Below are 50,853 nucleotides of genomic sequence, written 5' to 3' on the forward strand. Positions count from 1 at the left end.
GTGCTGGGCTCCCCTTAGCCTGTTTTCTTTCAGGGAAAAAGGGGCCTGACCGTGCAGTAGCACCTCCTGATGTCTAGTCTGAACCTACCCTCTGCCAGCTTGTGACCGTCATTTCTCGTCACTCCTGGTCGTGCTCGGGGGAGCTCGGGGGAGCAGTGACTCCCCCAATGCCTGCTGGTCCCCTCTGACTAGTTTGCAACAGGCCACAAGATCCCCCTCAGCCTTCTCTTGTGGAGGCTGACAAGGTTCAGGTCCCATAGCCTCTCCTCGTAGGGCCTGCCCTGCTGCCGCCTGACCATGCGAGTGGCCTCCTCCGGACCCTCTCCATGTTGTCCACATCCCTCCTGAAGTGCGGCACCCAGAACTGGACGCAGTACTCCAGCTGCGGCCTGACCAGTGCCGCGTAGAGGGGGAGGATCACCTCCTTGGACCTGCTCGAGATGCATCTGTGGATGCACGATAAGGTGGGGTTGGCCATCCTGACCATGTCCCCACACTGCCGGCCCATGTTCATCTTGGCATCAGTGATGACTCCAAGATCCTTTTCTGCCTCTGTGCTGACGAGAAGGGAGTTCCCCAGCCTGTAGGTATGGTGCCGGTTGTTCCTCCCCAGGTGCATCACTTTGCACTTGTTGGTGTTGAATCCCATCCTGTTCTCATCTGCCCACCCCTGTAACCTGTCTAGGTCTGATTGCAGCCTGTTCCTCCCGTCTAGTGTGCCCACATCCCCCCACATCTTAGTGTCATCTGCGAATTTGAACAAGGTGCTTTTTACCCCCTCATCCAAGCTGCTGATGAAGATGTTGAACAGTGCGGGCCCAAGGACCTAGCCCTGGGGGAACCCACTGCCCACTTCTGCAGGGCTCAGTCCTTGGGCCTGCACAGGCTGAGGGAAGCTGAGAGGCCCACCCAGGATCCCAGACTATGGGGGTCCCCTGTAGCCAATCTGCACCATCATCAGCTCCCCGGGCATGTGCTGCCGGTCGGTCCCGGAGCATGTGTCAGGCCAAATGCTGTGGCAGACATAGACAGCATTGACCCCCCAACAGCCCCGCCAGCCACAGCTGCTGTATATGAGCTTCCTGTCCATGCTGGTTCAGGGCACGCCGGCCCCTTCCCATATTTTAATGACCGTGGGCTGGGACAGGCACTGGACGTCATCCAGTGACATAGACCCCACCACTAATAGGTCCCCGCTGGCTTCCAGCTGCTTGAAGGAGCCTAGAGAGGACAAAGGAAGGGAAGGGAAGGGGGCAGAAGGTGGCTGGCCAGGGGGTCAGGTTTCCCCTGCAGGGGAGCACTGGCTGGGGTAAGGATGTGTCCCTTCCATGGGTCCCTAGTACAGGCCTCATTTGGGGGCAGTAGCTGGGGCCTGTTCCCCTCCAGCAGTCCCTGCTCTGGGGGCATTGGCCAGCTGTTCTGTGCCCCAAGCGGAGACCCCCATTGATCCCCACTGGGGTTCCTCCAGGGCATCTCCAAGCCTGGGATAAGCCCCTTGAGAGACAGGGGAACTCAGAGACTTCCCCCTGGTTCCTCAAGGGGCATCTCTGTGGCAGGGGAGGATGGAGCTAGGGGAGCTGTCCTGTGGGAAGCCAGGACAACGAGGTGATAAAACCCCCTCCCAAGTGCCTGGTGGGGTGTGTGTGTACTGGGCAGGGGGACTGCCTGTGTCAGGGGACGCAGATCAGGGGAGAGACGTGTACTGCAGAGATGCGCAGAGGGAGCTACAGCCAGCAGCGTGTGACGCCTGAAGCAAGCACAGAGGGACCCAAGCTAAGCAGGACCTGCCCACGCTGCAGTCAGGGGGCCAAAGAAGTGGCTGTTCCTCTCAAGGCATCGCCCCAGGCTGTTAAGCGTGCAGAGAGCCACTGTATTCATCCTGGTGTATAGAAGTTATTGACTGGATGTGCACATGAGTATGAGTAAGTCTGTAAGTCTGTAGCTCAATTGGTTCAGTGTTGGTGCCCTAACATCTACCTGTGATTAGTACTCTCCTTGTAGGTCATGGGGATTCAAAGGAAAGGTTATATGTTGTGACTGTCATTACAGGCGTTATGGGGCTGAATTTGTATGTTCTCCTTAATAGCCTTTATCAGTTCAACCTGTTTGCATATTTGAAATGGATATTGTATATAATTACATCCTGTATAGAGTTAAGCCTGTTTGCAAGGCTCATCCTCTGTACAGGGAGACCCTCTTCTTGAGGCACCTGCCACAGCCACTAGAAGGGTTGGGCAAGGTCACTAGCTACTGGGCACCCCAGGAGCCCACTATTCAGTGGTGGCCGCGGGCAGCACCATGTACCTGGGTTACATATCTATCTATCTATCTATCTCCACAACCTGCATCCCTCTTTCCATCTGTCTGCCTATCTATATTGAAAACAAAATGTTAGGCAAAAAATGCACCTACACTAACACCTACACCTCGAAAAGTAAGTGCGCATTCATCTAACGATATATGTGTTTTCGTTTTGATATGAAATCAAAGGATACAGCCTAGGCCCTGAGCTTAGTAGTAAAGCTTCTCGCTTCTTTTTAGCTAGAGGGGAAAAGTGTGTTGTGTTCAAAGCAGTGATGCCCCATACCATCTGCACCTCCTCTTTTCAAAGCCCCCCTCCACTAGGGAAGGATGTGGGTGTAGGGGGCATGGATTTCACAAGAAAAGAAAAAGCGAATACTAGAAGCACAGGGGGTCTTGAGCAGCTGTAGATTTAGCTTAATCCCTGGATGGCGGCCAGGGCGGCGAGCCAACAGCATGAGCTGTGGCTGGAGAATGGATGAGTCTCTGGGCTTGGCTTGTTGTGGGATTAGGAGGGGTTTTCCCCAGAAGTCGGCTTCAACAACATGTTGGCATCAGATTGTCAGCTGCCTGCCAGTGAAGAAGTTCTCTGGAAGGATTAGGCTGCAAATAATTAAGCCGGGGAGAGGAGAACAAGGAAGGATAGCAAAACCCCCTTGAAGGAGGCTTTTAGGAACAGATTAGACTTCCCTTCATCCTGTTTCATTCCTTGATGTCTCTCCCATAGCTTCCTGGGTGCAAGTCAAGGGGCTGTCGGCAACAGCAGATAATGCCCTGGGCCCTCACGCCACCCGCTTCCCTGCCAGCAGGGATGGCATCACCAAGCATGTCATGGTAGGCACCTCCTGGACTCTGCTCATCAGAACTGGGACCCTGATCAAGCATGTCACCCATGACCTGGGGCAGCTGTGGTTCACCACACCCTCCAACACGGTCCTCAAGTGCCAGATCTGAGCCCCACCCTGCCTCCCTCCCCCTGCTCCTCCTCAACTCCTCCTGCCCCCTCTTTACACCCCCACCCCCAGGTTTGCACCTTACACAAATAAGCCCCCCAGCATGGTGCCCTGCGTGTGTCCTCGTCCTCTTCTGAGGGTGGGATCTTGGCCCTTGGGCATCGGGGCAAAGCCCCAGGCCCCACAAGCTGCCTCCCACAGTACAGCACCCGCTAGTGTCCCCCACAGGGCATAGGAACATGGGGGTGGGAGGCAGAGCCCCCAGCAGTATTGCACTCTAGAGTCTGATGCCCCCTAGTGGCCCCTGTTGCCCACTGCAGCCCCAACTGGGCAGATGCTGCTGTAATGCTCCCCTTTTGGGACGCCCCCCCCCCCACCCAGTCCCACAGTGCCCCCTGGGGCCTGGCCACAGCCCTCAGCCCTGCTGCAGCAGCACTGTGACCCCCTGATGCCCACCCTTGACCACTGCAAGAGTAGTTAAACCCTGGAGCATATTATGATGGAGAAATTCCCCTCACTTGAAGCTCCAGAGAAGAGGTCAAATGTGTTGGAGGTGGCCTAGTTCACCTCAGTCCCTGCCCAGGGCAGGGAGGAAAGGACATGGTGATTCATCCAGAGGTCATAGGGTCGTAGGGAAATCAGGTCCCTTGACACATCCCTCTAAGCTCTTCATCAACCTATCATCAGCCCTCATGCCACACCACACATCACACCTAAACCTGCCATAGGGAAAGCAGGGGACCCTGGCAGTCAGGATGCTGGCTGTTACACAGGCTGTTAAGATATACTCAGTCGATCCCAGGCAGAGGCATTGCCTCCGTGACAGAGGAAGGCAATGCCCCCACCCCGCCGTCCATAACAATTTGGGGTAAAAGTCTTTCCTTGCCTCCAATGTGGCATTGGTCTGAGCCTGAGTGGAGGGGCAAGACCTTTTAGCCAGGACCCTCCAGGATTGATCTCCATCCTTGAAGGTTTTCAAGATCCAGTTAGATAAAGCTTTGGTTTGGTTGATGTACTTGGGGCTGGTCCAGCTTTGAGCAGGGGGGTGGACTAGATGGGACCTCCTGAGGTTCCTCCCAGCCCTCATTTTCTATGTTCCTATGACCTCAGCAGGAGCATTGGCACCCCTCAGTCACGGCCCCTAACCTGGGCTGCAGCCAGCACCCAATGCTGCTGAGAAAGGCTTTAAAAGAACCCGTCTTTAGTTTCCCCTAAGCCTGAGGAAGGGCACACGTACCCGAAAGCTAGAAGTAAAAGACTTTTTTTTTTGTGATTTCTTAGTTGGTCTAATAAAAGGCATCATCCCTAAACCAAGAGTTCGAAAGTTTTACATTTCTTTTTGTCTCAGACCAACACGGCTACCAAATACATCCCTGAAAACCCCACACACTTGATGCATGTTACAGGAACAGAAGCGGGGCATGCGTACTTCTGGCTGCTTTTCTTTTGGTTTTGGGTGATACGGTGTTTTTCTGGTTCTTGGCAGCCTGATGTGACAGGTGGCATTGTAAAGAGGAACCAGAAAATGAAATACACCCCCCCCCGCCCAAGCAGCTGTGAGGGAAAGAACAGGAAACCGAATCCCCGCCCTCCCTCTGGCATATCACATGCCGCAGACTTGCCTGGTAGATCAAGGGGAAATTTCGAAGGTTTCTAAGGCTGATTTCTTAGCTGATGCTTCTGCCTGCTGTTCTGGGGATCTGCCTTCATGCCTGCTCTCCTGTTCAGGAAGGAGCGAAAGCGAAATGTCTGATGCCTTCCGACGGATAGGCATCAACTCCACCGCCTTTCTACCCGCTTCCCATGGACAGACGTGCGTCTCCTGCAGGCAGATCTGTGGCTCAAAGATTAGACTCCTGAGTCGCCTCCATCGATGAGCCGTGGTAGAGGTCATTCTCTAACTCAGGGACTTCCACCACTGCTGCTGACAGCAAGAGCTTTGCACGGGAGGGGAAACTGGACAGAAACTCCCCCCTTACATGGTTCTCCCCAGAAATCAGAAGTCACACAGAGACTGGGGAGGCTTTGAAGGAAGAATGGGAACCGGAAGCGTCATTTTTGCTCAGACGGGAGGATTTCCCTCAGTGAAGGATACCAAGCACGCACCTGAACTAAAAACGTGGCTTCTCCCAGCAAAACAAGCCGACGCTGGGAATCTCACCTGATCTGTTGCTAACTGGTTGGAGGACTCAAAGTGGGGAATTCATTTGGATGTGCTGCCCACGCTGGGAGTCATGCGATACTGGGTGTGCTTGTACACATTATCAGCTGTTTCTAGCTAACGATATTTTCTGGGGTTATTTTGCTCTCGCAATGTACCATGACAACTGATGTTATTTTTTTGCACGTAACACGTTTAACACTCGTAATGGTTACTGGAGGTCTCTTCCAGGCCCACTTCTCTGAGACTCTTGCCTCGGGCAGTCAGCCGGACTAGACGTGACCTCCAGAGGTCCCTTTCGCTCGGCCATGCCTGTGATTTTATGAAAGACTGCCCTTTGGGAGAAGCACGTCCTTCTTAGAAGAAACCAATTGCCTGACGAGACCTGATCCCTATCTCACCCCTACCCCCGCCCCTTATCAGGAATACTTGTCAAGGCTGGTAACGGGTGCACCAAAAAGGAACTGCGCCTTTTGCATTATAAAGGCATATTTGACTGTAGGATGATCAGAGGAGTAGTAGGTGGGTAGAAAAGAGGAGGCCCAGAGAGGGGAGGAAACGCTAACGGCAGACAAAAGAACAGGTCTCCAGGGAGTGCTAGTCTGTAGCAGATGGGGAGTGGGGCCCCAGCACGGTTGTTTTCCCCGTCCGGGGTGCCTGCTCCGAGCTGAACCCAGGACAGTCGGGAATTGGTTGGAGAGAAACAAGGACAACGGGGTTTTTCTCTTCTGAGCTTGCAAGCCCTGAGGGGAGCATGCCATTCAGTTGCCTCTGGGGAGTAAAAATCTGACGTCATTTGCTCCTATTCACCTTCTGGGTTGACTCACTGGAAAGCACAAGAGTGGCCTGAAGTGTCTTTTTGGTGCTCGCAGCCATGCAAATTAAAAGAAATGGCAAATGCCAGGAAGCAGCAAATAAAGTATCTTTCTCCTCTCTCCCAAAGATCAACTCTGGTTTTTTGGACTCAGGCTGGTAGGAGGCTCCAGAGTCCTTTGGCTGCGCTGGGTGAGTGACCCATTCATGCCTGCAGGACTGATGGGGAGGAGTGGGAAGTGGGGCGGGGAGAGAGCCTGTCCGGGATGGGGTGAGAAGGCTTTGTCTCCCCCTCCTCTCATCTCCCCAGTGGACTTGTGGGGCAGGCATAGGCGGGATGGTAATGCAGGGGGACTGTATTTATGGATGGGCACGGATGGGCGTGAGGAGGTTCAGATTCAGTCCGCTTGGGAGGTTCCTTGTCGGGAGGAGAGGGTGACTGACTGCAGGGTTCAAATTATGGGGGAACTCGGGGGGAGGGGAAGGGGCTGAGTCCCCCCATAAGAGATGAGGGCTCCCCTGTAAGATTTGAAAATCATAACCTGGGGGGGGTCTCTGATTTTAGTAGGGCATTGTGATGGGCAGCCCAATTTTTTTTGTAGACCCCGCTCCCCACAAGAGTCAAAGTATACTTCGAAGCCTACATGACCGGATTACCTCCTTGTGGAGGAGGAGCTCGGGGTTGGTGATCTGACTGGGACCGGCAACAGTGAGAGATCTTTAACTGTTTAAAATCTATGTGAAAGCCCAATTGCCCCACCATCTCAATTCTCAGGGGTTTTTTATCTGCTAAGCCTTTATTGAAACAACATGTGGGCTTCCCTCCCTCCGGCCCCTAAAATGTACTTAAAAAAGATATGTGCCATCATATTAGTTCTGCATGAAACCTAGTGAGACTGGGCAATACGAATAAACCCCGAGGAACACCTGCATTACCATCCCGCCTATGCCTGCCCCACAAGTCCATTGGGGAGATGAGAGAAGGGGGAGACAAAGCCTTCTTTCCTTGCATCTCCCCCTGCTCGCTAAGAAGCATGAAGGCTATAACTGGTCCTTTCCAGGCTAGGATATCTATCCTGTGTTAGGGATATGAGTGTGGAAAAGCGATTTAGGCCATTAAATTCGGGTCTACACATTTGTTAATGCACCTTGAGTACTGAGCATTTAGTTTAGTACTTCATTAATAAAGTACAAACTACCTAAAGTTACTGAGCAGTAGTGCCGGTACATGGTCATTTAATGATGTGTACTGCGCATTAGCCTCATAACAGTGTGCAGTAGGCTATTAGCAAAGTTTTTGCCATGACACATTCAGACACATAGGGCGTGAGTCCCCCGAGATCAGCTGTGTACCGCCTGGAAGCGGCAATCGGCTCCTGGGGGACCCCCCTTCCAGGTGATCAGCCACTGGGGGACCCCCTCCCTGATCGGTGATCGGCGGCAGGGGAACCCCCTCTTCCCGTTGGTGATCTGGTGCCCCCCCAGACTCAGGAGGCACCAGTCACCCATGCCATGACACGCTACCATGCAGTAGGGCTGCATGAAATTTCACCGGCAGTTTCGTTTTGACACTGTTTCAGCTTGTTTCAAGCTCGAAACAACAACATCGCAATGAAACAGAGAGCTTCGAAAAAGCCTCGAGATGAAACAAGGCAAGTCAAAACGTTTCAAAATTTTCTAAACATTTCAAGTTTTGAAGCTCAAGCTGGGCTTGCCTGCAGGGAAACTGAAACTGGAGTCAGGAGAGGGGTGGGGAAGGAGTGCTCTCATTATTGACTGTGTATCTTGCCAGTGACTGTCACCCGTCCCTGAGGTCCCTTCCAATCCCCATGCTCTGGGGGAGGGATGGAAAAATGGAAAAAAAGGCAGCATTGCTTGACCTGCCCTGCTTTCTGCCTTGGTGTCAGATACGGAGCCGTGTGCTCCAGTTTTGCCTGTCAGCAGCCAGGGGCGCAGGGCCCCAGAACCCAGACTCCCCCTGCACACATCTCCTCGACAGCTGGCAGGGTCCATGGCCTCCGCAGGGGCTACCATCCCTGCAGCTCTCACCCCGCTGCGCCTTAACACACAGTGTCACTCCGTCACGAGTTTTGCTTGTCTGCAGCTTGAGGTGCAGTTTCCCCCAAACCCCTGCACTGATCTCCTTCAAACGTGGCAGGCTTTGTGGCCTCAGCAGGCGCCACCACCCCTGCAGTTTTCAGCCTGCTGTGCCATAACACATACATGTGACACGAGTTTTCCTTTCACAACTTTGAGGTGCAGTTTCCCTGGAATCCCTATCTCCTTGAAGCTTAGCAGGCTTCGCACCCTCAGAGGGGGCTACCATTCCTGCAAGTTTCACCAAAATCAGGCCAGAAATGACCAGCCCCAAACCCACTCCATGGCCCCGATAATTTCTTCTCTCTCCCTGCTCTGCAGCACCCTGATGTGGCCTCCAGCCCCCCACTGCTTCCAGCTGACCGTGTGTGCACTGCTCTGGGGTGAGTGTTACCGCTCCCACGCCTCATCCCTCGGGCCCCCGTGGACAGCCCGCAGCTTGGTAGCAGCTGCTAGCACCCCTGTCCCCGCATCCCGCTCTGGGGGCTGAGCCCAGAGAGGCGAGGGGCCTCGGCCAGGTGCTGTCAAAGAGGAACTCTCTGATTTCGGCTTCAACAGAGACAGGGGAAGGGCAGGAGAGGTTTATTGCATTGCTTATGACTGTTTAAATGTGACTGCTGTACTTCTCACGTACAGTGTGCCCCAGGACAGATTTTGCCTTTCGCTTGTGCTCAGTACAGGCCAGAAACGGTTCTTACCATTGAATCAAATTATTATGTTTTTAAATAAACTGTGTGTATTGAATTATTGAATTATGTGTTGAACTATTATGTGCGTATTTCTCGCACGTTATATGTCAGCGCACAACGATTCCAGTGCCACTAGCGTTTTATTCTGGGGCAGGGGGAGTGCATGTCACATGCAAGAGCGTGTGGTTGTTGTCTTGTAGGGAGGGGCTGAGAAGCAGGGTTGGGTGGGCAGAGGAGGATCTCTCTGGGGTGAGGTGGGGAGGCTTGCTTTTGGACGTGGGGATGTGGCAGGGGGATTTTGAGGGGGGTGTTGTTTACTTGTACCTGATTATTTTCTTATTTTATACAGGTTCTGTAATTAAAAAAAAAACAAACCCTGAGCTTTTTCTGGGGAATCAAATCCGTCAATCTGTGGGCGCTCGAGTGCTCTCAGCCTGGATTTCCCCAGGCCGTTTCCAGTATCTGCACAGCTCAGCAGCCTTCACCCTCCCCCCTCTCCCCCCAGGCACCCTGTTCCTCCACCCTGCCCCGAGCTGCTCCCTCAGGCCCTTAAGGGCACCTGTACACGATGCCTGCTGTACACAGATGCCTGCTGTCTGGGAGAGCAGAGACCGGAGGTGCTGCAGGGATTTCTTTACAGACCCCATTTCTTTTGCAGGGCTCACCGCAGCCCAGAGGAACGTCACCGCTGGGGTTGGAGAAAACATTGCGCTACCTTGCTGCTTCCCTTCCCAGCCCAATATAAGTGTAGAGCACCTGACACTCACCTGGCAGAAGGAGTGGGCACAGGGAAGTGACTGGGTGGTTCACAGCTTCTATTACGGGAAGGACCAGCTGGATGTTCAGAACCGGGCATATCGAGGTCGGACGCGGCTGGACCCAGTGGCGCTGGCCCGGGGAGATGGAGCTCTGATGCTGCGGGGCATCCTCGAGGAGGACAGGGGTGTCTATCGGTGCCATGTCAGCACGGAGCTGGGCAGGACGTTGGAGATCGTTCAGTTAAGTGTGTCTGCGAATGCACAAGACGCACAAAGACCCGCATCAGGTGAGGACTTGGGGGCACAGGTAGCCCTGAATTCCAGGTGTCAGGGCTGGAAGAGCAGGGAGGGGAAAGGGCCAGGATGGAGGGGCAGCAACGAACAATAGCTTTTCCCCATATTTATACACTTTGGTTTCTACGTATCAGCATTCACTCTACTTTCGGTCTACCTTCTCTTCCACCTATTTCTCCTGTCTCAAGCTCTGCCTCTGTTTCATGTTTGCTTTCTTAGCATGGAATTGCCTACGCATTTCAGGCATTTACATGTTGTTTTGCTACGTGCCCGTGTCTAAGACCTTGACTCCTTTTCTTGACCAAAACCTGGAAGTATCTGGAGGCTTCTTCACCAATCACCATTCACCTTTTTGCATATGTTCATCCTGGATGCTGGTTCCAATTACGTGCTATTTTCCACATTTCAGTCTGTTTTTCTGACTCACGTTGTGCCATCTTCCACCTTTTTGGGCTCCGCTATCTTATCTCGTTCCTCGCTGTAGCTGGCTCGCAGCACACAGACTCACACACATTCAGTTGCTGCTTTTCCCTCTGAAATTGGTGGACACAGTTCAAATGGTTCCTTAGCATAAGTAAGCAAATGACTGACTTAGCAGAAGCACTCAGAAGCAAAATCTGGCTGCCTAAGTATGTCACAATATATTTTTAAGATATCATTCTGCCTTGTGGTTCGGAGCTCTGCTAGGCCACAGGTCATGCCTTGTATTCAGCTGCAAACCCAGATCCAAATACTGTCACCCTAACACTGGCTCTGTCCCTGCTCTGTGCAGACCTAACGTTAGAAAAAGTCTCTTTTTCTTCCTTTTACATTTAGAAAATGTGATGATATTGGGGGTGGTTGTTTTATGTGAGACAATATGGTAATTAGGGGGAAGCAATTTAGCAGCAAAGCTTAGTTGCCATTAAGATGTTGCTTAGTAAGAAACCCTCCACCAGAAGTCACTGCTGGTTTCATGAGAGCAGCCAGCAACCCCCATGAGGGAGAGACCCCCTTCTTTCCCCCATTGTACCAGACCCTAGACAGGGACAAACACACACACACAGGGGTTTTAGCCTGGCAACCTGGGCTAGAGGATCTCCACAGAGATGGCAGGCTGGGTGTAAGGTGGGCACTGAGCACTGTGAGGGATTCAGAGGACACTCAGCTGCATGGAAAGCCCAGCGCTATGGGCTGAGCCTGGGCAAAACACACCGGGGGCAGGGGCAGGGGCAGGGGCAGGGGCAGGGGTTGGGGCAAAACAACCACCACAACCTTCCCTTTCTGAATCGTCTACCACTGACACCCACTCTTGTCTTTTACAGGCTCCATCGGTGCCCAGCACAGACCAGGTGGGATCTTTCTAAGTGGCGTCTTCCTCATGCTCACCCTACAGACTTTTTTGTTGTAGGCAGGGCAATACACCTGTCCTACCTACACCAGACAGAGGCTCAAGACACAGTAAAGAATGAGCTGGGCTTTTACTTAAAAAAACACAAGACACTCCTATTACAAGAGTCAATGGCACATGCTGGAGGCCGCCACATGGGATCTGTACAAGTGCTCAGATGAATGCTCCAGGGGTAGGCTCCCCCTCTGAAAAGTCATGAAAATATTTTAAAAAATGGCACCAGTCAAATGATGTCTTTGATAATGATGTGACTTTTGCATGCCCTCGTTGCCCAGCGGGAGGAGAATTCTGCAGAAGGGAATGATTCTGCAGAGGGTTATGCGTCCTCAAGGCAGCGAGAGCTGAAAGGCATCCAATGTTTTGCAAGCGTGAGCTAGCTTTGGGGAGGGTAGCTCTGCCAGGCAACTTTCAACCCTCCTAATTATGTGGCAGAAATTGTTTTGCAATTTAGTGTGCATGGCGGGAATATAAGTGAGGACTCAAGGGCACCAGCCGGCTCTGGCAAGTGGGGCTGGGAGATCATAGCTGAGATAACTGGAGGCAACTGCGATCCCAGCCTTGAATTTGTGATTCATGCATTGCGAAGGATGGGCGCTTGTGCACGTTATGCAGTGCCAAAAATCGCCATTTCGCTAGACCAGTCATGTGTGAAAATACACATTGACGCCTTTTCATGGCGGTAGATTTCAATTTATTGAGGGAAATTAGACCACCTCCGCCATGTTTTATTGTTAGCGTCTCCATCGCAGAGAAATGAGCCACCCGCCTGCCTCGGTTTCTTCTTTCCCCCTGCTTTTTTTCGCTCTGTACCTGCCGGTGTCTCCCCCTCGCTATGCCCTGATGGTGTGGGGTGAATGGAATAGAAAGTTGGGAGTGATATGGGAGGGAGGAGGCAGATTTGTTGTGGGAGAAAGGGGGCAGAGGGGGGGTCCGTCTGAGCCCCAGAAATGGGCAGGATTCTGCCACGGGTGGATGGCGGGGTGTGGATGGGGGAGGGGTGTGCATGGGGGTGTCTGTCATTCAGGGTCCACCGGGGAATTATATTGGGAGCAAGGTGGGGAGTCCTGGGGGAGCTGTGAGGTGGGGGAATCTCTGGGTCTCAGGATGCCAGGGGTGGAGGCATGATTGTGTGAGTGTGTGTGTGCGTGTGTGCATGTTTATGTGTGACTGGGATGCCTGGGATATGTGTGTGTGTGTGTGTGTGTCAGAGAGAGAGTGACCAGATTCCTGGGTTGTGTGTGTGTGTGTGTACGTTTGTGTGTGACCAGGATGCCTGGGACGTGTGTGCGGTGTGTGTGTGTGTGACACCCGGATGCTTGGGTTCTGCAGGGGTGTGTGTTTTAGTATGACCTGGATGCCTGGGTTGTGTGTATGTGCACGTATGCATGCGCATGTGTGTGTATGCCCACGTGAGCATGTGTGTGACCCAGATGCCTGGGGGGGGCAGGGGGAGTGACCCCGATGCCTGGGTTGTGTGTGAGGGTGTGTGCGTATGTGCGCACACGCGTGCTCTGCGGGTGTCTCATTACCTCAGGAAGTAAAATGCCTGAGGGGACACCAGTTCTGGTGGGTATTTGGGTGAGTGTGAAGTGACCCCCGTGCCCCAGGAAGGGGTGAGAGGACATGCCCCCAGGAGGAAAGTCTCTGAAAGGCCGCACCCCTGGGTGGCAGACGGGAGGGCCAGTGGTTAGAGCGGAGGCCCGGGCACCGGGTTCTCGCCTGACTCCAGAAGGGGAGTAGGGTTCGGTGGGAGGCTCAGAGAAGGAGGCTCAGGAGCTTGGATGCCCGGGATCTCCGTGTGCCCCCAGGCTCAGCCCGTCACCCGCTGTCTAGCCCCCGGTGCCACCATGCAAGGGAAAGCTCGGAGTAGCAGGGAGCATCGATGTGGGTCCCAACTGTGGCGTGAATACAACCCCAGTGATAACATCTCGCTCTCCGCCATGCCCCAAGAGAGCAAGATGTTATCCATTGGCCTGCTGTGGGTTGGTCACCACTTCTGCAAGAAGGAGGTGGAAGTGGTGACCAACCCACAGCGGGCCAATGGAGGCACGCACTGGGGGACGGGACTGCCCCTGGGCAGACCAGCAGGGTCCCCTTGGGACTCCGGGGGGTGCTGGGCTGCAAGGGAGGGTGGGGGGACATGCAGCCCGTGGCATGGGCCCGATCCCAGCAGGGGCCTCCTTCCTTTTTGCTACTGGAAAGCACAGACACCCGGGTTTCCCCAGCCTCTGCAGGCACTGGTCTGGCCCTAGGACTCCTGGGTTCTTTGGTCCTTGCAGTGGGAGGGGCAGGGAGCCGGGGCTGCTGGGCTCTCTGGGAAGAACCTCATATTCAGGCAGCAGACTGGGAGGGCGGGGAGCATTTCAGCTCCTAAGACACCCACAGAGCATGCGTGTGTACACACACATGCACACCCTCACACAGAACCCAGACTTCTGAGTCGAACCCGCCCCCCGCGGTCTTCTGGGTCACACACATGCCTATGCGGGCAGGCGCACACGCACACACAACCCAGGTGTCCAGGTCATGCACAGACACACACTAAATCAAATCCCACTCATTCTTTCCCATGTCTCCGTGCAGCCTGTAACATACTTCATCACCAGAGCAGCTAAAAATGTCTATGAGACCACCTCCAACATGTTTTATTTTTAGCGTGGCCAATTGTTCCACCAAGATTATTTTTAGTATAGCAGGAGGCTGGTGAGGACTCCCGGGACGCATTCCCACCAGTGGGAACGTGGGTTTCCTTGCGGCAAACAGCTAAACCTTGTGCCGCTGCTGCTTGTCCCCAGGCAATGCCTGTGCCACACAACCTCTGGCGCATGGCGTGTTGCCCAGGGTAGGGAAGAGGAGGTTAACTGTGTTGACCCTAGCAGTCTTATCTGGGGGCCTCTGGGAGTGGCGGCATGGGCAATGCCTGCATGTGCAGCATGTGTGGTGTGTGGCATTGGAGATGGGTCTGAGGTGGCGTGCCCGCGCTCTTCTGGATGCGCCCTTGCTTCTAAGGCAGAGAATGGGGTCAAATGGGTTATAATGGTAGTGGTGGGATAGGGGAGTGTAGAGTTGAGCAGCTGGATCATGGGAGCCCCGAGTCCTGGGTCCTGCTTGAGCTCCAGGAAGGTGCTATTTTATATTTTACATCACAGTTGACATTTACCAAGTTACATTGGTGTCTAGCCAAATTATTCCAGGAACAACCTCAGATAACCATGCAGATGCACACTGCACTGTCCTGGGAAAAAAAGCAACAGTACATTTTATCCAGCCTACTCGTGTGGGACCAGAAGCTGAAGAACAGACCTGGATGTTCATACAATCCTGGGACAAAGGGCTTTCTCCTGGAATAAACACATCTGTTTGTAGCCTCTGGGCACCTGTATATGCATGATGGGGTTAATCCTCATTAAATTGAGTTGGTTTATTAGATTTAAAATTATTTGTTTTTGAAACTAACTGGTTCAGAGACAATCTAGCTCACTGCTAAGAAAGGCAATCTAATCAACCCAGTTAACACCTCTCTTAACAGCGCCCCCTTTCCCCATCCCTTGCCCTTGCCCATGCAGTCGTTTCTCTCTGCCCATTCATTCCTAGCATCTAACCACGTAGGACAGTGGGGAACAACCTTTTTGGCAGGCATGCCCCAAAGTAGCCCTGCAACCTCCCCAAATGCCACTCCCATCCTCTTCCTCTGCCTAATCTGTTGCTCTGCTTTCCACTCCGTGCCCTATTGTCCTACTTGATCTGTGGCATGCCAGGCACAGAGGCTGCCCGAGCCACTTCTGGCAGGTATCTGCCCATTAGTCACCTCAGTAGGTTGTCACTGATGAAAACTTATGCCAAATTATACTAAAGAATTTGAGCCTCTGTCTGGTGTAGGCAGGACAGGTGTATTGCCCTGCCTACAACAAAAAAAGTCTGTAGGGTGAGCATGAGGAAGATGCCACCTAGAAAGATCCTGCCCAGTATCTTCTGGGCACCGATGGAGCCTGTAAGAGACAAGAGTGGGTGTCAGTGGTAGATAATTCAGAAGGAGAAGGTTGTGGTGGTTGTTTTGCCCCTGCCCCTGCTGTGTTTTGCCCAGGCTCAGCCCATACCGCTGGGCTTTCCATGGAGCTGAGCGTCCTCTGAATCCCTCACAGTGCTCAGTGCCCATCCGTGACAGGGCATGACCTAAGGGCGGCTGTGAACTCCCCTAGCACCCAGCTACCATGCCAAATGGATCTCAGCCACCACGTCTTTGATGTTAATTATTGGTAAAGGGAGGCTGCCTTTTTACCCCCTTTGGCATGGTGTCCTGCCTTCGATAACACTCTGCACTATAGCCTCTGGGGCTACACGTGGGTCCTACAGTCACCCGTGCCCTCATGGGTCCACTGGCTCGTCTTTCTCCAGCCTGCCATCTCTGTGGAGATCCTCTAGCCCAGGTTGCCAGGCTAAAACCCCTGACAATGCCAACCTTAGCTCCTACCCAACAGGCTTCAATGTGTGTGTGTGTTTGTCCCTGTCTAGGGTCCGGTACAATGGGGGAAAGAAGGGGGTCTCTCCCTCATGGGGGTTGCTGGCTGCTCTCATGACACCAGCAGTGACTTCTGGTGGAGGGTTTCTTACTAAGCAACATCTTATTGGCAATTAAGCTTTGCTGCTAAATTGCTTCCCCCTAATTACCATATTGTCTCACATAAAACAACCACCCTCAATATCATCACATTTTTTAATTGCAAAAGGAAGAAAAAGAGACTTTTTCTAATGTTAGGGCTGCATACAGCAGGGACAGAGCCAGTGTTAGGGTGACAGTATTTGGATCTGGGTTTGCAGCTGAATACAAGGCATGACCTGTGGCCTAGCAGAGCTCCGAACCACAAGGCAGAATGATATCTTAAAAATATATTGTGACATACTTAGGCAGCCAGATTTTGCTTCTGAGTGCTTCTGCTAAGCCAGACATTTGCTTACTTATGCTAAGGAACCATTTGAACTGTGTCCACCAATTTCAGAGGGAAAAGCAGCAACTGAATGTGTGTGAGTCTGTGTGCTGCGAGCCAGCTACAGCGAGGAACGAGATAAGATAGCAGAGCCCAAAAAGGTGGAAGCTGGCACAACGTGAGTCAGGAAAACAGACTGAAATGTGGAAAATAGCACGTAATTGGAACCAGCATCCAGGATGAACATATGCAAAAAGGTGAATGGTGATTGGTGAAGAAGCCTCCAGATACTTCCAGGTTTTGGTCAAGAAAAGGAGTCAAGGTCTTAGACACGGGCACGTAGCCAAACGACATGTGAGGTGAGTGTCAGGTGCTCTACACTTATATTGGACTGGGAAGGGAAGCAGCAAGGTAGCGCAATGTTTTCTCCAACCCCAGCGGTGACGTTCCTCTGGGCTGCGGTGAGCCCTGCAAAGGAAATGGGGTCTGTAAAGAAATCCCTGCAGCACCTCCGGTCTCTGCTCTCCCAGACAGCAGGCATCTGTGAACAGCAGGCATCGTGTACAGGTGCCCTTAAGGGCCTGAGGGAGCAGCTCGGGGCAGGGTGGAGGAACAGGGTGCCTGGGTGGAGAGGGGGGAGGGTGAAGGCTGCTGAGCTGTGCAGATACTGGAAACGGCCTGGGGAAATCCTGGCTGAGAGCACTTGAGCGCCCACAGATTGACGGATTTGATTCCCCAGAAAAAGCTCAGGGTTTGTTTTTTTTTTAATTACAGAACCTGTATAAAAAGAAAATAATCAGGTAGAAGAAAACAACATTGACTCCAAGATGAACATGGGCCGGCAGTGTGGGGACGCGGTCAGGAAGGCCAACCGCACCTTGTCGTGCATCCACAGATGCATCTCGAGCAGGTCCAGGGAGGCGATCCTCCCCCTCTATGCGGCACTGGTCAGGCCGCAACTGGAGTACTGCGTCCAGTTCTGGGCGCCACACTTCAGGAGGGATGTGGACAACATGGAGAGGGTCCAGAGGAGGCCACTCGCATGGTCAGGGGGCAGCAGGGCAGGTCCTACGAGGAGAGGCAATGGGACCTGAACCTGTTCATCCTCCACAAGAGAAGGCTGAGGGGGGATCCATTGGCCTGTTACAAACTAGTCAGGGGAGGACCAGCAGCATTGGGGGAGTCCCTGTTCCCCCGAGCACCGCCAGGAGTGACCAGGAATAACGGTCACAAGCTGGCAGAGGGGAGGTTCAGACTAGACATCAAGAGGCGCCACTTCGGTCAGGGAGGCTAGGAGCTGGAACCAACTTCCAAGGGAAGTGGTGCAGGCTCCTGCCCTGGGGGGCTTTAGGAGGAGGCTGGGTGAACACCTGGCCCGGGTCGTTTGACCCCAGTGCCCTTTCCTGGCGGGGGGTTGGACTTGATGATCTGCTCAGGTCCCCTCTGACCCAACCAACTATGAAACTATACCCCCAGACTCAAGGCCGAGTGGGGGGCCAGGAGGGGCAGTAGCAGGGGCAGATGATGCCTCAGGCCCTCACGCCGCCCCCTTCTGCGTTGGCAGGGATGGCATCACCAATGGCAACACGGTCAGCGGCATCCCACTCGGTGTCATTGGGGCCCCAGTCAAGCACATGACCTACGAGCTGGGGCAGCTGTGGCTCATCACGGCTGCCAACAGAGTCCTCAAGTGCCAGATCTGAGCCCCGTCCCCCTCCCCTGGCCTCTCTTCCCCACTCCTTCCCCCCAGGGATGGCAGTGCCCCTGGAGGGGGCAGTTGAGGCCGCTTCCACCGCCAGCTTTGTACCTGAGCTTAATAAAGGCTCCAACTTCACATCCCATGTCTGGTGTTTGGTGCCCCCTAGTGGCCCCAGTCAGCCACTGCAGTCCCAGATGGGCAAGCGCTTGTCTAGCACCCCCTAGCGGTCTTTGTTGGCCATTGCACCGCAGCCCTTGCTGCCCCCCGGGTCACAGCAACACCAGAGGGGGGATGCAGTGGCCCCTGGTGTCCTCCAGGCTGTGCTCATGGGAAGGAGGTGGGCACCGAATTCTACCAGTCGCAGGATGAAAGGGAACAACAGCTCTGGGGGCTTTATTTTTGCCTCAGTTCCCCTGTTTCAACACCCTCAGTCCACCCAGAGTGATGGGGGTAGAAACAACCGCATTTGTTTCTGTCGGTGTTCATGGAGTCAGAGGATCATGGAGAAGTGGGGCCAGAAGGGACCTCCAGAAATCACAGAGTTCATGCCATAGATTTTGCCCCCGGGCAGACCAGCAGGGTCCCCTTGGGACTCCAGGGGATGCTTGGTTGCAAGGGAGGGTGGGGGACATGCAGCTCATGGCATGGGCCTGATCCCAGCTGGGCCCCCTTCCCTTTTCCTACTGGAAAGCACGGACACCTGGGTTTCCCCAGCCTCTGCAGGGAGTGGCCTGACCCTAGGACCCTGGGTTCTTTGGTCCTTGCAGTGGGAGGGGCAGGGAGCTGGGGCCGCTGGGCTCTCTGGGGAGAACGTCTGTATTCAGGCAGGAGGCTCGGGGGTGGCGGGGAGGGGTTGGGAGCCTGGACGGGACACCTGGGTTCCCCCCGGGCCTAATGGGGTGCAGAGGGTTACAGCAGGGAGGTCACTGCCAGGACACCTGGATTCCTTTCCTAGAGATCCAGCCCCCCCCCGTCAACTGTTCCCCTTCCCCAGTGGGGAGATTCAACCCCCCCACCCCCACCCCAGGCTCCAGCTGGGATCCAGGCCCCTTTTTCCCTGAGAGACAATGGGCTAAGGGGAGCCCAGCACCCCACAGCTCCATGTGCACTGGGAACATGTTGGGGAGGGGAGGCAGTAGCCTCATTTCATATTATCTTCATGGCGGGCTTTTTGGGGTGAAATCTCCTGAATCCCCTGCTTCCAGATGCAGAGTCCTCCACCCAGCACAGTGCCCCCACAAGGCCACGGCAGCCCCAGGCCACAATCGCAACATGTCTGGTGCCCCCTAGTGGCCCCCATTGGCCACTGCAGCCACAACTGGGCAGATACAGCCCTGGCCCTGCTGGGTGGTCCCTGTTGGCTACTGCAAGGAATGCCCTAGATCCCCTGCTCCCTGCAGCTGAACCCCCCATTGAGTCCAAACGGGATACCACAGGTCTGCCTGGGGACCAGGGAGCAGTCCCAGCCCCCCAACCCATGCCCACCCGCTTTGAATGCCTGCTGCAGCTGGCTTAGCACCTCCACCTCTTTCCCTTGCCACAGCAAAATGTCAGCACCTGCTCCACTGTGCCCAGACCCTTCCCTCTGGCAGGGGTGCCAGGGGCTGGGCAGCAAATGAAGAGCTGAGCCTGGGGGCGTGAGGAGAGCCCAGGTGTCCAGGCTCCAAAGCCTCTGTCTCCGAACCCCCCACCGCACCTTTCTCCCTTCTCAGAGTAGGGGAGAGCCCAGGCATCCGGGCCCACTGCATCCCCTGCTCCAGACCTTGAGACCCCGCTTCCCTCCCAGAGCATGGGGAGAATCACTGAAAAGCAAGGAACCGAAGTGCTCCCACCCAGGGGATCTGCCCAGCGCCTGATTCGGCCCCCTGATCCCAGCTGGGCTGTGCAGGGAGAGCGGGGGGCTCCCCTTAACCCTCCCACTGCCTTGCTCTCACCTCCAGGGGCAAAGGGGCCTGAGACCCCTGACTCAGGTGGTGGCAGCGGGGCAAGGACAGCGGTGGATTCTGCCCAGCCAGAAATCTCAGAGGCCGGGAGAGGAACCCAGGAGTCCTGGCACCGGCTCCCTTGTTCCCCCCACAGGAATCTGGAAGGAGGACCCAGGCGCCCGGGCTCCACGCCCCACTAGTCAACCAGCCCCCCACTCTCCTCTCAGAGCTGCAGGGAACCCGTGATGGCGGGGGTGGCCCAGAGGACAGGCAGCATTGGGGGCACCTGACAGTACTCTGCCCCTCACTGAAGTCCCCATGTGTCCTCTCACCCCCTCCTGGGGCACAGGGGTCACTTCACACTCACCCAGTTACCCACCCAACATGGCGTCCCCTCAGGCATTTTAGTTCCTGAGGTAATGAGACACCCGCAGAGCATGTGTGTGCGCACACACGCACACACCCTCACAGACAACCCAGGCATCCGGGTCACACACATGCTCACATGGGCATGCACACACACGCACACGCATACACACGCACACACACATATACACACACGCACACACAACCCAGAAATCCAAGTTATACACAAACACACATGCTCACAGAACCCAAGCATCCGGGTATCACACACACACACTCACACACACACACACATCCCAGGCATCCCGGTCACACATAAACATACACACACGCACACACACTCACGCAATCATGCCTCCACCCCTGGCATCCTGAGACCCAGAGACTCCCCCACCTCACAGCTCCCCCAGGACTCCCCACCTTGCTCCCAATATAATTCCCCGGTGGACCCTGAATGACAGACACCCCCATGCACACCCCTCCCCCATCCACACCCCGCCATCCACCCATGGCAGAATCCTGCCCATTTCTGGGGCTCAGACGGACCCCCCCTCTGCCCCCTTTCTCCCACAACAAATCTGCCTCCTCCCTCCCATATCACTCCCAACTTTCTATTCCATTCACCCCACACCATCAGGGCATAGCGAGGGGGAGACACCGGCAGGTACAGAGGGAAAAAAGCGGGAGGAAAGAAGAAACCGAGGCAGGCAGGTGGCTCATTTCTCTGCGATGGCTTCTGCACTCTTTGTGCCACAGAGTTTATGACATAAGGGCAGTGACAACCGCTCTCCCCAGTAGCTCTGCTGTAGCTGGATGCACCCATTGCTCAGATGCAGGGTAGGTCCCAGGTGCGATATGTCCATGTCAGAACTGGGAAAACAGTGATTTTAGCTGTGTGAGAGATTACACGTCACAGAAATGTCACAATAGAAATAATCTTGCAGGAACAATTGGAGACGCTAACAATAAAACATGGCGGAGGTGGTCTAATTTCCCTCGGTAAATTGAAATCTACCGCAATGAAAAGGCGTCAATGTGTATTTTCACACGTGACTGGTCTAGGGAAATGGCGATTTTTGGCACTGCATAACGTGCACAAGCGCCCATCCTTCGCAATGCATGGATCACAAATTCAAGGCTGGGATCGCAGTTGCCTCCAGTTATCTCAGCTATGATCTCCCAGCCCCACTTGCCAGAGCCGGCTGGTGCCCTTGAGTCCTCACTTATATTCCCGCCATGCATACTAAATTGCAAAACAATTTCTGCCACATAATTAGGAGGGTTGAAAGTTGCCTGGCAGAGCTACCCTCCCCAAAGCTAGCTCACACTCGCAAAACATTGGATGCCTTTCAGCTCTCGCTGCCTTGAGGACGCATAACCCTGAATCATTCCCTTCTGCAGAATTCTCCTCCCGCTGGGCAACGAGGGCATGCAAAAGTCACATCATTATCAAAGACATCATTTGACTGGTGCCATTTTTAAAATATTTTCATGACTTTTCAGAGGGGGAGCCTACCCCTGAAGCATTCATCTGGGCACTTGTACAGATCCCATGTGGCGGCCTCCAGCATGTGCCATTGACTCTTGTAATAGGAGTGTCTTGTGTTTTTTTAAGTAAAAGCCCAGCTCATTCTTTACTGTGTCTTGAGCCTCTGTCTGGTGTAGGTAGGACAGGTGTATTGCCCTGCCTACAACAAAAAAGTCTGTAGGGTGAGCATGAGGAAGACGCCACTTAGAAAGATCCCACCTGGTCTGTGCTGGGCACCGATGGAGCCTGTAAAAGACAAGAGTGGGTGTCAGTGGTAGACGATTCAGAAAGGGAAGGTTGTGGTGGTTGTTTTGCCCCAACCCCTGCCCCTGCCCCTGCCCCTGCCCCTGCCCCCGGTGTGTTTTGCCCAGGCTCAGCCCATAGCGCTGGGCTTTCCATGCAGCTGAGTGTCCTCTGAATCCCTCACAGTGCTCAGTGCCCACCTTACACCCAGCCTGCCATCTCTGTGGAGATCCTCTAGCCCAGGTTGCCAGGCTAAAACGCCTGACAATGCCAACCTTAGCTCCTACCCAACAGGCTTCAATGTGTGTGTGTGTTTGTCCCTGTCTAGGGTCCGGTACAATGGGGGAAAGAAGGGGGTCTCTCCCTCATGGGGGTTGCTGGCTGCTCTCATGAAACCAGCAGTGACTTCTGGTGGAGGGTTTCTTACTAAGCAACATCTTAATGGCAACTAAGCTTTGCTGCTAAATTGCTTCCCCCTAATTACCATATTGTCTCACATAAAACAACCACCCCCAATATCATCACATTTTCTAAATGTAAAAGGAAGAAAAAGAGACTTTTTCTAACGTTAGGTCTGCACAGAGCAGGGACAGAGCCAGTGTTAGGGTGACAGTATTTGGATCTGGGTTTGCAGCTGAATACAAGGCATGACCTGTGGCCTAGCAGAGCTCCGAACCACAAGGCAGAATGATATCTTAAAAATATATTGTGACATACTTAGGCAGCCAGATTTTGCTTCTGAGTGCTTCTGCTAAGTCAGTCATTTGCTTACTTATGCTAAGGAACCATTTGAACTGTGTCCACCAATTTCAGAGGGAAAAGCAGCAACTGAATGTGTGTGAGTCTGTGTGCTGCGAGCCAGCTACAGCGAGGAACGAGATAAGATAGCGGAGCCCAAAAAGGTGGAAGATGGCACAACGTGAGTCAGAAAAACAGACTGAAATGTGGAAAATAGCACGTAATTGGAACCAGCATCCAGGATGAACATATGCAAAAAGGTGAATGGTGATTGGTGAAGAAGTCTCCAGTTGCTTCCAGGTTTTGGTCAAGAAAAGGAGTCAAGGTTTTAGACACGGGCACGTAGCAAAACAACATGTAAATGCCTGATATGCGTAGGCAATTCCATGCTAAGAAAGCAAACATGAAACAGAGGCAGAGCTTGAGACAGGAGAAATAGGTGGAAGAGAAGGTAGACCGAAAGTAGAGTGAATGCTGATACGTAGAAACCAAAGTGTATAAATATGGGGAAAAGCTATTGTTCGTTGCTGCCCCTCCATCCTGGCCCTTTCCCCTCCCTGCTCTTCCAGCCCTGACACCTGGAATTCAGGGCTACCTGTGCCCCCAAGTCCTCACCTGATGCGGGTATTTGTGCATCTTTTGCATTCGCAGACACACTTAACTGAACGATCTCCAACGTCCTGCCCAGCTCCGTGCTTACGTGGCACCGATAGACACCCCTGTCCTCCTCGAGGATGCCCCGCAGCATCAGAGCTCCATCTCCCCGGGCCAGCGCCACTGGGTCCAGCCGCGTCCGACCTCGATATGCCCGGTTCTGAACATCCAGCTGGTCCTTCCCGTAATAGAAGCTGTGAACCACCCAGTCACTTCCCTGTGCCCACTCCTTCTGCCAGGTGAGTGTCAGGTGCTCTACACTTATATTGGGCTGGGAAGGGAAGCAGCAAGGTAGCGCAATGTTTTCTCCAACCCCAGCGGTGACGTTCCTCTGGGCTGCGGTGAGCCCTGCAAAAGAAATGGGGTCTGTAAAGAAATCCCTGCAGCACCTCCGGTCTCTGCTCTCCCAGACAGCAGGCATCTGTGTACAGCAGGCATCGTGTACAGGTGCCCTTAAGGGCCTGAGGGAGCAGCTCGGGGCAGGGTGGAGGAACAGGGTGCCTGGGGGGAGAGGGGGGAGGGTGAAGGCTGCTGAGCTGTGCAGATACTGGAAACGGCCTGGGGAAATCCAGGCTGAGAGCACTCGAGCGCCCACAGATTGACGGATTTGATTCCCCAGAAAAAGCTCAGGGTTTGTTTTTTTTTAATTACTGAACCTGTATAAAATAAGAAAATAATCAGGTACAAGTAAACAACACCCCCCTCAAAATCCCCTTGCCACATCCCCACGTCCAAAAGCAAGCCTCCCCACCTCACCCCAGAGAGATCCTCCTCTGCCCACCCAACCCTGCTTCTCAGCCCCTCCCTACAAGACAACAACCACACGCTCTTGCATGTGACATGCACTCCCCCTGCCCCAGAATAAAACGCTAGTGGCACTGGAATCGTTGTGCGCTAACATATTACGTGCAAGTAACACTCACCCCAGAGCAGTGCACACACGGTCAGCTGGAAGCAGTGCGGGGCTGGAGGCCACATCACGGTGCTGCAGAGCAGGGAGAGAAGAAGAAATAATCGGGGCCATGGAGTGGGTTTGGGGCTGATCTCAAAGGGCAACCTCTCTAAGCAGCAGGGTGGGACCTCACAAGTTCCCTTCTAGTCCACTCCTCCGCTCAAGGCAGGATCAGATCAGGCCTGACTAAACCACCCCGCTCTTGAAGATCTCCACGGATAAAGATCCACCCCCAACCTCTAGCCAAATCCCACCCTCAGGAGGAAGGTCCACCTCATCTCCAGCCTTCGGCTTCCCCTGCTGCTGATTGAGGCCATTGCTCTTCATCCTGCCACAGAAAATCCCCCATCTCCATCATCTTTAGAACAGGGATTTACTGTTGCCAGCAACTCTGTTGTGGGTGAGGGTTTGAAGTAGTGGTGATCTCGAGAGAGCCCATAGGCTGCCTGGAAACACAGGGCACATCTGCACCTGCCACTGACTGTACATTGACCTCATGACACTGCGCAATAGGGTCGTGAGAAACGGCACCATTCTGTTTCAACGTTTCGATGGAGCAATGTTTCGTTTCGAATTTCACTTTGATTTGAAACCACTGCTCTGTTTTGTTTCGTCAAAACACTTGCGCTGTTTCGACACTGTTTCAACATTTTGCCCATACGCTATAACGGGGAGCAAAATAACCCCAGAGAATATCGTTAGCTAGAAACAGCTGATAATGTGTACAAGCACACCCAGAGGTCACATCTAATCCGACCCTGTCTGGAGCAGGGTCAGCCCTACCCAGACTATCCCCATTCGCATCTGGCATCTAACCTCTTCGTCTGACTACCGCCGACCCTGACACAACACCGCACATCTCACCCGAACCTGCCGCAGGTCCTTCCGTCGCTGCACAGGTTGTTAATATACCCTCGAGAGATCCCAGGTAGAGGCTGTGCTCCCTGCTACGGAGGAAGGCAAAGCCACCTCTTAGGCCAGGCCAAAAGTCCTTCCTGACCTCCAGTGCAGTATCGTTCCTGAGTGAAAAGGCGAGACCCTTATAACCAGGACCCTCCAGGTCGGGGGCTGGGCTGGGCTGTAGCCTGGGCTGCAGCCAACACGCAACACTGATGGGGAAGGCGAAAGGCCCCAGCCCCTCAATACATGTGGGGCAGGGAATGCTTCCTTCCCAGCCCCACATGGCAACCAGCAAAGCCCAGGAGATACTCCACACCCTCCGCCCTGCTCTCCGCACCCCTCCCACCCTCTTCTCCTCGGGTGTGCGCACCTTGTTCCTCCCGCTCCCCAATGGCAGACCTTCGGCGCTGGAGTCAGTGCCCTTCTGCTTTACCACACGGGATAGAAACTCGACCTTAGCTTTCCCTATAGTCACAGGACATTATTGTTCCACATGATCAAACTCCTCTGACACAGCGGCGCTCAGTATCGCATGACTCCCAGCGTGGGCAGCACATCCGAATGAATTCCCCACTTTGAGTCCTCCAACCAGTTAGCAACAGATCAGGTGAGATTCCCAGCGTCGGCTTGTTTTGCTGGGAGAAGCCACGTTTTTAGTTCAGGTGCGTGCTTGGTATCCTTCACTGAGGGAAATCCTCCCGTCTGAGCAAAAATGACGCTTCCGGTTCCCATTCTTCCTTCAAAGCCTCCCCAGTCTCTGTGTGACTTCTGATTTCTGGGGAGAACCATGTAAGGGGGGAGTTTCTGTCCAGTTTCCCCTCCCGTGCAAAGCTCTTGCTGTCAGCAGCAGTGGTGGAAGTCCCTGAGTTAGAGAATGACCTCTACCACGGCTCATCGATGGAGGCGACTCAGGAGTCTAATCTTTGAGCCACAGATCTGCCTGCAGGAGACGCACGTCTGTCCATGGGAAGCGGGTAGAAAGGCGGTGGAGTTGATGCCTATCCGTCGGAAGACATCAGACATTTCGCTTTCGCTCCTTCCTGAACAGGAGAGCAGGCATGAAGGCAGATCCCCAGAACAGCAGGCAGAAGCATCAGCTAAGAAATCAGCCTTAGAAACCTTCGAAATTTCCCCTTGATCTACCAGGCAAGTCTGCGGCATGTGATATGCCAGAGGGAGGGCGGGGATTCGGTTTCCTGTTCTTTCCCTCACAGCTGCTTGGGCGGGGGGGGGTGTATTTCATTTTCTGGTTCCTCTTTACAACGCCACCTGTCACATCAGGCTGCCAAGAACCAGAAAAACACCGTATCACCCAAAACCAAAAGAAAAGCAGCCAGAAGTACGCATGCCCCGCTTCTGTTCCTGTAACATGCATCAAGTGTGTGGGGTTTTCAGGGATGTATTTGGTAGCCGTGTTGGTCTGAGACAAAAAGAAATGTAAAACTTTCGAACTCTTGGTTTAGGGATGATGCCTTTTATTAGACCAACTAAGAAATCACAAAAAAAAAAGTCTTTTACTTCTAGCTTTCGGGTACGTGTGCCCTTCCTCAGGCTTAGGGGAAACTAAAGACGGGTTCTTTTAAAGCCTTTCTCAGCAGCATTGGGTGCTGGCTGCAGCCCAGGTTAGGGGCCGTGACTGAGGGGTGCCAATGCTCCTGCTGAGGTCATAGGAACATAGAAAATGAGGGCTGGGAGGAACCTCAGGAGGTCCCATCTAGTCCACCCCCCTGCTCAAAGCTGGACCAGCCCCAAGTACATCAACCAAACCAAAGCTTTATCTAACTGGATCTTGAAAACCTTCAAGGATGGAGATCAATCCTGGAGGGTCCTGGCTAAAAGGTCTTGCCCCTCCACTCAGGCTCAGACCAATGCCACATTGGAGGCAAGGAAAGACTTTTACCCCAAATTGTTATGGACGGCGGGGTGGGGGCATTGCCTTCCTCTGTCACGGAGGCAATGCCTCTGCCTGGGATCGACTGAGTATATCTTAACAGCCTGTGTAACAGCCAGCATCCTGACTGCCAGGGTCCCCTGCTTTCCCTATGGCAGGTTTAGGTGTGATGTGTGGTGTGGCATGAGGGCTGATGATAGGTTGATGAAGAGCTTAGAGGGATGTGTCAAGGGACCTGATTTCCCTACGACCCTATGACCTCTGGATGAATCACCATGTCCTTTCCTCCCTGCCCTGGGCAGGGACTGAGGTGAACTAGGCCACCTCCAACACATTTGACCTCTTCTCTGGAGCTTCAAGTGAGGGGAATTTCTCCATCATAATATGCTCCAGGGTTTAACTACTCTTGCAGTGGTCAAGGGTGGGCATCAGGGGGTCACAGTGCTGCTGCAGCAGGGCTGAGGGCTGTGGCCAGGCCCCAGGGGGCACTGTGGGACTGGGTGGGGGGGGGGGGGCGTCCCAAAAGGGGAGCATTACAGCAGCATCTGCCCAGTTGGGGCTGCAGTGGGCAACAGGGGCCACTAGGGGGCATCAGACTCTAGAGTGCAATACTGCTGGGGGCTCTGCCTCCCACCCCCATGTTCCTATGCCCTGTGGGGGACACTAGCGGGTGCTGTACTGTGGGAGGCAGCTTGTGGGGCCTGGGGTCTTTGCCCCGATGCCTGAGGGCCAAGATCCCACCCTCAGGAGAAGAGACCGAGGACACATGCAGGGCACCATGCTGGGGGGCTTATCTGTGTAAGGTGCAAACCTGGGGGTGGGGGTGTAAAGAGGGGGCAGGAGGAGTTGAGGAGGAGCAGGGGGAGGGAGGCAGGGTGGGGCTCAGATCTGGCACTTGAGGACCGTGTTGGAGGGTGTAGTGAACCACGGCTGCCCCAGATCATGGGTGACATGCTTGATCAGGGTCCCAGTTCTGATGAGCAGAGTCCAGGAGGTGCCTACCATGACATGCTTGGTGATGCCATCCCTGCTGGTAGGGAAGGGGGTGGTGTGAGGGCCTAGGACGTATTCTGCGGCTGCTGCTGCCCTTCCTTGCCCTTCACTTTGCCCCAAGCATGTGGGCATAGGCTGAGGGCACCTGAGACAGCCCTCAGGGCCCACCCAGGATCTCACACAATGGGGTCCCCTCTAGCCTGACCCTAAGCCGCCTCCCCTGCTGAGTCCTCCATGAAGCCTATGAGCCCTTGCGGGGGGTGCCCCAATCACCACTCACCAGAGGCAGCTCCCAGCAGCCCATACAGGGCAGTGAGAATGGGTATCATCTCGCAAGTCACCAAGGACAGGCTGGGGGCACCCATGGTGGCATCAGGGCTTTATAGCCAAGAGGCCAGAGCTGCCCGATTCCCAGGAAATCTCCCGTGTATGTTACCTGTCTTATTGGTGCTCAAGTAAACTTAGTGGCTAGCTAAGTTGATCACAAGTAGAAGCCAGGTAACATATACCGGCGCAGAACAGAAATCAGGGAGTGTGTGTGTGTGTGTGTGTGTGTGTGTGTGTGTCAATAAACATGGCACTTTGCCTTATCCCCCCTTATAAGGTTTTGCTCGTGATTGAAGCAATTGGCAATTAGTGTAACATCTAAGTGATGGAGAATGCGGGCAGATAAAAGACCAAAGAAGAATCTGCCCCAGAACAGCCAGAAAACAACAGCAGTCGATCTTCGACCCAGTGCTGGGCACCACACTTCAAGAGGGACGTGGGGAACCTGGAGAGGGTCCAGAGGAAGCCACTTGTATGGTTGGGGGCCTCCATGGCCAGCCCTATGAAGAGAGGCTGAGGGACCTGAATCTCTTCAGTCTCCGCAAGAGGAGACTGAGGGGGGATCTTGTGGCTGCCTACAACCTTATCAGGGGCCAGCAGTGGGGACTGGGGGAAAGTCTGTTCCCCTGGGCCCCCCTTGGAGTCACCAGGAACAATGGCCACAAGCTGAGGGAGGATAGGTTTAGGTTAGATATTAGGAAGAACTACTTCACGCTAAGGGTAGCCAAAGCCTGAAATAGGCTTCCCAGAGAGGTGGTGCTCTCACCTTGCCTGGAGATCTTCAAGAGGAGACTGGATAGGCACCTGGCTGGGGTCTTATGACCCCTCCACCCCCCCCCCCCGTGCTCCTTCCTGCCCATGGCAGGGGGTTGAACTTGATGATCTGTCGAAGTCCCTTCCGACTCATTGATTCTATGATTCAAGGAAGAACAAAGTAATAACCCAGGAAAAACCCAAAGGACTGGGTGAATTTACAAGACTATAAAAGATGCCCTGCCGGGCAGCTCCATCCTTCCCTGCCATAAAGATGTCCCTTAAGGAACCAGGATAAGCACTGTCTCTCAAGGGGCTTATCCCAGGCTTGGAAATACCCTGGAGGAACCCCAGTGGGGATCAACGGGGGTCTCCGCTTGGGGCAGAGAACAGCTGGCCAATGCCCCCAGAGCAGGGACCGCTGGATGGGAACAGGCCCCAGCTACTGCCTCCAAATGAGGCCTGTACTAGGGACCCATGGAAGGGACACACCCCTACCCCAGCCAGTGCTCCCCTCCAGTGCTCTCCCATCCAGCCACCTTCTGCCCCCTTCCCTTCCCTTCTGTTCCCCGCTCCAGGCTCCTTCAAGCAGCTGGACACTGGTGGGGACCTCTTTGTGGTCGGGCCTATGTCGTCAGACAATGTGCAGTGCCTGTCCTGCCCCACAGTCATTGAGATGCGGGCAGGGGCTGGGGTGCTCTGGACCAGCATAGACAGGAAGCTCGTCTACATCAGCTGCGGCTGGAGGGGCTGCTGGGGGGGGTCAATGCCGCCCATGTTGTCTATTTTCGCCACGGCATTTGGCCTGATGCACGCGCCGGGACCGACTGGCAGCACATGCCCGCAGAGCTCACGATGGTGGAGATTGGCACCGATGGCAGCGTCTACAGGGTGAACAGCCAGGGCAATGTCTGCCGCCGGTATAGGGCTGGGCACGGGCATGGCGGGGACCCTAATACCCCCTGCATAGTGTGGGATCCTGGGTGGGCCTCTCGGCTGCCCTCGGCCTATGCCCCCAGGCTCAAGGCCGAGTGGGGGCGAGGAGGGGCAGCAGCGGGGGCAGACGATGCCCCGGGCCCTCACGCCGCCCCCTTCCGTGTTGGCAGGGACGGCATCACCAAGGCAACACGGTCGGCGGCATCAAGTCCTCAAGTGCCAGACCCGAGCCCCGCCAGGCGGCGCTCCAGCCCCACTCCTCTCTATGACCTCCTCCTGCTCCTTCTCTAGATCAGCCCCCGCCGCAAGGCCTGGCGGACCCGCATGCGCGTCACTTCCGGGCGCTCTGCATTTCCGGGTTCGTGCTGGCCGGGCAGTGGGGTTGAAAGTCACTTTCAGGAAGGAGTTGCCGCTGCTCGGGTGAGGCCTGGGCCCGGTCTCGGTTTAAGTGGGGAGGGGCTCGGGGTGCCCCTGGAGTAGGAGGGGCGGGGGGTAGCTTGGTGGTGGGGCCAGGCTGCTCTGTGTGGGCGGGGCGCGCACAGCACTCCGGGGGGGTGGGGGGCTTTGTATAGTTCCTAGCACACTGGGAGGCGGGATCGCCCCCCCCACCTGCGTTTGATTCCCCCCCCCCCCCTTTTCCCTTCCAGATTAAGGGCAATGGCTGAGAGCATCCAGGAGAAGCTGGACAACTACAAAACGGCGCCATTCGACAGCCGCTTCCCCAACCAGAACCAGACCCGCAACTGCTGGCAGAACTACCTGGGTGAGGCAGGGTCTGGGCAGGTGGAGACATGGCTGGGGGTGGGGGTGCTTATAGAGGGGGCTTTGGGGCCTGAGGGTGGTTATAGAGGTGCTTACAGGGGCTGCATGCGGTGTGGGGGGATGCCTATAGGGGCGGTTACAGGTGGCTGTGGGGGTGGTTATAGGGGTGGGAGGATGCTTACAGAGGTGGTTATGGTAGGGTAGGCAATGGATGGGTTGAGGGGGAGGAGGGGTCAGAGGCAAGTCATCCCCCCTGCCCCTAGAGGCTTCTCCATGGCAGGACCCCTCACCCCAGGGAGCCAGATTCAGCCCATGGGGCACATGGTACCTGGGGAGTTTTTGTTTGTTTGTTCGTTTGTTTTGGGGGGGGGGGAGGCATTAATGGCCCAGCATGGTGACTCAATGTGTTCGACAGTCCTGATTTTAAAGGATAGCAATTTTAACGGGGAGGTTGGCTGGGCTGTGTGTTGCTTGGAGCTGGGATGGAGGTGATTGTGGGGGACAGACTGGTGGTACTGGAGGATCCAGGTCTTGGATTGTGTTTGGGAGGCATGGGGGTGGTAACCCTCTGCTCTGCTTTCTGTTTCTTGCCCTGTGCCCCCATCTTCTGCTCTGCTTCCCCACATTGAAGGGGTGGGGCCCTCATCTGGTATTCAAGTAATTATGGTAGATCTCTAGTTGTCAGTAAACAGAGTAGCTATGGGAAAAATGGGAGGGGGGTGTTCATTGAGTGGTTAATTATGGGACATGGGGACTGCTGCCTGAAAGGATTGCCTCTTTCCTCCTCGTTGTTTTAAGCCTTTCCTATTGGAGCAGGCCTTGACCTGGGCAGGGCTAAGCCTTGGGGGTAGCCTGTGAGGATTTACTGTATTTCCTTGCCTACCAGACGTAAATTCCCCCTACCCCCACCACCACCATCAAAGGGGCTGAGTGGCTGCAAAAGGGTAAAGACTGAAGCTTTGGCTGAGACTGGGGGGCTCCTTATGGGGGGAATAGTGACCCTGTGGGGGTCAGGATTATACCCGTGAGGCAGTAGCACCCCCTTGAGAGGCAGAATGGAGCCATGCCTTGGGAGGAGGCAGGGGTCTTGGTGTTCAGTCACTGTGCCCTCCCCAAGACAAGGTGCATGGTAGATGAGAAAATACAGTAACCCCCATTAAAACAGAAGCAGGAGCTGCCTTCCCCCACCTGTTTGCTTGTGTTCAGTGGGTCCTACCCCTCCACATCCAGCTCCACCCCCTAGCCCCACCCACAATCCACCCATTCAGTCTGTCTTTCCTTCCCCCGCCCCCCAGATTTTCACCGCTGTGAGAAGGCAATGGCTGCCAAAGGAGCTGACCCCCTGCCCTGCCAGTGGTATCATCGTGTCTACAAGTCCCTCTGCCCCGTCTCCTGGGTAAGAACCCCCTCCCTCAGACAGGGCCATTTTGGTAGCCTTCTTCCTTTAAAACATACTTGGTGTACTGTATTCCTTCGCCAATAATGCGCCTCTGGTCTTCAAGAGGCACCCGAATGCTTCACCCCTTTTATTTCAGGAGGCAAATAAAGGCCCATCATTTAGGCTATCACTGCAGGGGGGAGTCATAGAAGAGCTTCTTGTCTAATTAAGAGCTGTTTTGACAAATGCTGTATTTCCTTGCGTATAATATGCCCCCACTTTTCCCAGAAATTTAACCGCTGCAAATTAGGAGTATGTGCTTTAAAGGCACAGGCTCCTGACTTTATGAGCTGAACTCCCTGGCCCCCCACCCTTTCTCTTTTTTTCCTGCCCCACCTGCATGTATCTCAGGGGTGGGCAAAATGTGGCCCACCAGGCCATTCTATCCAGCCCACGGGGCCCCTAACAAATTTAGAAAAGTAATATTAATCTGCCCCTGGCTGCCAATCATGCAGCCCTCAGTGGCTTGCTGAAACTCATTTCGGGCAGGGGACCACTTACTAATTGCCTGCTCCTGATATATCTCATACTTAAGGGTTAACAGAGAAGCCTCAAGTTTTATTCTACACTTTTCCTTCTCCCTCCACAACTTCTGCAGCTCCTAGTATTTCCCCTGTGACAAATAAATCACTGGGATTTGCAAGGAAAGATCTACTTTTTCAGCCCCCCTCCCACCTCCCCAACAGTGGACAGTGTCTTATACAAGGCATATGCTATGTTAGAAAATGCGGTAATTTTTAGACCAACACCACTCTAACCTATACCCCTGTAATTTTTAGAGGTGTGTGTGCATGTGTTTTTTTATATGTAGTGAAATACAGTACTTTGCTGAGTAGCTAGAATGGGTAAAAGAGTTCTTCGGGGAACGGGGCAGCAGGGCCAATCACCCTGGGGGTGTGGGGGTTCAGATCAGTGACCCTGTTTTGGGGGGGAAAGCAGAATGCTGGACATAGGGGCAGGGCAGTTAAGATACTCCTCTTGTTACTCCCTCCAGCGCTGGTCCTTCTCGGAGTGGGGGGGGTGGGTCCGGGCAGTGGTTCCCCAGGCAGTAGTTGCCTGTTGTTCTCTTCCAGGTGAACAACTGGGACAGCCGCCTGGAGGACGGCACTTTCCCTGGCAAGATCTGATAGACCGAGAGCTGTGGGCTGGGCACTCCGCCCACCCCCCTGGGGCACAGAGCCTGGCACTGAGGGGTAGGTGGTTCCGGCCCCATCCGCCTGCTGGTTCCAGTGCAGGTCTCGTTTGGACTCCTGGGGCTGCGAGACAATAAAAGGGATGAAAACTGGCCTTGGTCTCCTGCCTGGGCTGAAGGGAGGGGGCAGGGTGGTTTTGAGCACTTTTCAACTCCCCTCCAACCCAGCCTTCCACCAAGAAAAGCTGGGGAGTGAACCCAGGTGTCCGGGTTCCCAGGTCCCCTGCTCTAACCCCTGCCCACAGGCTCCGTCTCCTTCACAGACCTGGGAAAAAACCCAAGTGTCCAGACTCCCAGCCTCCACCCCCTAGACCCCACTTCCTCCCAAAGCTGGGGTGACTCCAGATGTCTGGGTCCCCCTCTGTGCCCCTCCCAGACCTGGGAGTGGAGCCCAGGCAGCCGAGCTCTTGGCACCCCTCCCAGAGCTGGGGCAGAACCCAAGCATCTGGGCTCTCAGCACCCCAACTTGGGTTCATTCCCAGGTCTGGGAGCCACACAAAGTGTCTGGGCTCCTGCCTTGCACCTTAAACCCCACTCTCTTCCCAAAGCTGGAGAGAACTCAGGAGTCTGGGTTCCCAGCCCCACCCCAATTCTAACCCCCCAGGCTTTGGGTTGAGTCTGAAACATGTGAGGACTGCTGTGATAGAACAGCAACCAGGCTGCTAGGTGCAAAGGGCTGGAGGGAAAAGGAGGCCATCAAAAAAAATTAAAGGAAGTCCTAGAAGGGTTGGGCTGGGAGGAACCTCCAAGGGTCACATCTGGCGCAACCCCTTGCCTGAGGCAGGGTCAGCCCTATCCAAACCATCCCAGGCACATCCATAATCCCAGATGCATCCTTTTATGACCAGGTAACCTATCACCTGGACAAGGGGGAAGAGATTGATGTCATATATTTTGACTTTAAAAAAGCCTTAGACCTGGTATCCCATGATCACTTCTTGGCAAAACTAGCTAACTGTGGCCTCGGCCTTGCGACAATCCACTGGCTGGGGAATTGGCTCCGCAGCAGGACCCAGAGGGTGGTGGTTGACGGAAGTCGATCGTCGTGGTGGGCCGTGACCAGTGGACTCTGTCCTAGGGCCCTTACTTTTTCACATCTTCATCAGTGATGTGGACATTGGTGTCAGAAGTGGACTGGCTAAGTTCACTGATGACACCAAACTCTGGGGTAAAGTATCACACCTGAGGACAGGAGGGTGATCCAGGCAGATCTTGACAGGCTCAGGAAATGGGCGGACAAGAACCTGATGGTGTTCAGCACCGAAAAATGCAAGGGTCTCCACCTTGGGAGGAAACACCTGCAGCATCCTTATAGGCTTAGCAGTGCTACATTGGCTAGCACTACAGATGGAAGGGACTTGGGGGTCATGATTGACCACAAGATGAACATGAGCCTGCAGTGTGATGCTGTGGCTAGTAATGTGAGCAAAAAGCTGGCTTGCATCCATAGATGCTTCTCAAGCAAATCCCGGGATGTCATTCTCCCTTTGTACTCAGCCTTGGTGAGGCCGCAGCTGGAGTACTGCATCCAGTTTTGGGCTCCTCAATTCAAAAAGGATGTGGAGAAGCTTGAGAGAGTCCAGAGAAGAGCCATACGCATGATCAGAGGTCAGGAAAACAGACCTTATGACAACAGGCTGAGAGCCATGGGGCTCTTTAGCCTGGAAAAGCGCAAGATAGGGGTTACCTTATGGCCACCTATAAGCTTATTAGGGGTCCTCACCAGGCTCTGTGGGAATGTATGTTCACCAGAGTGCCCCAAGGGATGACAAGATCAGACTGTCATGAACTCCTCTGTGACCGTTTCAGGCTGGACATAAGGAAGAATTTATGGTCCAAGCCCCCAAAATTTGGAATAGGCTGCTGCCAGGGGCGGTTCAAGCACTCACTTTGAACACCTTCAGGACACTTTTGGATGTTTATCTTGCTGGGACTTCCTGCCCCAGGGTGGACTTGATGATCCTCCGGGGTCCCTTCCAGGCCAGATGTCTATGAAATGAAATCTATGAAATAACCATAATAATCAGGTTAGAAGGGACCTACCTGCAGGGGTTGTAGAATCATGGTCATGGAGAAGCAGGGCTGTAAGGGACCTCCAGAGGTCATGGAGACATGGCCATAGAGGTGTGGGGCTAAAAGAGACCTCCGGAGTCTGTATGATCATAGTCATGGAGAAGCGCCTCTGGAAGGGATTTCCAGCGGAGGACAAATTCCCCCTGTCCTGTCCATACCAACTGGGGGGGTGATTCCTTCCTGCCATGAGTCTGATCCTGAGCAGAGGCGCAAGACCCTCTAGCTAGGCCCCTCTGGGGTTGGTCCCAGCAGCGGTCCAGGCACCTTCCCCATCCTGGGCTACATCCAGCACTGGGCACTTCTGGGGGAGCATTAAACCCCTGCGACACATGGAACAGAATGGGGGAGGAGGGCAACCAACAGCCCAGAAGCCTGGGAGATTTTCCCTCAGTAGATACCAGGTGCCACTGGGATCATCCCCCACCAGGGTGTGCTTGAACTCCTGCAGTGATGGAGAAGCACAGCTCCCCTGGGTACAGGCCTCAGTGTCTCTGGTGTCTCCTTGAACTCCTCCTGCAGCTGCCCTGCTCTTGGGATACAATTGCTGATCTTGGATTCAGATTGAAGAGCTCCCTGATTTTAGAATTGAATAAAGATCCTCCCCATCCAAATTCCGTCTCGGAGGAGGCATATGGTAGGTGGGTGAATACGGTATATGGGCTTTTTTTTTTTTTAAAAGGGGCATGTTATAAGTGGTGGAATACAGTATTTCTCTGAGAAGGGGCATTACAGGGTCTGATTCTGAGGAAAGGGGGTGGCCCAGGGGGATGGAGCATGTACCTCCGCCCTCCCCGCCCGGTGTTGGGAGGAGAGCGGAGCAGCCCCTGAGCAGTCAGTCAGGATCAGGCCTGTGCCAGGTGCTATGTGCCCCCGCCATAGGGTTGGATACTCCGCAGTGGGGACAGCCCCCCTCGCTCTGACCCCCAGCCCCGCCCCCACAAGCCAGGGCCCACCCCTCTGCCCCCACAAGGAAGGCAGGCATGCAACGACAGGCGCCTGAAGACTGCATGAAGGGGTCCTCGGTTGGCCACGCTCCTTCTTGGCTAGTCCCACCCAACTTTCTTCCTGGCTGGTCAGCCCCTCTCCCACACTGATGCATTAGGCTACCCAGCCCTGACCACGCCCCTCCGAGAAAACCCCGCCCCCTCTGAGTTTATGCCCGTTCGTCTTCCCCGCCCCCTCCGCGACTCATCGCAACGCTCATCCCCCACCCACCTGCAGCCTGGGCGCACAGCCTTACATCACAAAGACAGCCCGGAAGTGGGGCACACGTCATTAGCGGGCGCCGGAAGCCCCGCGGTCCCCGCGTTCCCGCATAGTGATGGCGGCTCCAGCGGCTCCAGCCGCCCCTCCCCCCGCCCCAGGCGGCGGCGGCGCCCCGGGACCCCCCGGGGCCGGGGCCGGGGCTGGGGCTGGGGCCAGCGCCAGCAAGAGCGGCGAGGAGCGGTTGAAGGAGATGGAGGCCGAGATGGCGCTGTGAGTGCGGCGGCGGGGCTTGGAGGGGAGGGGAGGGCTTGAAGGCGGAGCCAATATGGGCTGCGGGGCAGAATATGAGCTGGCGGTGGGATGGGCAGGGCCAGAATATGAGGTGGGGATCTGGGGGCGTGGCAAAGGTCGGGGTGGGGTTTGCAGGGCAGTGGGAGGGCTAAAGCTTTGGGGCGGGGCCTGCGGGGTAGGGGGTGGGGCCTGCAGGGGGTGGGGTGGGGCCAGCATGCAAGGTAGGGGAAGGAAACAGGGTCTAAAGCCAGGGGACATGGCTAGAATGTATGGGCGGGCCTGGGAGGAGGGGTTGGGGCCAGGCTGGGGGTCCTCACTGCCCCCCTTCGTCCCCCCAGGTTTGAGCAGGAGGTGCTGGGCGCCCCCGTCTCGGTTCCCCCTGTGGTGGATGCTGTCCCGGTGGCCCTAGCGGTGTCGGCTGTGCCCCCAGTGCCCCCCGTCCCGGTCCTCCGGCCTATCATTGCCACCAACACCTACCAGCAGGTGACAGTGTGGCCAGGTCCCCTCCCCCCCTTAATTTGCATAATTAGTATGTGGGGAGGGGGGGTTGGGTTGGAGCTAATGAGCTTGTTTGGACTGAAGGGAGGAAGAACAATAATTCACTGGTGCGGAGGGGGCTGAGAACTGGTGTTTTCATCTCACTGATGCTCCCCCCACCCCAGGTCCAGCAGAGCCTGGAGGCGCGGGCAGCTGCTGCAGCCACTGTGGTAACCCCCATCGTGGCACCCCCAGTGCCCTTTGTGGGGCCAGGTAGGTGCCGCCTTCAGGCCTCAGGATCGGGGCTGTGCCAGGCGCTATACTTAGCCCCATCCCAGGCAGAGCTAGCCTCTGCCCCAGCCAGGATCGGGGCTGTGCCGCGCGCTGTATGTTCCCCCCTGGCATCTACTTGTGTCCCAAGTGACCCCCCACAACCCCACTGGGGCCGTGTGATAACCTTACCCCACCTTGCAGCTGTTCCTCCGCAGAGGCCCCCCATCCTCCGACCTGCCTTTGTGCCCCATGTACTGCAGAGATCAGGTGAGTGGGAGCCCAGGCACCTGGGTTCTCTGGGAGGGGGGTGAGGTCCATGAGGGGGCTGAGAGCTTGGACACCTCAGTTCATCCAGCTCTGGGAGTAGAATGGGGCCTAGAGCGAAGCCTAACACTTTTCTATGTTTTTCTGTCTGGCTCCTACAGGTGGTCCTCGACCTCTGCCCATGCGCCCGCCCCATCACCCCTCCATGGTGGGACCTCCAATGCCTGGCCCTCAGGGCCCTCAGATGATGATGGGCCCCCCAATGCAGAGAGCCCCTGGCCCCCCTTTGGGGGGCATCGGCCCCATGAGACCTGGCCCACCTGTGAGTAGGCATCAGGGGGTGCTGTGGTGAGGGGCAGGGTGGGTGGCTGTGGCCAACAGGGACCTCTGGAGAGTACCAGGCATAAATCCATGTAGCTGGAGCTTTAGTGGCCAACAAGAAGCACTAGGGGGCAGCAGATGCATCAAAATCCTGCTGGAGGCCACTAGGGGGTGCTGTCTGCTCCTCTTGCTGTAGCTTGGGGAGGGCACTAGGGGGATGCTTTACAGCAGGGTGGTGGCATAGGGGGACATAGGGAACACTGCAGTAGCCAAACAACCCCCGGGGGGCACCAGACATGACTGCTAGGGGGCATCAGACACTATCTCAGCGGGGTGCTGTATCTCCTCTGTAGCTTGATGGAGCACTTGAGGGCACTGAAGGTAGTGTGAAGGTCTGGGGGACACTAGGGGGTGCTGCGCATTAACCAGCAGGCAGTTGCCTTGGATGGGGGAAGGGAAATGCCTCTGGGGGCAGCCATCTGCCCAACTAGGACTGCAGTGGCCAGTAGGGGGCACTAGAAACACTGCAATACCACCAATCTATCCAGGGGTGCTGTGGCTTAGGGGGAGGGGCGCTATATTCTGCAGGCCTTGGCAGAGGGTGTCTAGTTAGGCTGTAGTGGGCACTAGGGGAAGATAATGCAGTGGGTAGTAGAGACCCCCAGGGGGCATCAAGCATGAATGTGCCCATATGGCAGCTACAGTGGCCAACAGGGGCCCCTGGGGGCACTGGGCATGAATCTGTCCAGGTGGGAGCTGCAGGGACCACTAGGGGGCACTAGACCTATTGCAATACTGTGGGGAGCACTGTGTGGAGGGAGGGGCAGGGGCCCCAGGGGGCACTAGGGGACCCCCCAGGGGGTGTCAGATATGAATCTGCCCAGCTGTTGGCTTCAGTGGCCAATGGGGCCACTAGGGGGCACTAGACCCACTGCAATCCCAATGGGCACCATTTTGTGCACTGAGTCCCTTCAGGGGTTGATGTGAGCTGGGGGGCGCCATCCCCTGGCAGCCAACGCTGGGTCTTCCTTCCTATCCCCCACTCCACAAGCAGCCACATTTTGGGTGTCTCCATAGCCTTGTGGTAGAGGTGGAGGGATGGGGGCAGATGGGGCTTGACTTTAACCCTCTCCTTGCTGCAGGTGGGGCCAGGGGTCCCTGTGGGCCCCCTGGCTCCTATGGTGCCAGTGCCTCGCCCTGTCATGGCCGCCCCAAAGATCAACCCTACGGTCATCCAGGCGGCACCCACCGTCTACTCAGCCCCGCCTGTGAAGAAGCAGGAGGTGAGGAGGGGGCCAGGGGCGAGGCTTACCTGGAGGAAGGCAGTGCTGCGTCTCGGACTTGGGTGTTGAGAACCCAGGTGTCTGGGCCCCCAGCCTCCCCTGCTCTCCCCCCTCTCTTCCCAAACCCACATTCCCCTCCCAGAGCTAGAGCGGACCCAGGTGTCTGGGCTCCAACCCCCTCCCTGACCCTGCTTCCTTTCCAGAGATGGGGGGGCGGAGGCAAGGGGAAGAACCCAGGTGTTTGGGTTCCCAGTACCCCTTGTTGTAACTTCCTAGACCCCTCCAAGAGTGGGGCAGAGAACCCAGACATCCGGGCTCCCTCCCCACTCCCGTCCAGGTTTGAGAAAAACCCAGGCATCTGGGCTTTCCTCCCAGCACCCATCCTCTGCCTCCCTCCTGGCTGTACCCCCTACCTCCCTGCATTCCAGATTTTGAAAAGAACCCAAGCATCTGGACTCCCAGCGCAGCCCCTGCTATCAACCCCCAGCCCCAGAGAACCCAGGTGTCTGGGCTCCCTCCCCACACCCCTCCTCTGCCCCCCGCCAGACCAAATGCCCATCCCAGGTTTGAATAGAACCTAGGTGTCCTAACTCCCTGCTCCCCACCTTGGCCCCAGAGGACCCAGGTGTCCGGGCTGCACCTGACCCCCTCCCCTGCTGGGCCAGGAGGAGCTGCGGGAGCCGGTGCCATTGCTGTCAGAGGAGAAGGAGCCAGTGGGGCTGGAGGAGGCACTGATCGGGCCCAGCATGCCCGAGCCTGAGCCCCTGCTGACCCCGGACCCCCGCGTACTGCCCAGCCTGCGGGGCCCCGAGCTGCTGCTGCCCCCTGTCCGTGCCCGCCGCCCCCGCCTGCCTGACACTGTCTTCGTACCTGTGGAGGTGAGGGGGAGGAGTGGGAGGGGTCTGATGGCATTGGGGGTGGGAGTGGCTTAGAGGAGGGGGTGTGGTTTTGGGGTAGTTTGAGGGGGAGGGGTGTGGCTTTGGAATGGGGGGGCTTTGGAATGGTGGGAGGGGCTGAGGCCTTGAGGTAGGAGGGTTTTAGGGTGGGTGTGGTTCAGGGGTGTGGGAGGGGCTTATTGCAGGCAGTAGCATTGTGATGAGAGTAACCTAAGGGCAGGGGATGTGGCTTTGGGGGGCTTAAAGCAGGGCGCGTGGGCTTGTGGTAGTGGGAGGAGCTTAGGTGGGTGTGGGCAGGGTTTGATGGGTATGTCTTAGGGTGAAAGAGCTGTAGGGCAGGGAACAGGGGTTGTGGCCTTGGGGCAACGAGGATATAGGATGGGACCAAGGGCAGGGGGGGTGGGGCCTGGTGGGGACAGTGGTAGGGGCTCTGGTGTGAGCAGGCGCTTGGCATGCAGCTGAGGGCAGGGGACGGGGTTCTGCTGGGGTGAGCAGAACTTCGGTGGCAAGTGGGAGGGGCTTGCTGACCCTGCCACCTTTTTACAGCCAGTGGTGGAGCCAGTGGCCGAGGACAAGAAGAAGACGAAGCAGGAGAAACTGAAGCGCTGTATCCGCACGGCTGCTGGCAGCAGCTGGGAGGACCCCAGCCTGCTGGAATGGGATGCTGGTGAGCCAGGGACCACTCTCCTCTGCCCCAGGACTCCCTCTCGGGGAGGAGGAGCTAGGACCCCACAGCATTCCTGTGGCTGCAGCCCATTCCCACTGGGGGGGGTGGGATCAGTTGTCACGACAACCATTGGGCTGATGATGCACCCACCGCCCCGCCCTTTGACTCTCCACCCCAGACGATTTCCGGATCTTCTGCGGCGACCTAGGCAATGAGGTGAATGATGACATCCTGGCACGGGCCTTCAGCCGCTACCCCTCCTTCCTCAAGGCCAAGGTGATCCGGGACAAGCGCACGGGCAAGACCAAGGGCTACGGCTTTGTCAGCTTCAAGGACCCCAACGACTACGTCCGCGCCATGCGTGAGATGAATGGTATGTTTTGCAGGAGGAACCAAGGTTTGCAGGGGGGGGCACCCGTTATGTGGGTGCATACAGGTGGCATGGGGGACTGGTTAAGTTGTTGCACTGTGGGGTCTGGGTGGCTCGGTTCACAGCTGATATGGGGGCATGCGTTACCCTGTGACACCCCTCCCTCCCCTCGGCCCCCCACAGTGCTGGGGGGGACCTGTTATCCTATGACACCCCCTCAGGAGTGCTGGGGAGGGCCCTCCCCCCTCCCTTGTATAAAAGCCCCCTTTGTTCCTCCTCCCTGCCCTCCTTGGTGCCAGAGCAACACACAGCCACCTGTGTGCTGCCCCCAGTTGGGGGCTCTGTGGTGGCTAATAACCCCCCTTTTGTATGTGGAGCCCCCCAATGCAGCTGTGTTTGTGGGCTAAGTGGGGGGTTAGTTGCTCCATGGCAAGTATATTGCCTCCCCCCTGAGCTTCCAGTGACCCCTAAATGGAGGTTGGCCCCTGCTGGAGGGAACCCAGGCTCTTAGCTCCCAGTTTCAGCTCTCCTCCTAGAAAACCCAGGCATCTGGGCTCCCAGTCCCATCCCCACCAACCCTAGCTGGCGAAAACCCAGGTGTCTAGGCTCACAACCCAGCCCCCTGCTCTTAGCCCCCACTCCTGTCCCAGAGACCCAAATGTCTGCTCCCACCCTCCCCCATCCTATTCCCAGCACTAAAAAGAGCTCAGCTCTCTGAGCTCCCAGTCATCCCCCCACAAAGCTGCAGAAATGCACCCCCCTCCCAGGGGGAGGGAGCTTTTTAAGAGGTTCATGTGGTTAGTATGGGGGATCTATTAACCTGTTGCACTGTGGGGGTGGAGTCCTGGGATCCCAGAGACCTGGGATCCTAGATGCCTGGGTTCTCTCTTGTGGGGAGGCTAGGGGCTGGGAGTGCAGGGGGTAAGGGGGGAACTGGGAGTCTAGATGTCTGGGCACTCTCTAGCTCTGGAAAGGCAGTGGAGAGGAAGGGATGAACTCAGCTGGGAGTTGGGTGGCAGGGAGCCTTGCCGCCTCCTGTTCTGGGGTTTCCTTCATCCCACATCCCACTATGACATCACAGGTGAAGTCATGGCCTTGTAATATCCAGTTCTGGGACTAAATGTGGGGGCAGTCCTGGAGTGAGGGGGTCGTCACCAGTAAGGCTCTGTAGGTGCTGGGACTGGGCAGAGGGGCTTGGAGCTGGGTTTTTGGTTGGGGGGGTGGTCTCTGGAGCATCTTCCATTCCTAATTGCCCCCCCCACCAGGCAAGTACGTGGGCAGCCGTCCCATCAAGCTGCGCAAGAGCATGTGGAAGGACCGCAACATTGACGTGGTGCGCAAGAAGCAGCGGGAGAAGAAGAAGCTGGGCCTCAGATAGCTGGGGGGACAGGGACCCAGGCATTGGGGTTCCCTGCCCCTCCCCCCCCCCAGGGTGCCCCCCCATATCTCTTGTATAAAAGCCCCCTTTGTTCTTCCTCCTTACCCCCCCCATGCAGTGCCCCCTGGGGGCTGCCCACCAGTCTGGGGCTCTGTGGCAGCTAATAAACCCCCCCCTTTTGTACATGGATTCTACCCCCTATGCAGCTGTGTTTATGGGGTAAGCAGGGGAGGTAGTTGCTCCATAGGGGGTGTATTATGGGTCCCTCCAGCTTCCAGTGACCCCTAAATGGAGGCTAGTCCTGGCTGGAGAGAACCCAGGTGTCTGGGCTCCCAGGCCCCCCCACTCTAAACCCCCAGTCCCACTCACCCATTCCCAGAACTGAAAAGAACCTAGGGCTCCCCGCCCTAGGCTCTGAACCCCCAGTCCCTCTCCCCTCCCCCCACCCAACAGCTAGAGAAAACCCAGGCATCTGGGCTCCCAGGTCCTCCATCATAGCTGAAAGCCACAGAGCAATTCCTGCCCCCCCCCCCACCAAGCCTTGCTTCCTGTTGATGACATCAGCTGTGAGGTCTTAACCTTTAATCCAGGGGGCAGGATAGAAGAATGGGGGGAGGTAGGAGACAGTTGCTGTCATGTGGGGTTGCTACCGTTGGAGTTGGGTGTTCTTACCACCTCATCTTTGCCCCCCCCAGCCTCTGGCCTCAGTAGCCGTGGCAATAGATGGTGTCCATGAGTGACAGTTGTCCTCAGCAACCAGTGCACCCTGGCCATGGTGGGTGATGGGCAATAGGTAGCTGGGAGCAACAAGTGGTGTCCATAGCGAAGTGTGTCCCAGGTGAGTAGGCAACAGCCTGTAAGTACTGGCAACAGGCGGTCTCCGTTGGGCAAACGGTGCCTACAGGTGTCCTCTGGGGTCTCCAGGCACTTGAGCTTATTGGCAACAGGCAGCCTCACATCTCTCTCCCTGCCATGGTCAGGATCCCAGGTGCCTGTCAGGAGCTGAGGGCCACTGAGCGGAGTCAGGTGCTAGGCTGAAGCTTGCCGAGAGTTGGCCTTGGTTGGTCCCAGAATAGGGCAAGACCTCAGCCTTCACCTGGCACTGTCCCCCAGAGGAGTCCAGGGCCCTGCTGGCCTAAAAGGTGGTACTGTAGTTGCCAAAGCAGCCACTTGGCTGAAGCCTGCCTAGAGTTGGTCATGGTAGGCCTCAAACCCTTGGCCTGCATCCTGTAGAGTCCCTTTGGCTAGAAACAGGAGTCCAGGGAGCAGCCCCAGGCCATGGCACCCTGCAACCCAGGCCCTGCTGGCCTAGTGGGTGGAGCTGAAGCATGCACCTTGGGGGCTGCTAAGCCAAAGCCTGCTTAGAGTTCACCATAGTAGGCCTCAAACCCTCACTCTTCATTTTGTAGAGTCTCTTTGGTGCCAGGGCTAGAAAGAAGAGTCCAGAGGGGGCACCCCAGGCTCTGCCAGGCTAGTGGGTGGAGCTGAGCCAGCCCCCAAAATCAGTGCTAGGCCAAAGCCTGCCTAGAGTTGGTCATGGCAGGCCTCAAACCCTGAGTTCGCATCAAGCCTGCCTCAAATTGCCCCCAGCACCACCGCCAGCCTAAAAGGTGGAGTGGAGGTAGCCCCCAGGGCTCTGGTAGAGACCCCCGCCTCCCCAGTAGGGGCTGGTGAAGAAGCTGGGGGCTGCCCCAGGGCCAGGCGCTAGGCCAAAGCCTGCCTTGGGCTGCGCATGGCAGGGCCCCAGGCAGGGCAGGGCTGGTGCGGGGGCTCGGCAGGGGCCAGGGTCAGCCTGGTGGGTCTGGCTGAGGCCCCGGAAGTCAAACTTGTAGGCGTAGCGCTTGCCATGGACCTTGGTCATGATGCTCTTGTCATAGTAGTAGCGCAGCGCCCGGCTCAGCTTGTCGTAGTTCATGTTGGGCTTGGACTTGCGCCGGCCCCAGCGCCGCGCCACCTCGTCCGGGTCAGTCATCTTGAACTCGCCGTCTGCCCCCTCCCAGGCGATGCAGCCTGCGTTGGCACTGTCTGACAGCAGCTCCAGCAGGAACTGCCACAGCTGAATCTGCCCGCTGCCTGCGGGGGTCCGGGGGCAGCAGGGTTAGGCCCCTCCTGGAGTGTGGAGAACTCAAGTGTCCGGGGTGGGGTGGGGCAGGGATTTGTGCCACTGGCCTGGATTGGGCAGGGGGAAGAACCCAAGCAGCCAGCAGGGTGGTGGGTCTTTCCCACCGGCCTGGATGGCCGGGGTGGGGAGAGAACCCAGGTGTCAGGGGGTTAGCCACTGGCTGGGATCAGGGAGGTGAGGAAGATCCTTGGGGGTGGTCTTAGCTATTGTTCTGGGGGGGGGAGAAAGAACCTAGGTGTGTGGGGTGCATCTTAGCCACTATCCTGGATGGATGCAGGGAGGGAAGAACCCAGGTGTCCAGAGTGGGGTCTTAGCTGCTGACTTGGATGGGTCAGCGGTGGGCGATGACTCCATCCACTGTCCCCTTAGCTCCTGTCCTTGATGGTGGGGGGAGGTGGTGGGGGCAGTCTTACCTAGTGTCCTGGATAGGGGGGAGAAGACCCAGGTGCTTGGGATGGGGAGGGGGGGGCCTTAGCTAGTGTCCTAGATGGCAAGGGGGGAACCCAGGTGTCTGGGCCCCCAGTCTGTGCCCCTCCCCAGACGTCACTCCCCTCCCAGAACAGAGTGAGAACCCAGACATCCAGGTGCCCCTTAAAGAGATTCCCGCCCCCCAGACTCACCTGGATTGGCCAAACGGCTGCTGGTGGGTCCCAGCACCTGGTAGGGATCTGGGGGAAAGGGAGGGGTCACTGGGGGGGCACCTAGACGCTGCCCCCCTCTACCATGGAACCCAGACATACTGCCCGCCTCAGGTGGCACCAGTTGCCCCCTTGCCTCCCCGAGAGCCCAGGCATCCGGGCTCCCAGCCCCCTCCCCCCTTGCTGGCTTGGGTGTGGGGGGTGTCACTCACCTGAGACGATGTGGGTGGTCTCCACCTGGATCGGGGGTGGTGAGTCTGGGGACGGGGGCAAAATGAAGGGACAGATGGATGGGATGGAAGGACCCTAGGGCTCTGGGCCCCCCGGCCCCTCCTGCTCTTACCTCCCAGGCCCCTCCCATCCCAGGGCACCCAGGTATCTGGCCCTCTACCTCTCGGGCTGGTCCCGGTCCAGCTGCTCCCCACGCTCTCATCATAGGTGGGTTCTGGGGGAGGAGGAGTGAAAGTGAGTGTGTTAGCCCCTCTGCACCACCCCCCAGTGGGGGAGCCCAGGAGTCCGTCCCCCCACGCCCCCCACTCACCTGTCTTGATGAGGGGCCGTGGGGGGCTGGCGGGGGTGCAGGCAAAGGTGGGGCTGTCTGCGGGGAGAGGAGACAGTCAGCGCGGGGGGGGGGGGGGCGGTGCTATCCCGAGGGGCAAAGGGGGGCCTCCCAGCCAGTGCATTCAGGGGCGTGGTCAAGAGAAGGGGTGTGGCCCCAGGGCAGGGCACGAGAAAGGGGGTGTGGCTGTGGGGCTGGGCGGGGCCATAGGCAGAGCTATGCTTTGGGTGCGCTGTCAGAGGTGGGGTGTGGGGCCCGGGGTGGAGTCTGAACTAAGGGGGCGGGGTTAAGGAAAGGGGCGTGACCGCAAGAGAAAGAGGATGGTGTGGGGTGAGGGAGAGAAAAAGAGGGTGGGGCCCAAGGGGCGTGGCCACGGCAAGGGGCGGGGCCCGCCGAATGGGCCGGAGCGACGGGTGGGGGGCGGGTCGATGAGAGCGGAGGGGCGGGGTCATGGGAGCAGGGAGCGAGGCTAAGCGAGCAGGGGGCGTGGCTAGTGCAAAGGGCCGGAGTAGAGGGCGGGGCCAGGCTGTAGGGGGCTAATTCAAGGGGCGGGGCCAGGGGAGCATGGGGGCGGGGCTGGCTCAAGGGACGGGGCGCGGTAGAGCAGGTACGTACCCTGGCGCAGGCGCGCGAGGTGGGCGAGCAGCGCGTCCGCGTGGGGCGCGGGCACGAGGCGCGCGAGGCCGGCGCGGTCGAGGCGGCAGAGCGCGCGCCCGTCCACGTGCCCGAGCCGCGCGGGGTCGAGCCCGGCCAGGCCCAGGGCGCGCGCGGCCCACGTGACCCAGCGCCGCACGTGCTCCGTGCTCCAGGCGCGCGGGTCTGCGGGGGGCGGGGCGTAAGTGCGCGGGCGTGGTCCCGCTCCACGCCCCGCCCCCTCCCCACGCAGACGGGACCACCGACGCGGGGGCCGCGCCCCGCCCCGCCCCGAGCTGGGCTCCAGCCCGGACGCCTGCGTTCCCGCCCCCCCCGCACTGACCTGCGGGCACGATGACCCTCTTCTCGTCGGGGGGGGGCCGGGGGGCTGCCCCCGTAGGCGATCGGGGCCGGATCGGAGCCCCCGGCCTGGCTCCGCGGGGAGACGCCACAGCCCACGGGAGACTGCCTGCGGGGGGGTGGGGGCACACGTGGAGTGAGTGGGTCGGGGCTCGGGGGGGGCAGTGCGGGGGGCTGCAGGCCGGGAGCGAGGGGCAGCGCTGACCTCTCGGGGCTCCAGCCGGGCTCCTGCCCTGGCCCCGGCAGCGGGTCTGTCCGGATCGGGGCGCCGGGGTCGTAGGTGGCCTCGAACAGCGGCTGCTCCTCGCTCACCAGCGCCAGCGCCGCCTGCGGGGGACGCGGCGTCAGCGCGGGGGGGCGGGGCCGCTCGCCCCCGGCCCCTCCCACCGCTAGAGGGCGCCCAGGTCGCGCGCGCTGTGCGCATATACTGGTAAATACGGTAAAATGGGGAGGGGGGGGTACCGTATATGTTTGTGTATCAGCCCACCACAAATATTGACACCTTCATGCCCTCCACCCCCGAGTCAAGCTCCAGCAGTCAAACTTGAGCCCTGGGGGGGAGGTGCAGGCAGCCGGGCGCCTGGCCTGGGAAGGACACTGGGATCTCTGGGGTGGGGGTGGGGGCTGGGGAAGCAGGGGCGGCTGGGAGACGACGCCCGGCTTCTCTCATGGTTCCCCTCCCCGCTGACCCCCCCACACAGGCTCCTCGCCCGGAAAGCAGAAGTGCGACCTATGCTGCGGTTCCCCACCCCCCGCTGTGCGCCAGCGCTGGGATGACATGAGGGCTGTACAAAGGCTGGGGGAGGGGGGCTGGGAGGACGCCCAGGTATGGGGCTTGCAGGCCTGGCCTGAAGGATGCATCTCAGAGACCCAGTCGAGGCACGTGCCTCGCACGATGGGTGTGTTGCCATGGGTGCCCTCTCGCACGGGGAGGGGAGGGGGCCTGGCAGGACCCTGGGCGCTCAGGGCAGGTGGGCCTGGGGGAGCCTGGATGCCTGGTTTCTCTGGAGGAGACTGAGGCATAGCAGCGGTGAGAGGGGGGCTGGGAGCCTGGACGCATGGGTTCCCTGGAGGGGCGGCTGCGTGCTCGGTGCTCGGGGGGGTGGGGGGCAGGAAACAGAGGCAGAAGCCGGAAGTGGTCGGGGGCCCTGAGAAGGAGCTATTTAAAGGCCCAGCCAGCAAGTGCCATCTGGGCCCAGAGGCCCCCCCCGGCTGGAGAAAGTCCAGGGGTATGGGCTCCCAGCCCCCCCCCGCCCTCACCCCTCAGCCCAACTCTCACCCTCCCGCAAGACCCCGGGCGTCCGGGCTCTCACCCCCAAGACCCCAGGCGTCCGGGCTCTTAGTCCCCCCAGCCTGGGAGAGAAAGACATCAATATGGTAGAAATGGGGTGAGCATGACAGAGAGAGAAGGGGGGAGTGTGACAGAGGAGGAGGGATGGGGGCAAAGTGTGAGAGAAGGGATGAGTGTGAAAGGGAGAGAAGGGAGGACGGACAAAAAGGGGTGAGAGACAGTGAAGATGTGAGCGTGACAGATGGAAAGGAGGATGAGTGTGAGAGAAGGAGAGACGGAAAAGAGTGAGGGAGAGAAGGTGAGTGTGAAAAAGGGAGAGGAGGGATGCAGAAGAGTGAGAGTGAAGGCATGAGCGTGACAGGGATGGAAAGGAATGCAAGACTGAGGGAAGGGGTGAGTGTGAGAGAGGGAGGGAGAGAGACAAGGGAAAGAGTGAGACAGCAAAGGGGAGAAAGAGGGAGAGAAGGAGGGAGACAAGTGTGAGAGTGAGAAGGGGAGTGTGAGATGGATAGAGGGATGGAAAGGAAGAATGGGAAGAAGGGACAAGAGAAAAGAGTGGTAGGTGAGGGGGAGACTAAAAGGGAGCAGGGAAGGCCAAGAGGAGGGCAGGAAGTGGGGAACGAATGAATGCAAGAAAGAGGAAAGGAGGAGTGCAAAGGGGAGAGAACGGAGCAAGGAAGGGACAGAAGATGAGTGCAGAGGAGGGAAGGAAGGGGAGACCGAGGGAGAGGGGGAAGCCACAGAGTGAGGCAGAGAAAGGAGGAGTGCAGAGGGAGCAAGTGGGCCCAGATGTGAACGAGGGAAGGAGAAAAAGGAGTGCAGAAGGGCAAGAAGGACAAGCTGGGCTGGAGGAGGTGGGAGTGAGAGCATGAGAAAGGGGGGAGATGGACAAGTGTGGTGGAGGGGAAGGGGCGGAGAGAATTGGAGGGCAATGGGGAAGGGTGAAAGATGGGAAAGAAGGAAGGAGAGATGCCCCAACCTGATGGGGAAGGAGAGAAAGAATGAGTGTGAAGATGGGAATGAGGGAAAGAACGAGTGCGAGTAAATGAGGAAGGGGAGAACAAGTGGAGAAGACAGAAACGAGGGAAGTGGGCAAAGGATGACTGCGAGGGATGGGAGAGAAGGAAGGAGAAAGGAAGGGAAGGAGCGGGGCCCAGACCTGACAGGGAAGGAGAGAATGAATGAGTGCAGAAGAAGGGAATGAGGGAAAGGATGAGTGCAAGAGATGGGAGAGTATGGAGGAGTGGGGTCCAGGCCTATGGAAGGGGGGGAAGAACAAGTGTGAAAAACAGCGAGAGAGGGCGGAAAGAACGAGTGTGAAGAAGGGAACACGGGAAGGGAGGAAAGAAGGAGTGCGGGATGCAGGAGCCCAGATCCAGGGAAGGAGGGAAGGCGAGCGTGAAGGCGGGACCAAGGGAAAAGTGGAGGCTGACGGAGCAGGACCCCGGGTGGGGGCGGAGGAAAAGGAGGGGTGTGAAGGTGCAGGGGAGGCACACGAGGGCCCCGGAGCCAGGCAGCGGAGGGCTGCAGGGCAGGACCCCGCCAGGCTGCCTCTGCACTCCCGGACGCCTGGGTTCTTTATTTAAGGCTGGGGGAAGGGGAAGGAAGGAAGGAAGGAGCCGCAGCCCTGGCCTCGGCACCCACCTTGATGGTGCCATCCATGGCATCCCCGGGCACCTGGGTTCTTGGGGGCGGGCGGGACCGGGACGCCGGGGCCAGGGGCGGGTGGGTGGGTCCCGGACGGCTGGTTCTGGGCGCGCGGGCCCCGGGCGCCTGGGTCTTCTGTGGGAACGGGGGTGGGTGGGGCCCGGATGCCTGGGTTCTGGGTGTGTGGGTGGGGCCCGGACGCCCGTGCTGTGTGTGTGTCTGTGTGACCGGCCCAGACACCTGGGTTTGGGGTGGGTGTGGAGCGTGTGTGTGTGTGTGACCCGGGCGCCTGGGTTCACGGTGTGCGCGTGACCCAGACATCTGGGTTTGGGGTGGGTGTGGAACGTGTGTATGTGTGACCCAGACGCCTGGGTTCAGGGTGTGCGTATGTGCCCCAGCCCCCTGTGTTTGTTAGCTCTGTTTGGA

At 56.9% G+C, this 50,853-nt stretch overlaps 5 protein-coding genes and 1 long non-coding RNA gene across 11 annotated transcripts; 3 read left to right on the forward strand and 3 right to left on the reverse strand.

Moving 5' to 3' along the window:
- The first annotated feature begins 4,888 nt into the window (after positions 1–4,888).
- LOC149861664 (V-set domain-containing T-cell activation inhibitor 1-like) lies at positions 4,889–12,412 on the forward strand. Of its 5 annotated transcripts, none has more exons than XM_090054423.1 (5): positions 4,889–5,937; positions 6,359–6,420; positions 6,831–8,708; positions 9,673–10,059; positions 11,371–12,412. In XM_090054423.1, exons 3-5 carry the CDS (start codon positions 8,240–8,242, stop codon positions 11,454–11,456), a joined length of 942 nt encoding a protein of 313 aa, XP_089910549.1. In that variant the 5' UTR covers positions 4,889–5,937; positions 6,359–6,420; positions 6,831–8,239; the 3' UTR covers positions 11,457–12,412. The 5 variants fall into 5 exon arrangements, with proteins under 5 accessions (XP_089910549.1, XP_089910552.1, XP_089910551.1 ...); XM_090054426.1 differs by lacking the exon at positions 4,889–5,937 and having other exon boundaries at positions 5,951–6,420; positions 6,831–6,937; positions 8,647–8,708; XM_090054425.1 differs by lacking the exon at positions 4,889–5,937 and having other exon boundaries at positions 5,951–6,420; positions 6,831–6,909; positions 8,647–8,708.
- Positions 12,413–21,099: 8,687 nt separating this feature from the next.
- LOC149861665 (V-set domain-containing T-cell activation inhibitor 1-like) lies at positions 21,100–26,558 on the reverse strand. Its single transcript, XM_090052097.1, has 5 exons — positions 25,757–26,558; positions 25,351–25,505; positions 24,458–24,519; positions 23,496–23,882; positions 21,100–22,145 (listed from the first exon to the last, which is right to left on the reverse strand). Exons 3-5 carry the CDS (start codon positions 24,510–24,512, stop codon positions 22,060–22,062), a joined length of 528 nt encoding a protein of 175 aa, XP_089908223.1. The 5' UTR covers positions 24,513–24,519; positions 25,351–25,505; positions 25,757–26,558; the 3' UTR covers positions 21,100–22,059.
- A 3,996-nt stretch (positions 26,559–30,554) lies between these two features.
- COX6B1 (cytochrome c oxidase subunit 6B1) lies at positions 30,555–33,771 on the forward strand. Its single transcript, XM_090053154.1, has 4 exons — positions 30,555–30,706; positions 30,934–31,049; positions 32,344–32,444; positions 33,560–33,771. The coding sequence occupies exons 2-4, from the start codon at positions 30,944–30,946 to the stop codon at positions 33,611–33,613; spliced, it is 261 nt and encodes an 86-aa protein (XP_089909280.1). The 5' UTR covers positions 30,555–30,706; positions 30,934–30,943; the 3' UTR covers positions 33,614–33,771.
- A 1,806-nt stretch (positions 33,772–35,577) lies between these two features.
- On the reverse strand, positions 35,578–37,103 carry LOC149861667 (uncharacterized). The gene is made up of 2 exons (XR_016443114.1): positions 36,967–37,103; positions 35,578–35,681 (listed from the first exon to the last, which is right to left on the reverse strand). It is a non-coding gene; the product is annotated as an uncharacterized LOC149861667 (long non-coding RNA).
- On the forward strand, positions 36,973–43,366 carry RBM42 (RNA binding motif protein 42). The gene is made up of 10 exons (XM_090053152.1): positions 36,973–37,227; positions 37,587–37,731; positions 37,911–37,998; positions 38,200–38,265; positions 38,424–38,584; positions 39,726–39,866; positions 40,532–40,744; positions 41,309–41,429; positions 41,608–41,802; positions 43,065–43,366. Exons 1-10 carry the CDS (start codon positions 37,073–37,075, stop codon positions 43,175–43,177), a joined length of 1,398 nt encoding a protein of 465 aa, XP_089909278.1. The 5' UTR covers positions 36,973–37,072; the 3' UTR covers positions 43,178–43,366.
- Positions 43,367–43,744: 378 nt separating this feature from the next.
- LOC149861669 (Friend leukemia integration 1 transcription factor-like) lies at positions 43,745–50,547 on the reverse strand. Of its 2 annotated transcripts, XM_090054859.1 has the most exons (9): positions 50,425–50,547; positions 47,695–47,816; positions 47,473–47,594; positions 47,112–47,315; positions 46,479–46,535; positions 46,329–46,382; positions 46,150–46,194; positions 45,920–45,967; positions 43,745–45,250 (listed from the first exon to the last, which is right to left on the reverse strand). In XM_090054859.1, exons 1-9 carry the CDS (start codon positions 50,440–50,442, stop codon positions 44,781–44,783), a joined length of 1,140 nt encoding a protein of 379 aa, XP_089910985.1. In that variant the 5' UTR covers positions 50,443–50,547; the 3' UTR covers positions 43,745–44,780. The 2 variants fall into 2 exon arrangements, with proteins under 2 accessions (XP_089910985.1, XP_089910986.1); XM_090054860.1 differs by lacking the exon at positions 47,112–47,315.
- Between the last annotated feature and the right edge of the window lie 306 nt (positions 50,548–50,853).

This window comes from Crocodylus siamensis, chromosome 6 (assembly GCF_052110815.1).
Source record: "Crocodylus siamensis isolate JL-2025a chromosome 6, ASM5211081v1, whole genome shotgun sequence".
Lineage (NCBI taxonomy): Eukaryota > Metazoa > Chordata > Crocodylia > Crocodylidae > Crocodylus > Crocodylus siamensis.

Excerpts from the sequence above, each read along its gene's own strand:
- LOC149861664 (XM_090054423.1), top strand. The coding sequence starts at position 8,240 with ATGGCCTCCGCAGGGGCTACCATCCCTGCAGCTCTCACCCCGCTGCGC. Across the intron at positions 8,709-9,672 it reads CGTGTGTGCACTGCTCTGGG|GGCTCACCGCAGCCCAGAGG; the intron begins GTGAGTGTTACC and ends TTTCTTTTGCAG. Across the intron at positions 10,060-11,370 it reads CGCACAAAGACCCGCATCAG|GCTCCATCGGTGCCCAGCAC; the intron begins GTGAGGACTTGG and ends TGTCTTTTACAG.
- LOC149861665 (XM_090052097.1), bottom strand. The coding sequence starts at position 24,512 with ATGTGGCCTCCAGCCCCGCACTGCTTCCAGCTGACCGTGTGTGCACTG. Across the intron at positions 23,883-24,457 it reads CGTGTGTGCACTGCTCTGGG|GGCTCACCGCAGCCCAGAGG; the intron begins GTGAGTGTTACT and ends TTTCTTTTGCAG. Across the intron at positions 22,146-23,495 it reads TGCACAAATACCCGCATCAG|GCTCCATCGGTGCCCAGCAC; the intron begins GTGAGGACTTGG and ends TGTCTTTTACAG.
- COX6B1 (XM_090053154.1), top strand. The coding sequence starts at position 30,944 with ATGGCTGAGAGCATCCAGGAGAAGCTGGACAACTACAAAACGGCGCCA. Across the intron at positions 31,050-32,343 it reads CTGCTGGCAGAACTACCTGG|ATTTTCACCGCTGTGAGAAG; the intron begins GTGAGGCAGGGT and ends CCCGCCCCCCAG. Across the intron at positions 32,445-33,559 it reads CCCTCTGCCCCGTCTCCTGG|GTGAACAACTGGGACAGCCG; the intron begins GTAAGAACCCCC and ends GTTCTCTTCCAG.
- RBM42 (XM_090053152.1), top strand. The coding sequence starts at position 37,073 with ATGGCGGCTCCAGCGGCTCCAGCCGCCCCTCCCCCCGCCCCAGGCGGC. Across the intron at positions 38,585-39,725 it reads CCATGAGACCTGGCCCACCT|GTGGGGCCAGGGGTCCCTGT; the intron begins GTGAGTAGGCAT and ends TCCTTGCTGCAG. Across the intron at positions 39,867-40,531 it reads CGCCTGTGAAGAAGCAGGAG|GAGGAGCTGCGGGAGCCGGT; the intron begins GTGAGGAGGGGG and ends CTGCTGGGCCAG.
- LOC149861669 (XM_090054859.1), bottom strand. Across the intron at positions 46,383-46,478 it reads ACGGCCCCTCATCAAGACAG|AACCCACCTATGATGAGAGC; the intron begins GTGAGTGGGGGG and ends CTCCTCCCCCAG. Across the intron at positions 45,968-46,149 it reads GACCACCCACATCGTCTCAG|ATCCCTACCAGGTGCTGGGA; the intron begins GTGAGTGACACC and ends CCTTTCCCCCAG.